Source organism: Heterodontus francisci, unplaced genomic scaffold (assembly GCF_036365525.1).
Source record: "Heterodontus francisci isolate sHetFra1 unplaced genomic scaffold, sHetFra1.hap1 HAP1_SCAFFOLD_58, whole genome shotgun sequence".
In the NCBI taxonomy this organism is placed as follows: Eukaryota; Metazoa; Chordata; class Chondrichthyes; order Heterodontiformes; family Heterodontidae; genus Heterodontus; species Heterodontus francisci.
In genome coordinates, this window is record NW_027142006.1 from 145330 (window position 1) to 217418 (window position 72089).

Sequence of the window (72089 nt, forward strand, 5' to 3'; positions counted from 1 at the left end):
AAATGAAATTTAATGTGATCCGGGTGCCATCTGGCCTTTGACAATATCAAGTTATGACTCCTCTCCCATGCTGAATTTGACCCTTCATTATTTATGAACCTCAATCGGATCACCCCTCAGTCTAGGTTTCTCTGAGGTGTAGGGTCCCAACTCTTTTATTCTAACTTGATAACCAAGATGTCTTATACTGGGAATTCGTCGAATGTCTCTCCTCTGTACCCTTTCCAAAGCCTCAATATCACCCATCATGTGAGGAGACCAAGACTGGATACAATATTCCAAGTGAGTCCTGACCAAGGTTTCATAAAAGGACAAATTCGGGACATCTCAGATACTGAAGGAGTCCGTGTCCAGAAGCAGCAAGACCTGGACAACATTCAGACTTGGGCTGCTAAGTGGCAAGTAACATTCACACCACATAAGTACCAGGCAATGACCATCTCCAACAAGAGAGAATGTAACCATCTCCCTTTGACGTTCAACAGCATTACCATCGCTGAATCCCCCCACCATCAACATCCTGGGGGTTACCATTGACAAAAGCTTAACTGGACCATTCATATACATACTCTGGCTACAAGAGTAAATCAGATAGTGGGAATTCTGTGATGAGTAACTCAGCTCAAGGCACGTGGTGAAATGCTCATTCGGAGAGCTGGAGAAATGGACTGGTCAGGTGGGCAGAAAAGTGGCAAATGGAATTCAACTTGGAGAAGTGTGAGGTGATGCCTTTGGTGAGGTCAAACACAGAAAAGGAAGACACAATTAATGGGTGAATGCTGAGAGGTGTAGAGGAAGTGAGGGACCTTGAAGTGAATGTCCACAAATCCCTGAAAGTAGCAGGACAGGTTGATAAGTTGGTTAAGAAGGCTTATGGAACCCTTTCCTTTATTAGCCGATGTATAGAATATAAGAGCAGGGAGGTTATGCTGGAACTGTATCAATCATTAGTTAGGCCACAACTTGATTTCTGTGTGCAGTTCTGGTCACCTCATTCCAGAAAGGATGTAATTGCACTCGAGAGGTTACAGAGGAGATTTACAAGGTTGTTGCCAGGACTGGAAAAATGCAGCTATGAGGAAAGATTGGATAGACTGGGGTTGTTCTCCTTGGAATAGAAGAGGCTGAGGGGAGATTTGATTGAAATGTACAAAATTGTGAGGGGTCTGGATAGAATGGATGGGAAGGGTCTATTTATCTTAGTAGGGAGGTCAGTGACTAGAGGGCATAGATTTAAAGTGATGTGTTGAACAATTAGAGGGGAGATGAGGAAAGGTTTTTTCACCCAGAGGGCTGTGGGAGTCTGGAACTCACTGCCTGTAAGGGTAGCTGAGGCAGAAACCCTCAACTCATTTAAAAGGAGTCTGGATGTGCACCTCAAGTACCTGAACCTGCAGGGCTACGGTCCAAATGCTGGTCAATGGGATTCAGCTGGGTGGCTCGTTTTTTGGCCTGCCTGTGCTGTAAACTTTCTATGTTCTATGATTCTATGCAGACACAATGGGCCGAATGGCCTCCTTCTGCACTGTAATAATTTTGTGATTTTTGACTCTCCAAAACTTGTCAACCATCTACAAGGCACAAACCAGGATGAGTGCAGCACCAACAATACTCTAGAAACTCGACACTGTTCAGGACAAAGCATCAGCCTTGATTGTCACCCCATTCACCACCTTAAACATTCACTCCCTTCACCACTGACGCACAGTGGCAGTAGTGTGTACCATCTGCCAGATGCACTGCTGCAACTCACCAAGGCTCCACAGACAGCACCTTCCAAACCGAAGACCTCCACCACCTTGAAGGACAAGGGCTGCAGATGCATGGAAACACCACCATGTGCAAGCTCCCCTCCAAGTCAAACACCATCTGATCTGCAAATATATCGCTGTTCATTCACTGATGTTGGGTCAAAATCCTGGATCTCCCTTCCTAACAGCACTGTGGGTGTACCTACACCACATGGAGTGCAGCAATTCAAGAAGGGAGCTCACCGCCACCTTGTCAAGGACAATTAGGGATGGGTAACAAATTCTGGCCTTGCCAGTGTCACTCACATCCCATGAAAGAATATGCCTCATTTTATACTCAATTGTCCTCTGAATGCAGCCCATCCCTCTATTTGCTCCAACTATCACTTCACAGCATTGCTGCTGTAACTTTAGAGATCTGTGCACTAGAACATCCAGATCTCTGCTCAAAATTATTTTCTTTTTTCCACCTACTTTAATGTTTTTCCCTGAAGGGTGTATGAATGTTGAGCATTCGCCCTGTCTACATGAATAACACTGCACTTACCCAAATTAAACATCATTTACCAGTCATGAACCCAATCTCCCAACACATTAAGATCAGCCTGAAACAGTCGAGCATCGTCTACAGTCTAAACACTCGCACAGATCTTCAAATCATCTGTAAATTTACAGATGGTGCGCCCTACACCTACATCCAGATCATTAATAAAAATAGTAAAGAGCAACAGACCCAACACCGATCCCTGTGGGACACCACTGGTAACTGGTCTCCAAACAGATCCAGATCCATCTGGAACTACTTTCTGCCTACATCTGCCAGTCAGTTCCCAATCCAGATCAATATATTACCACTGATACCAGGGACTTTAATCTTATAGAGAAGCGTCTTGTGTGGAACCTTATCAAAATCTTTTGGCTGAGATCTGCTAATTGAACACAGGCCGGGGATGAGGCCGAGGCCTGTCCTGCTTTGTGTGTGGTATGTAGTGGAGTTCCCCAGGAGTCAGTGTTGGGACCCTTGCCTTTCCTGATATATATTAATGACCTAGACCTTGGTGCACAGGGCAGAATTTCAAAGTTTATGGATGATACGAAAAATGGAAGCATTGTGAACTGTAAGGATGATAGTGTAGAACTTCAAAAGGACATAGACAAGTTGGTGGAATGGGAGGACAGATGACAGGTGAAGTTCAATGCAGAGAAATGTGAATTGATTCATTTCGGTAGGAAGAACATGGAGTGACAATATAGAATAAAGGGTACAATTCTAAAGGGGGTGCAGGAGCAGAGGGACCTGGGGGTATAAATCATTGATTGAGAGAGCGGTTAATAAAGCATTCAGCATCCTCGGCTTTAGTAATAGAGGCATAGAGTACAAGAACAAGGAGGTCTTTTTTTTTAGAATATTACAGCGCAGTACAGGCCCTTCGGCCCTCGATGTTGCGCCGATCATCTGACCCACACTATTCCATTTACATCCATATGTCTATCCAATGACCACTTAAATGCCCTTAAAGTTGGCGAGTCTACTACTGTTGCAGGCAGGGCGTTCCACGCCCCTACTACTCTCTGCGTAAAGAAACTACCTCTGACATCTGTCCTATATCTTTCACCCCTCAACTTAAAGCTATGTCCCCTCGTGTTTGCCATCCTCATCCGAGGAAAAAGACCCTCACTATCCACCCTATCTAACCCTCTGATTATCTTGTATGTCTCTATTAAGTCACCTCTCCTCCTCCTTCTCTCTAACGAAAACAACCCCAAGTCCCTCAGCCTTTCCTCGTAAGACCTTCCTTCCATATCAGGCAACATCCCAGTAAATCTCCTCTGCACCCTTTCCAAAGCTTCCACATCCTTCCTATAATGCGGTGACCAGAACTGCACGCAATACTCAAGGTGCGGCCTCACCAGAGTTTTGTACAGCTGCATCATGACCTCGTGGCTACGAAACTCGATCCCCTTACTAATAAAAGCTAACACACCATATGCCTTCTTAACAGCCCTATTAACCTGGGTTGCAACTTTCAGGGATTTATGTACCTGGATACCAAGATCTCTCTGCTCATCTACACTTCCAAGAATCTTCCCATTCGCCCAGTACTCTGCATTGCTGTTACTCCTTCCAAAGTGAATCACCTCACACTTCTCCGCATTAAACTCCATTTGCCATCTCTCAGCCCAGCTCTGCAGCCTATCTATGTCCCTCTGTACCCTACAACACCCTTCGACACTATCCACAACTCCACCGACCTTCGTGTCATCCGCAAATTTATTAACCCACCCTTCTACACCCTCATCCAGGTCGTTTATAAAAATGACAAACAGCAGTGGCCCCAAAACAGAACCTTGCGGTACACCACTAGAAACTAAACTCCAGGATGAACATTTGCCATCAACCACCACCCTCTGTCTTTTTTCAGCTATGCAATTTCTGATCCAAAGCTCTAAATCACCTTCAACTCCATACTTCCGTATTTTCTGCAATAGCCTACCGTGGGGAACCTTATCAAACGCCTTACTGAAATCCATATACACCACATCCACGGCTTTACCCTCATCCACCTGTTTGGTCACCTTCTCGAAAAACTCAATAAGGTTTGTGAGGCACGACCTACCTTTCACAAAACCTTGCTGACTATCGCAAATGAACTTATTCTTTTCAAGATGATTATAAATCCTGTCTCTTATAACCTTTTCCAACATTTTACTCACAACCGAAGTAAGGCTCACAGGTCTATAATTACCAGGGCTGTCTCTACTCCCCTTCTTGAACAAGGGGACAACATTTGCTATCCTCCAGTCCTCCGGCACTACTCCCGTCGACAATGACGACATAAAGATCAACAACAACGGCTCTGCAATCTCCTCCCTGGCTTCCCAGAGAATCCTAGGATAAATCCCATCTGGCCCAGGGGACTTATCTATTTTCACTCTTTCCAAAATTGCTAACACCTCCTCCTTGTGAATCTCAATCCCATCTAGCCTAGTAGGCTGTATCTCAGTAATCTCCTCGGCAACATTTTCTTTTTCTACTGTAAATACTGACGAAAAATATTCATTTAACGCTTCCCCTATCTCCTCTGATTCCGCACACAACTTCCCACTACTATCCTTGATTGGCCCTGTTCTAACTCTTATCATTCGTTTATTCCTGATATACCTAAAGAAAGCCTTAGGGTTTTCTTTCATCCTATCCGCCAATGACTTCTCGTGTCCTCTCCTTGCTCTTCTTAGCCCTCCCTTTAGATCCTTCCTGGCTAGCTTGTAACTCTCAAGCACCCTAACTGAGCCTTCACGTCTCATCCTAACATAAGCCGCCCTGTTCCTCTTGACAAGCGCTTCAACTTCTTGAGTAAACCACGGCTCCCTCGCTCGACAACTTCCTCCCTGCCTGACAGGTACATACTTATCAAGGACACGCATTAGCTGCTCCTTGAATAAGCCCCACATTTCGTTTGTGCCCATCCCCTGCAGTTTCCTTCCCCATCCTACACATCCTAAATCTTGCCTAATCGCGTCATAATTTCCTTTCCCCCAGCTATAATTCTTGCCCTGCGGTATATACCTGTCCCTGCCCATCGCTAAGGTAAACCTAACTGAATTGTGATCACTATCGCCAAAGTGCTCACCTACATCTAAATCTAACACCTGGCCGGGTTCATTACCCAGTACCAAATCCAATGTGGCATCGCCCCTGGTTGGCCTGTCTACATACTGTGTCAGAATGAACTTGTATAAGACACTAGACTCAACTGAAGTACTGAGTCCAGTTCTGGGTGCCACACTTTAGGAAAGATGTGAAGGCATTGGAGAAATTATGGAAGAGGTTCATGAGAATGGTTCAAGGGATGAGGAACTTCAGTTATGAAGATAGATTGGAGAAGTTAGGACTGTTTTCCTTGGAGAAAAGAAGGCTAAGAGGAGATTTCATAGTGGTATTCAAAATGATGAGGGGTGTGGACAGAGTGGATCGGGAGAAACTGTTCCCACTTGTGAAAGGATCGAGAACGGGAGGGCACAGATTTAAAGTCATTGGTAAAAGAAGCAAAAGCGACATGAGGAAAAACTTTTTCACACAGCGTGTGGTTAAAGTATGAACTGCCTGAGAATGTGATGGAGGCAGGTTCAATTGAAGCATTCAAAGGGGAATTAGACTGTTATCTGAAAATAATGTGCAGGATTATGGGGAGAAGACGGGGAAGTGACATGAGGTGAATTGCTCATTTGGAGAGTCAGTGCAGAGACGATGGGCCAAATGGCCTCCTTCTGTGTAGTAACAATTCTGTGATTCTGTGATTCCAATATTCAAGTCATTTCGATATATGGTGGTCCTGACACTGACCCTTGTGGACATCACTGTTCACCATCTTCCATTCTGAAAAACAACCAAATATCACAACTCGCTTTTCTTGATATTTCATCCATTTTTAAATCGAAGCAGATACTGACCCTCCTATTCCAGGAGCCTCAGTTTTGTTACCCAGCCTTTTATGTGGTAGTTTGTCAAACGCTTTCTTAAAATCCATATAGACAACATCCATTGCTTTCCCTTCATCAACCTTTTCTGTTACTTCATCAAAAAAATCAGTTATATTAGTGAAGAACTGGAAAGGTGCTGAACCTCTCAGTTTTTGGTCTACCCAAACCAAGTTTAAGGCCTGAATAATGAACCGATTGCCTCATTAGTTCTGTGAATAATACAATGATTTAATAGACAAAGTTTTGAAACATTCCTGCCCATAAATCTTGGTAACAGAGAGTGTGTGGATCTCCTGACTCAGAATGTTTAATGGATACAGTCCTCAGATCCGACAAGGAACCCCTGAACATCCACAGTAAAGACAGTGTGGATGAGGAAATGTAAGAGCCGGGAGCTGAAACTCAGGGACGGCCGAGCTCTCCTGTCATTGAGCTTGTGTGTCTGCTCTGCTCGCCGCACTTCCGGCTCTACTTTGTTTCCAATGAAAAGATGAAAAGGGCCGTTCGGTTTTCCTCTCACTGACAGCGTGTTTCACTCGGGTTAATATAACCCGGGACTTTTGCTGCTGAAATGAATTCTGCAAGGCCCCAGCAAACACACCGGCTCCCTCCTTTCCCCCCTCTTTCTATCGGATTGTTTTACCAGGAGGGGCTCAATAATAACAAACCCCCTGCAGGGAATGACCGCAAATTGAGCATCTAAATGGGGCAAGTGGGCAGCTTTCTGGGTTCTAGGTTCCCCCTACCCCGCCCCTCCCTCCCTCCAGTCCAAGCCCCTCTTCACGTTCTTTGGGACTTTGATGAGGGTGAAATGGGGAAAGTTCCCATTGATGTTTGAATGCTGAATTGCTGCAAAGATCTGCGCACGCGCGATGTAGCCCCGCCCCCAGTGCGTCGTCACAATGAGGAGTGGAGCGCATGCGCAGCCTTTCCCCAACCCAGTCTGTGAGGCCATTGACTCAATCAGGGGAAGATGCTTTAAATCAGCTGCTAATGGAGACTTCCCGGGCCCGGGGGAAGGGAACAAACAGCATCTGCTTCCAGCAGCCACTGCTTTGGGAGCGTGTCCGCAGATGTGCTCAGAGATTACCATTGAGTGGTGGGAAGTTGAGGGGGAGTCGGGGAGTGTTTGTAACAGACACTGTAGAGCAGGAGCTGCTCCCGGAACATGGAGTGAGCCAGGGACACGGGGAAGGGAGAGTTCATTCGCGGACAGTGTCTGTACAGGCTCAGGGAGACACAATGGGAAGAAATCACTATTGAAAATCACTGACAATTTCACCACCCAAAGGAGAGGGAATTTTTCTGCTTTAGTTCCAGTCTCTCACTGTTTGTTGGATTGTGAACAGTGGGGGAAAAATAGCCGCAAAATAACGATGAGGACAGTTAGACAAAGAGCATTTATTGCAGACACCAGGTGAGAAGTGTGAAAGGCACATTTTAAATAGTGGCTGCTTGTTTTCTGTTGAAATAGAAATGTGACTGTGTAAAGGTCACTGCTTTATCGGACAGTCCCAGTCATTGAGCAGTGCAGGACTTGTGTTGTTTCTGAATGTCACAAACTTGTTGTAAAACCACTGCAAACACCTGGTAAACAGAAGCTGAATGCTGCAGTACTGCAGTGGAGTCAGACACTGACACTGTTTGTGTTCCTGGTTTTCATTTTGCGATTGTTCATAATGATTATTATTGGGACGATTACATTGATCGCTTTTGTATCTTCTACCTCACCAGTTCTTTCATTCCTGCAGGAAAATACATGAAGGAACCTGACTGGATGTGGTGATTCTTGGACACAAGGAAAAATGCTGTGATCTCGTTCCAACGCACAGTCGGTACAGGATCACTCCCAAAGCACAGAGATACTGCCAGTTCATCAGTTCCACTGGAGCAAACAAAATAAGTAGTCAGACAGACACTGATCCCAAAGTCAAGAGAGACACATTTTCAATCCAACAGTCAAACAACAGCAGGAGAGACAGATGTTGTTTCTATTTCACTCCAATTCAGTACAGCTGACAGGTTGATACATCAATCACAGTCCAAAAACAAACTCACTATCAGATCTAAATAAACTCTGTCACCATGGTGACATTTTAAATATAAAATCTGAAATAGAACAGACAAAATTTACAGAATTGAAAGGTACAGAATGAATGCAAGGAGGCTTCAAGGGGATTTGGACAGGTTAAATGAATGGGCAAGAACATGGCAGATGGAATATAATGTGAATAAGTGTGAAGTTCTCCACTTTGGTAGAATAAACAGAAAGACAGAGTATTTCTTAAATGGTGAGAGGCTGGGAAGTGTCGATGTCCAAAGGCACCTGGGTGTCCTTGTTCATGAGACACTAAAAGCTCGTATGCAGGTGCAGCAAGCAATTAGGAAGGCAAATGGTATGTTGGCTTCATTGAAAGCGTATTTGAGTACATGAGTAAAGATGTATGAAGTCTAGATGAGACCGCACCTGGAGTATTCTGTACAATTTTGGTTTCCTTATCTAAGGAAGGATAGACTTGTCACAGAGGGAGTGCAACAGAGATTCACCGGTCTCATCCCCTCGGATGGTGGGATTGTCTTATGATGAGAGACTGCAGAAACTGGGCCTAAATTCTCTAGAGTTTTGAAGAATGAGAAGTGATCTCATTGAAACAGGCAAAGTTCTTACAGGGTGTCACAGGGTAGATATGTATAGGATGTTTCCTCTGTCTAGTGAGTCCAGAACAAGGGGACACAGTCTCAGAATAAGGGCAGACTGAGATGAGCAGGAATTTCTTTACTCAGAGGGTGAGAAATCTGTGGAATTCTTTATCCCAGAGGGCTGTGGAAGATCAATCATTGAACATATTCAAGACATAAATCGATAGATTTCTAAATACTAACAAGATCAAGGGATATGGAGATGGCAGAGAAAAATGGCGTGGAGGTAGACGATCAGTCACGATCTGTTTGAATGTTGGAGCAGGCTCGATGGGCTGAATGGCCTAATGCCCCTATTTCCTATGATCCTATGAATCCCAATAATGTACATCAGAACGTTAGAGCAAGTTATGCATTACATACCAGTTCAAAAATCCCACAGAGATTAAGACTGAAAGATACAGTATCAAGCCATTACTACAAAATGAAGGACTTGGAGCTTGCAGACCAGCCCATGTATAAGATTGAAAGTTATATTTTCATTCACAATCGTTTTCACAGAGCTGAATATTGAATACCAATCCACAACTTGCACAGGATTACCAAATAAAAGCGACAACTGTAAAATACAGTTAATCCATATTTTAAATTAAACACAAGGCAAACAAATATTGATACATTAAGAGAGCGGGAAACAGTGAGAGCAGAGTGGAGCATAAAGAGCCCAGGAGAGAGAGGGAGCAAGAGTTCACTCGGAGAGCAGGGAACAGCGAGAGCAGGCGTCAAAAAAGGCAAAGGAATACACAATTAATGGGAGAACACTGAATGGTGTAGAGGAAGTGAGGGACGTTGGAGTGAATGTCCACAGATCCCTGAAGTAGCAGTACAGGTCAATAAGGTGGTTCAGCAGGTCCTTTCCTTTATTAACTGAGGTATAGAGTATAAGAGAGACCTGGGTGTCCATGTCAATAAGTCACTGACAGCTAACATGCAGGTGCAGCAAGCAATTAGGAAGGCTAATAGTATGTTAGCCTTTATCGCAAGAGGATTTGAGTACAGGAGTAGTGAATTCTTGCTTCAATTGTATAGAACCTTGGTTAGACTGCACTTGGTGTACTCTGTGCAGTTTTGGTCCCCTTGCCTTAGGAAGGATATTATTGCCATAGATAGAGTGCAAAGAAGGTTCATCAGACTTCTTCCTGGGATGGTGCGACTGTCCTATGTAGAGAGATTGGGGAAACTGGGGGTCTATTATGTAGAGTTTTGAAGAATGAGAGGTGATCTCATTGAAACCTACAAAATATTTAAAGGACAGTCAGGGTAGATGCAGCTAAGATGTTTCCCCTGGTTGGGGAGTCGAGAACCAGGGGACGCAATTTCAAAATAAGGGGCAAGCCACTTAGGACAGAGATGAGGAGAAATGTTGTTCCTCAGAGGGTTGTGAATCTTTGGAATTCTGTACCCCAGAGGGCTGTGGAAGCTCAGTCATTGAGTATGTTTAAAGCAGAGATTGATAGATTTCTAAATACAAATGACATAAGGGAATATGAGGAAAGTGTGGGGAAAAGGGCATTGAAGTGGATGATCAGCCATGATCATATTGAATGGTGGGGCAGGCTCGATGGGCTGAATGGCCGACTCCTGCTCCTATGTTCCTATGTTCCTAACTCCACATTATCGATGAGACACAGCCTCAGGCCGACTTGTCGGGTGTTGCAAACAGATAACACTGCTTCTGATCTTCACCAGAACAGAGAGTGAGATGTAAAATTGATCATCAAACAGACTGTGAGAGAATACAACAGAATAAAACACATGGAGAGACACTGTGGAATAACAAATAGATTTGATTGGAATGTTGAATTATGATTGGAATGGATAAAACAGCAGATTAAATTGGGACAGATAAGAGAAACTGATGGGAAGAAGGAAGAAAAGAAAGGATGGATCTGTTCACTTTTTTTCAGTTTTTGCACTGGTCCATCAAAGCTGGATTAAAAAAAGATGCAAAAAACAGAGAGTTTCACCAAAAAGGGAGATTAAATGCTGCCGAAACCTTGGATCGAAGGATGCCCCAACAGATCACCTGTTTAACTGTCTCCTCACTGGGGGATTTCAATCAATGAGCAATATTATTCTCTCCTTTTCTTTTGTTAAATGAAACCACTACTGTCACTTGGAGTTAATATCCCTGTGTTCCAACTCCTGAATAATAAAATTGTGAGTTTCGTGATATTTTCTGGACACATTTCCTGCTGAAAGAACTAAGAACTCTTTTCTAATTTACACAATACTATATACACACTCATCAAGCCTCACGAAACTGGCATCCTTGGTGCTGCTCTCTCCTCCCAAACCTCATCTCATGTGATTGTTACATCATCACTCTGATTGTGGGAGGGGTTAATCCCACTGTCTTCAGCATTAACCCTTTACATCCTCATACTGCACTGTCTGTCCAAAAAAATGAGTGGAGGGAACTTGAATTATCAAAACAGCAACAGCTGCCAGTTGAAAATCAACTCAACCCATCAGAGAGAGACTGTCAGAGAACTTCCTGCATCCAGTCCTGACCCCGTCACATTAAGCAGCTGCTCACCCAGACCCCACTCTCATCAACACTGAACATTTTTCCTGAGACCCTTCAAATACTGTTTATAAAAGGCCGCAAAGATCAAAGTTCACACAGTTGTATTAAATACAACAAAGTTTAATATCTTCTCACCGTTTCTCGGTAACCACATGAGACATAGGTTTTCTTATTTGGTTCCTTTGATTTTTCTTGTTCCTGACTGACAAATATTCCCAACCTCAGATAAACCCTCCCACTTGCGTCATGTCCCAGTCTCGGTTAAAAGCAACACATAATGACACAAACACTCTCCTTCAGTGAGATTAATATCAAGCTGTTTTCCAGGTTGAATGTAACTGTGAACAAATTTATGTCAAAGAAGTTACCTTTGATGTATCAGCACTGAAATTCTGGACAAGGAGGAACAGCCATTCCAAACTCATAACCTTCACAAAGGCTGTTTTTGTTTGTGATTGAAATTCTTCAAGTATTTTGAATTAAAGTTCACAAGACACAGATGTCAATATTGATAATGAAACTTTTCAAGCATGTTGTGACTGTGAAATAAGGTTCTTTTGGGAATTGAACCCAGGATCTCCTGTTTATTAGACAGGTGCTTTAACCAACTAAGCTACAGAGCCAGATCACAAATGCATGTGCACTTGAAATCAGAGGAAGGCCTTGTAGATAGTGGGCAGGCTTTGGCGAGTCAAGAGCTGAGTTTGTCACGGCAGTGTTCCCAGCCTCTGACTCGCTCTTGTAGTTGTAGCTGTAGTTGTAATTGTAATAGGCAACCGTCTGTCTCGGAAGACGATGGGCTACACCCGGGGTGTACGTCACTTCTGTGTGAAACATCGTTTGTTGTGGCTGTAGAGGATGACTCGTGAGTGACAATCCCTTCCGCAGCTGGTACAGATGAATATCATTGGCCCGAGGTCGACTGATAATTTTTCCTTCCTCTGAGCTCTCTTTCCCACCATCTGGTCATTTCTTTTGTCCTCTGCTTTTCCCATGGTCTTCCTGAATGCCTTTCCCCAGGAATTCCAGTCAGCAGGAAGGACTTCCCATGCATCGGCTCCAATCCCAGTCAGCTTGAGATCTCGCTTTGCAGATGTCCTTGTATCACAGACGTAGGTGACCTGTTGGTCTCGTGCTGATAGCAAGCTCACCAAAGAGCGTGTCTTTGGCAAAGCGACCGTCATCCATTCAGTACACATGACCCAGTCAACAGAGTCACTGCTGACTCAAGAGGGCAAACATGCTGCGGATCCCTGCACGCTGGTGTACTTCTGTATTCGGCACTCTGTCCTGCCAGGAAATGCCCAATATCCATCTGAGACAGCGGAGGTGGAAGCTGTTCAGCTGTTTTTCTTGGCTTGCATAAGTTGTTGATGCTTCTCTACTATAAAGGAGGGTGCTGAGAACACAAGCCTGTTACACGTGTGGTTTTGTATTTTCGATCAGTTTGCTGTCGGTTCACACTCGTCTTCTCAACTTTGACATGACAGCTGCAGCATTGACAATCCTGGTGCTGATTTCAGTATCAAGGGACAGATTGCTGGTGATTGTTGATCCAAAGTATGTGAAGCTGTTGACAACCTCCAAAGTGAGCCTGTCGATGTTGATAGAAGGTGGAGTCTCTACGTCCTGGCCCATAACTTTGATCTTCCTGATGCTGATCGTCAGTCCAAACTCCTTGCAGGCCAGGGAGAACCGATATACAAGCTGCTGTTAATGAACTTCATTATGGGATGTCAGCACAGCGTCATCAGCAAACAGCAACTCACAGACCAAGAACTGACTCATTTTGGTCTTGGCCCGCGGTCTTGCCAAGATGAACAGCTTGTCATCAGCTCTGTTATGCAGGTGGACACCCCCATCTGAGTCACTGAAAGTTTAAAATAGCAGCATGGAGAAGAATATGCCAATTGTAAAGGATGTGAGCTGTGAGGAGGTTACAAGGAGGCTTCCAGGGGACTTGGACAGGATAAGTGAATGAAATGACAGATGGAATATAATGTGAATAAGTGTGAAGTTATTCACTTTGGTAGAATAAACAGAAAGACAGAATATTTCTTAAATGGTGAGAGGTTGGGAAGTGTTGATGTCCAAAGGGACCTGGGTGTCCTTGTTCATGAGACACTAAAAGCTCGCATGCAGGTGCAGCAATCAATTAGGAAGGCAAATGGTATGTTGGCCTTAACACAAGGGGTCATGAGTACAGGAATAAAGATGTCTTGCTGCAATTGTATAGAGCCTTGGTGAGATCGTGCTGGAGTATTGTGTACAGTTTTGGTTTCCTTATCTAAGGAAGGATATACTTGCTACAGAGGGAGTTCAACGGAGGGTCACCAGACTAATCCCTGGGATGGTGGGATTGTCTTCTGAGGAAACTGGGCTTGTATTCCTTAAAGTTTCATTTAAAAGGCCATTTAAAACTGAGATAGGGTGGAATTTCTTCACTCAGAGGGTGGTGAATCTTTGGAATTCTCTACCTCAGGGGTTTGTGAAAGTTCAATCATTGAGCATGTTCAGGACAGAAATTGATAGAAATCTTGATACTCATGAAATCAAGGGATATGGGGAGAGCGCGGGAAAGTGGTGTTGAGGTAGATGATCAGCAAGGATTTAATTGAATGACAGATCAGGCTCGACAGGTTAAACTGCCTCCTCCTACGTTCTGAAGAGAGTTGTCACCAGGACACAGCCCTGTTTTATCCCACTGCTGATCGTGAAAGTGTCTGATGTTGCTCCATTTCAACTGACGGAACTGTGCATGTTCTCGTGGAAAGAAGAGATGACGCCCAAGAGATCAGGAGGGCAGCCTAGTTTCCACAGCAGTTTGAAGAGTCTGTCTCTGCTAACAAGATCGAAGGCCTTGGTGATGCCTGTAAAGACAATGTAGAGTGGTCTGTACTGTTCACAGTACTTCTCCTGTAACTGCCGAAGTGATAAAATCATGTCGACTGTCGATCTACCAGCTCTGAACCTGCACTGAGACTCAGGATAGATGTGTGATGTCAGGGTCTGCAATCTGGTCAGAGCAATGTGAGCAAAGACCTTCCCCACAATACTTAGCAAGCAGATGCCTCGCTAATTGCTGCAGTCACTGCGATTCCCCCTTATTGTTGTTCAAGGTGACAATGTTTGCATCACACATGTTTAGAGGCGCAGATCTCCCCTTCCAACAGAGACACAGAAGTTCATGGAGATGCTGCAGCAGAGCTGCTTTTCCACTTTTGATGATTCCAGGTGGAATACCATCATTTCCCAGGGCTTTACCACTGGCAAGACGGTCAATGGCCTTGTTGAGCTCCACTATGGTGGGGTCACTGTCCACCTCCTCCATGACAGGGAAGTCTGGAATGATGCTGAGAGCTACTTCAATGACAATGTTCTCCGTTATGTAGAGTTCAAGGTAATGCTCCACTCACCTTTCCATCTGCTTGTTAGATTCAGTGATGATCGTCCCTGTCTTTGTCTTCAAAGGTGCTGATTTAGATACTGCTGGGCCCGTTGCTTTCATAATTTTTTTTTAATTCATTCATGTGATGTGGTCATCACTGGCTAAGCCAGCATTTATTGCCCATCCCTCATTTCCCTTGAGAATGTGGTGGTGAGCTGCCTTCTTGAACCGCTGCAGTCTGTGTGAGGTAGGTACACCCACAGTGCTGTTAGGAAGGGAGTTCCAGGATTTTGACCCAGCAACAGTGAAGGAAAGGTGATATCGTTCCAAGTCACGATAGTGTGTGGCTTGGAGGGGAACTTGCAGGTGGTGGTGTTCCCATGAATTTGCTGCCCTTGTCCTTCTAGTTGGTAGAGGTTGCGGGTATGGAAGGTGCTGTCAAAGGAACCTTGGTGTGTTGAATTCCTTCATATGTCCCTCTAGCATCCCCCAGATTCAGCGGCAGATTGTATGCTGTTGCAGAGTTTTAACCAGTATTCATTGGTGCAGTGCCGAGCAGTCTGCAGAGACTTGTTTCTGGCAGCTCTGAGAGCATCTCGAGTTTGTTTGCTGGGGACTTGTTTGTAGTTCATGAGGGCTCTCTTCTTAGTTACAGTAACTGACTCCATTTCAGTCCAATAAACCTCAAACCAGTCCGCATTCCTCCCATCTCTTTTCCCATACACAGCGAGTGCAGAGTTATAGATGGTGGCGTGCAGATGATTCCACTTTGACACCGCACTGAGGCCTTGGGTGTTTTCTGAAAGAGCCTGATCGAGGATGTTGAGGAACTCCTGGGTCCTTTCTGGGTCACTGGTTCTGCTAGTGTTGATCCGAGAACGACCTTTCTTCTTGGATGGATGAAGCTTTCTTGGCTGAAGCCTGACCTTGTTACACACCAGGGAGTGGTCAGTGTCACAGTCAGCGCTGTGATAGCTGCGTGTGATGAGGATACTGCTGAGGGTGGTACGTCTAGTGATGATAAGGTCTAGCTGGTGCCAGTGGCGTGATCTCGGACGTCTCCAGGACACCTTGTGGCACAGCTTGACCTGGAAGTAGCTGTTCGTCACACAGAGTCCATGGTGACAGCATAGCTCCAGAAACCTCTGTCCATTTTTGTTCATCTTGCTAATCCCCTGGTGCCCTATGCTCATTGGCCAAGCTGTAGTCAGTACCCAAGCTTGCGTTGAAATCCCCGAGAAGATACAGTCCCTCGGTGCTGGGAATTCTACTGATGGCAGCGTCAAGTGTCTCATAGAATTGATCCTTGACATCTGGGGTGGAGGTGAGTGTCGGGACATAGATGCACATGAGATTAACTGGGCCCTCGCTTGTTGACAAGTGAAGGATAAGAAGTCTCTCTGAGCCAACTGTGGGGGGTTCACTCATTGCAAGTAGCGTGTTTTTTGCTGTGAAACCCACGAGTTGCCTCTTGGGCTTTCCCCTGCCTGAAGAAGGTGGAATGTTTCTCTTTGAGGGATCCACTTTGAATGATTCTAGTTTCTTGCAGCACAGCAATGTCCACATTGAGCCTTGTGAGTTCCTTGTCAATCACAGCTGTCTTGTGTGTGTCATCAACCTGCAGAAGGTTGTCATTAAGGTCAGGACACATGGTCCTTACATTCCAGCTTGTGATGCGAAGCACTGGTGTCTTCTTTGTTGAGTTTGTCTTGCCTGGTGCATAGATTATCAATCCGCCAGTTGAGAGATATCTCTCTGAGCTGCAAGCACCCATTGAAGCAAGTAGGTCGAGGCAGGACAGCACCTAACTGACTGGGGGCTGCACAGCTTGGAGTAGGTGGTAGTTATCCAATGAGACGCGATGATCTCTCCCACTGTCAAAAGTAACCCCTGGTGCTCATACTCTACACCAATTGAGTGAGAGCTTATAATCGGTAACTGTTTCTTCCCATGTTTTGCTAATGTTTAACCACGAAGCTGGAGTGTCCTCTCCAGGGCACAGGCCTGGGAAAATAGTATGGAGACACTGAGCATCAGGACCCCCTCTCAGCATTGCTAGTATTGTCCAAAGGAAAGGAAAAAAACAGTACTGTTTGGGACCAGCTCTGCTGTAGGAGTTATTGGAAAACTACCTGATAAGTAACAGGTAACCGCCTACGGGACTCCACTCCGGATTTACTGTCCAGGTTTACTCCCTAAGCCTTCTTCTCTCTCAAGACACCCACAGGGAAGTGAGACTTTTTGCCCATAGATAGGGCTCTGTCCTTTGGCATCAGGATGGAACAACACGCCAGTGGGCCTGCATGACATGCACAAGGATATCACACACTGCCCCATCCCTGTGACAGCTCAGAGAGATACCCTGATGATAATACACCCCACAGGAAAATCACAAACCGCCCCCTCCCTTGGACAGCTCAGGGTCAGACACTGCACACACTGCAACAACAGTGACATTACTGTGTTTGTCCCTCCATTCTGAATCACCCTACTTTATGCTTTCCGTCTCTCAGCCAATTTTGCATCCACGCTGCCACTGCCTCTTTAATCCCATCTGCTCAAATTTTGTTCACAAGTCTATTTTATGGTACTTTTTCAAACACAATTTTGAAGTGCAGACACACACCATCAACCTCACCACCCTGGTCAACACTCTGTGAAACTTCATCAAAGAAATTAATTCATTAATTAATTCATACACAATCTTCTGTTAACCAATCTGTACTGGCTGTCATTTATTAGCCCATGTTCTACCAAGTGCCAGTTAATTTTCTCCTGGATAATTGTCTCTAAAAGTTTCCCCACCACTGACATTAGACAATCTGGTCTGTAGTTCCTGGGTTTATCTCTCTTTTTAAACTGGGCTGTAAAATTAGCAATCCTTGCAGACTTATCTTTCAGTTCTGGAAAGTCTATTGTGGACAATCTCTTTGGGCATGACTTTAACCAATTAAAGCAACAGGATACTTGATTAATAAGTCCAGAACTTTTATTGAGAGTAAAATAGTACTTAATAATTGGAAGTAAAATTATCTTGAACAAACTTGGGGAATATAACTTTACAGCTCGAGCAGGTGTGTGGACTGGTCGAACTTGGTCTCAGAGTGTCACGGTCCACTTTGTCCAGTCTAGATCCCTCATCAGGTGGAGAACTTGGTCCATGATCTGAGCCTTTACCCCTGAGATCTTCTCGTGTTCCTGCACACTGAAACCTGACAAAATCCCTCCTTTTAACCCCTGGATGGTCATCACACCACCTTGTAAAATAATAATTGGTCTGAGCTGTTGCTAGGTACATTTAATTAATGATGTCTTCCACTAACAGTCACCTGTCCTCAGAATCTCAGATACGAGTACGATGGAGTGGTTTCACACTGTCTCCCAATCTGATCTGAAACAAGTTTCCTATTCATTAAATCGAGACTCTTGAAAATGCTGGAAATACTCAGCAGGCCTGACAGCATCTGTGGAGAGAGAAACATAGTTAACGTTTCAGATCTGTGATCTTTCATCAGAACTGGGCTGAAATTGTCTGAGGGACTGAGATTGTGGAATCAATTTCAGGGTCAAAAACATTGTACTCTGTAAGGAAAGGAAGATGGTGATTATTAAGTATCGTGCAAGAATATAGATGCTTTTACATTATTTGAATCAACATTGATTTAAACTTTGTGCTCACGAAACCTATCTTTTGATCAAAATGACACTGATAACAATGGAAAAAGCAACACATGCAGTTCACGACCACAGGACTTTGTAAAGCCTTTTACAGCCAATGAAGGACTTTCCAAGTGTAGTCACTGTACAGTACAATACAATACCCTACAATAAGGATATTTCACATTCGAGTCACACAAGTCCCAGGCAATGACCTTCTGAAACAAGAGAGAATCTAACCATCTCCCCTTGACATTCAACAGCATTACGATTGCTGAATCCCCCACTATCAACATCCTGGGGGTTACCATTGACCAGAAACTGAACTGCAGTAGCCATATAAATATCATGGCTACAAGAGCAGGTCAGACACTAGGAATCCTGCGGCAAGTAACTCACCTCCTGACTCCCCAAAGCCTGTCCCCTATCGAAGAGGCACAAGTCAGGAGTGTGATGCAATACTCTCCATTGCCTGGATGGGTGCAGCTCCAACAACACTTAAGAAGCTCAACGTCATCCAGGACAAAGCAGCCCACTTGATTGGCGCCTCATTCACTCTCTCTATCACCAACACACAGCGTGTTCCATCCACAAGATGCACTGCAGCAACGCAGCAAGCCTCCTTCCACAGCACCTTCCAAACCCGTGACTTCTATCACCTAGAAGGACAAGGGCAGCAGATGCATGGGAACACCACCACCTGCAAGTTCCCCTCTGAGCCACACACCATCCTGGAATTGGAACTATATCACCGTTCCTTCACTGTGGCTGGGTCAAAATCCTGGAACTCCCTTCCTAACAGCACCACATCGACTGTAGTGGTTCAAGAAGGCAGCTCACCACTACCTTCTCGAGGGAATTAGGGATGGGCAATAAATGCAATAAATAAAAATAAAATCAATAAAAAATTATAATATCCTGTAATCCCCAAAAGTAGAAAATACATATGAAAATGAAAATATAATGAAACACAGTCAGCATGGATTTCACAAAGAAAGTCTTGATTAACCTTATCTTTGAAGAATCAACAGCAAGAGTAATACAGCAGATGGAGAAGAGTTTAAGTTAATAAAGCCTCATCCTTTTAAGTGCTTGAACCAACAAATTGTAGTGTATAAATAAGCACACTAACTGACAGAGCTGGGTGTTGTTCTTTCTCGATTCCCCTAAAGCAGGCTGTCAATGAGTTAAATCTTCAGGTTGCTGCAACCAGAATAGCCATTGTCCACAATCAGTTATACTGTTCCAAATAAAGGGTGGAACATTCATTGTGAATCTATAGAAACAGTCTGGTCCTGCACACTGCAGACACATCCACGTCATCACCCACCAGCTCTCCTGTAATTGATGCAGTTATTTGACTTTTCCCCATTAGCTCCATGGAATTAATTTTGAAAGATTTTAAATTCCAAGAAGTTTTGTTAATATTCAGCCCTTGAGAAGAAATCATTCCCTGGCCACAGTGGAGAGAGCATTAATTATAAAACAGTAGACTACCAGGTAACACAGTGAAAGATAATCAGCTAATCTAGAATTACTTAGTTTTCTTACTTTTGCTCTTGTTATTTGGTTTTTCATCCTTTTCAGTTCCTGACTCCGAATATTATTGTGATTAAATGTCAAAAGATGCACTGTGTCTCAGCCCCGGTATATTGGCTCTTTCTCTGTACAGTGCTGTATACACTCAGATACTGACAGTGTCTCTCCCTCCCTCAATTTTCCAGCCCTGACGGTGCAGAAAGTGCTGCTCAAAGTTACACATTCTGACTGTTTGCAGTTGATTAGTGAGAGATTATTAACGTATCCTTCTGCAGCGCTGCCTCGGTTAATAACAGCAGATCGAAGTCACATTTCAGATACAGAAACAGACGCATCAATTATTCACTCTTTCCCAGAGTGAGTGAGGCCGGGACAAGCAGCAACATTCCAGCCCCACACTCTGCAATTACCCAGCACCAGCGGAAAGCAGTGAATACAGATTCAATCAGTGGGTTAATGTCCATTACAGGGATGCAAGATTCCACGGCCCAGGACAAACATCCCCAAACACCGAGAACAAGCTCAGGAAAACCCGGGGGAGTTAATATCCCAATCACTGAGCATTCCAGCAACATTGAACAAGTTCCTGAACTGAGTGAACCTTTCAAAGTACAGAAGTGATGACGAGGTCAAAAAGGTCTGAACAGTTGAGGTGACTGAGCGGTTCCAGCTTCTCTGTTCAGGTTGCAGCTTTCACTGGAGGCATGTGTTTAAATCCCACTTCTGACAACTTGATTTTCAGTTACTTTTCAGAGCTTCCTTGAAGGTTTGAGGTGGGGTAAATACTGAGGAACTGTTTCTAACTGCTGAACGGTCCATAACGAAGGTTACAGATTTAAAGAGACTCACAAAACCAGAAGGAACTTGAGGAAAAATTGCTTTCTGCAACGTGTGGTTAGGATTTCAGTTATGTGGTTAGATTGGAGAAGCTGGGGTTCTTCTCCTTAGAGAGGAGATTTGATAGAGGTGTTCACAATCATGAGGGGTCGTGACAGACCCGATAGAGAGAAACTGTTGGTAGAAGGATTGAGACTCAGGTAAAAGCTGTGGCTCAGTTGGTCACACTCACCTCGAAATCACAAGCTTCTGGGTTCAGATTTCACAGCTGACACTCCAGTGCAGCACTGAGGGTGTTGAAGGTGCTGCCTTTCAGGTGTGATGTTAAACCAAGACCTGGTCTGCATGTTTGGGTGAATGTAAAAGATCCCATGCTGCAATTTCAAACAAGTGAAGAGCAATTCTCCCTGGTGTTGTGATCAATATTTGCCCCTCAGATCAGTTGGTCATTATCACATTGCTGTTTGTGTGTATTAGCTGCTGCATTTCTGACATGACAACATTGATTACACTTCAAAAGTATTTCATTGTCTACAAAGTGCTTTGATATGTCCAGTGGTCTTGAAAGGTGCTATATAAATGCAAGTCTTTTCTTTCTTTATCACAACACATTGCTGTGTAAAAAATGGTTCTTCATGTCATCTCTGGTTCTTCTGCCAATCACCTGATATCTGTGTCCTCTGCTTACTGACCCTTTTACCACTGGAAACAGTTTCTCCTTATTTAAACTATTGAAAACCTCCATGATTTTGAACAAATGTGTCAAATCTCTTCTGAATTTTCTCTGCTGCAAGGAGAACAACCCCAGCTTCTTCAATCTCTCCACATAACTGAAATCCCTCACCCTGTTACCATTGTGGTAAATCTCTTTTTTATTCTTTCCTGGGTTGTGGGCACTGCTGACACAATGTGATTCCTGTCAATGGAGCGGCCCGCTGACATCATCGGACTGTGCCAAGCTGTGCATAGGCACAGCTACATCTTGCCAGGATTAAGTGGCACATGCGCAGGATGATGTCATTGCGCAGCGCCAACGTCATCGCATATCCGCGCCTGGTCCATCTTCGCTCATGTGCGCGAAAGCATCATCGGGTATCCAGCCCCTCACTCAGCTGGAGGAAGCGGCTGAATAGGAGACTTTGAGGCTGGAGCTCTCCCCCCTCGGCAACTCGCTCCAGGCCTCGACGCTTCCTCCCCTCAGCCGCTCGCTCCACACCTCGATGCTCCCCTGGCCGATCGTTCCCGGCTCGCGTCACCGAGCTCTCTGGCTGCTCGCTCTCAACCCCCCAATCCCCGATCCAACTGCTAGCTCTAGGCCGTGCCACTTCCCTCCTCCAGGCCACTCACTACTCGCTCCTATGTCACACTTTGCAGCCCACCTTACTTCTTCGGGCGGCGCGTGGAGACTGGACAAACGTGGGAGTAAGTGGCCGAGAGAAGGGAAGCAGCGCAGCATAGAGCTAGCGGCTGGAGGGGAGGGGGGGGTGGGGAGTGAGCAAGCGACCAGAGAATTGGGTGACGCGATCGGGGGCAATCGTCCAGGGAAGTGGGGGGAGCAGTGAGGTCTGGAGTGAGCGACTGTGGAGGGTGGAAGCGGCCGGTGCGAAGGAGGGGGAGAAAGCGAGTTGTGCCACCTAGTGGTTGTGTTGTCAGCAAACGCAGCCTTTATTGTCGATCCTTTATTGCCCTTGAGAAGGTGGTGGTGAGCAGCTTATTTGAGCCACTACAGTCCATGTGTTGTATAAACAACAGTGCTGTTGGGAAGGGAGTTCCAAGATTTTGATCAAGTGACAGTGAAGGAACGGTGATATAGTTCCAAGTCAAGATGGTGTGCAGCTTGGAGGGGAGCTTGCAGATGGTGGTGTTCCCATTCATTCAATGTCCTTCCAGGTTCTCAAGGTGTTGTTGAAGGAGGCTTGGTGAGTTGCTGCAGTGCATCTTGTAGATGGTACACACTGCTGCCACTGTTCACTGGTGGTGCAGGAAGTGAATATTTAAAGTAGTGGATGGAGTGCTGATCAAGTGATCTGCTTTGTCCTGGATGGTGTTGAGTTTCTTTGGTGTTGTTGGAGCTACACTCATCCAGGCAAGTGGGGAGTATTGCATCACACTCCTGACTTGTGCCTTGTAGCTGGTGGACAGGAGGTGAGTCAGTCACAGCAGAATTTCCAGCCTCTGACCTGCTCTTGTAGCTATGCTATTTATATGGCTGATCCAATTCAGTTTCTGCACAATGGTAACCCCCAGAATGTTGATAGTGAAGGATTCAGCAATGGTAATGTCATTGAATATCAAGGGGAGATGGTTAGATTCTCTCTTGTTGGAAATGGTCATTGCCTGGCATTTTTGTTGCGTGAATGTTACTTGCCACTTGTTAGCCCAAGCCCAATGTTGTCCAGGTCTTTCTACATGTGGACTTGCATTGCTTCAGTGTCTGAGGAGATGTTAATGCGACAGAACATTTTGCAATCATCAGCGAACATCCCCACTTCTGACCTTATTACAGAGGGAAGGTCATTGATGAAGCAGCTGAAGATGGTTGGGGCCCAGGACACTACCCTGAGGAAGTCCTGAGTGATGTTCTGGGACCGAGATTTTTGGCCACCAACAAGCATCACCATGTTCCTTTGCGCGATGTATGACTCCAACTAGTGGAGAGTTTTCCCCTGATTAAAATTGACTTCAATTTTGCAAAGGCTCCTTGATGCTCTTGGCAACAGCAGTCACTGTCACCTCAACTCACCTCCTGAATTCAACTGTTCTGCCCATATTTGGGCCAAGGCCATAATGAGGTCAGGAACTGAGTGGCCCTGGCGGAACCCAAAATGAGCAATGAAGAGCAGGTTATTGCTGTGTAAGTGCTGCTTGATAGCACTGTCAACGACACCTTCCATCACTTTACTGATGATCAAGAGGAGGCTGATGGGGCAGTAATTGACCGGGTTGGATTTGTCCTGCTTTTTGTGTACAGAACATACCTGGGCAATATTCCACATTGCCGGGTAGATGCCAGTGTTGTAGCTGTACTGGAACAGCTTGGCTGGTGGCACGGCTAGTTCTGGAGCATAAGTCTTCAGCACTACAGCCGGGATGTTGTCAGTATCCAGAGCCTTCAGCCATTTCTTGATTTTCTTTTTATTCATTCATGGGATATGGGCGACGCTGGCCAGGCCAGCATTTATTGCCCATCCCTAATTGCCCTTGAGAAGGTGGTGGTGAGCTGCCTTCTTGAACCGCTGCAAATATCATGTGGAGTGAATTGGATTAGCTGAAGATTGGCATCTGTGATGCTGGGGACCTCAGGAGGAGGCCCAGATGGATCATCAACTTGGCACTTCTGGCTGAAGGTGGTTGCAAATGATTCAACCTTGTATTTTGCACTGTTATGCTGGTCTCCCCTATCATTAAGGATGGGAATATTTGTGGAGCCTTGACCTCCTGTTAATTGTTTAGTTATCCACCACCATTCAGGTCTGGATGTGGCAGGACTGCACTGCTTTGATCTGATCTGTTGGTTGTTAGATCGCTTAGCTCTGTCTATTGCATGCTGCTTCCAGTGTTTGACATGCAAGTAATCCTGTGTTGTAGCTTCACCAGGTTGACACCTCATTTTTAGGTCTGCTTGGTGCTGCTCCTGACATGCCATCCTGCACACTTCATTGAACCACTCTTGCTCCCTTGGCTTGATGGTAATGGTAGAGTGAGGGATATGTCAGGCCATGAGGTAACATACTGTGTTTAAATACAATTGTGCTGCTGCTGATGGCCCACAGTGCCTCATGGATGCCCAGTTTTGAGCTGCCAGATCTGTTCATTTCTTCCCTGAGAAATAATTGGAAAACAAATTCTTAAGGAATGCATGAACTAAATAAAAAGGAGAGAGAAATAAATACTGACAAAATAGATGGCAGCATTTGGAAGGTAAAAAGATTTCAGTTTTATTATTGATGAGTGAGAGGAATATATCACACTTTGGGGCTTCTGGAAGTGGATTTCCTGATAATCTGGGGAATTGATGGGAAGCTGCTTCATGGTTGGTGGAACAAATTCCCGCCCTTGGGGTGGAGCCAACAGCTGCATCCGTCCAATAACAGACAGAGTAGAAGTACTGTATCAGGTCTTGTTCGCTCAGTTGGTAGAGCATGAGACTTTTAATCTCAGGGTCTTGGATTTGAGAGCCTTGTTGTGTGGTTGTTCTTCCCTTTTTCAGTCTCCATCGGCAGAGAGTTCAAGGAGTGTTTGAAATTAAATTCAACAACATCACCAGATTTCAACTACCCCCCCCCAGTGTAGTTGACAGGACCCTCAACCTCTGCCCTCCGCCTTCCCCTCCCTCCCAGAACTGCGACAGGGTTCCCCTTGTCCTCACTTTCCACCCCACCTGCCTCCACATCCAAAGGATCATCCTCCACCATTTCCGCCACCTCCAGCGTGATGCCACCACCAAACGCATCCTCCCCTCCCCTGTCAGCATTCTGAAGGGTTTGTTCCCTCCACGACAGCCTGGTCCACTCCTCCATTACCCCAACACCTCGTCCCCTTCCCAAGGCACCTTCCCATGCAATCGCAGGAGATATAATACCTGCCCTTTTCCCTCCTCTCTGCTCATTATCCAAAGCCCGATACACTCTTTTCAGGTGAAGCAGCGATTTACTTGTACTTCTTTCAATTATGTATACTGTATTCACTGCTCACAATGCAGTCTCCTCTAAACCGGGGAGACCAAACGCAGATTAGGTGGAACACCTCTGCTCAGTGTGAAAGCATGACCCTGAGCTTCTGGTTGCTTGCCATTTCAACACTGCCCTCTGTTCTCATGTCAACATTTCTGTCTCTGGCCTGTTCCAGTGTTCCAGTGAACATCAACACAAGCTCGAGGAGCAGCACCTGACCTTTCGATTCAGCACTCTGCAGCCTTGTGTACTGAACATTGAGTTCAATAACTTCAGAGCATGACTGGTGTCAGGCAACCACAAGCATTAACACACTCTTTGCCTTTGTCCCAGGACAGCTTTGTTATTTAATCTCTCCTGCACTCTGCCCTATCAAACAACTTCCCCTTTGTTCTCTCGCACACACCCCTCCCCTTCACTTGTTTAAAACCTAATTCTTTTTTAACCTTTGTCTGTTCTGATGAAAGGTCACAGACCTGAAATGTTTTCTCTGTTTCTCTCTCCACAGATGCTGCCAGACCTACTGAATATTTCGAGCACTTTTTGTTTTTATTTCAGATTTCCAGCATCTGCAGTATTTGGCTTTTATTATGTCAGAAAGTCTTTCCTTGATTCAGGACTCTTACCTCTCTCCAGAATCTCTCTGCTAAAGATTGAACTTTATCTCATTTCACTCACAGCTCAGGGTCCGTGCTGCTCAGTGGGACTTCTGGCTGTCTCCCACTTCACAATCCATCAGTACTGAGAAAACAATGGGGCATATTACTCACATGTTGTGTTCTGTAACTTTTTACAAACACTTTAATGTATATATTGTCTTCCAAAGCAGTGACAGAATGGTGGCTTTAGTGTGTTGTTGAAATAGCTTTGTTGAGTTCGTGCTGTACTAACAGTTAAACAGTTCTTGGTGCAATCCCAGGTTTTGGCACTTTCAACCTCTCCTGTGTCTTTTTCTTTGGCTCCAATGGTCAAGCTGCATGATTTACTCTGAAATTAGCACCAGAGAACCAAGGCACCAGCGAGCATGAGGAGCTGAAATAAGCACAGATCAAATCCACTTAATATTTCTGACTGAAGATGGTTGCAAATGCTTCAGCTTCATCTTTTGCACTGACGTGCTCAGCACCACCATCATTGAGGATGTGAATGTTTTTGGAGCCTCCTCATCTTGTTAGTTATTTAATTATCCACCACCATTCACGACTGGATGTGGCAGGACAGTGGAGCTGTGATCTGATCCTGAGGGAGATATCTGTGCGTGGAGTGGCGGGATGTATGGAGAGTGATCCTGAAGAGGGTGTCCGAGACTGGAGTGGAAGCTTTCTGTGGAGGTACAGGAAGAGGCCATTCAGCCCCAGTGTTTTATAAAGGTTTAGCATAACTTATTTGCTTTTACTCTATGCCTCTATTAATAAAGCCAAGTGTCCTGTTTGCTCTTCGCAACCTTTTCAAACCTTGATCAAAAAAGATTGGTGTACATTGTCTCATTCTTCCTCCCAAACTGTATCACTTCACACTTCTCTGTGTAAAATTTTATCTGTTGTGTGAAAGCCCATTTTACCAGTGTGTTTAAGTTCCTCTGAAGTGTATTACTGTCACTGGCATAGGACGCAATTCCCGAGCATTCTTTGATGCTATCTCCATGTCAAGAGCAATCTTACACGCTCGCTCAAATGTGGGATTTTGTGCGTTTAGTATCTTTTCTCATCCGCCAATATAAGCACAAATCTGTCTCATAATGTACGATCTAAGAATGTGTCAAAGTTGCAATGTCGTGATAAATTCTTCAGTGCCACAATGTACTCACCAACTGTTTCACTACTTTATGCTTTCTCATTCCAAATTTGTAGATTTCCGTAATCTCGCGTGTCTTCGGGTTGAGCCTCACTTCTGCGAAGAAACAGAAAATTATGATTCAAAGATTACACTGTCAATTATTCACTTCTCTGTCTTTTCCTGAACTTCGAGTTCAGATTTGTTTGTGAAGTTGAGTCACACGTTAAGACAGCACAGTTTTTGTCTTTGTGAAGGAAGTGATTTGGGAATGGCTGTTTGATACTGTCGCTTCTTGCACAGAAATTCAGTGCAAATACTCAATCACCCACAATTTCCTCGAAAGAAATTTGTTCACAATCGCATTCGACATGGAAACTGCTTCAGCATTAATCTCACTGAAGCAGAGTGTGACCATGTTGTATGTTTCAGAGTGTTGGTGCCGTTATGTGTCACTTTTAACCGAGACTGGGACACAACGCAAGGTTGATCCAAGGTTGGAATATATTATCATTCAGGAGCAAGAAAAATCGAAAGGAACTATATAAGAAAACCCAGTGTCCAGATTTGCTCTTACCTTCCAAGAGTGGAGAGGCGAGGAGCAGAGCGGACCTGTGGGGTGAACACCGGGAGCGGAGCCTGTAAATTGACCCCGAGGATCGAGGCCCAGTCTCTTACCTTCTGGGAGCGGAGAGCAGTCAAACCTCTTCCAATGCGCCGGAATATTGAACAAAAAAGGCAAACAGTGACATCAGAGGAGAGCTGCAAGCCGATTGGTTGGTAAGTAGCAGCTGTTTGAATATCTTAAAAAATAAGGGGAAAGTTGTTTTTTTTTGTTGGAAAAAAAAACCTCTGGTGATAAGGTGAGTACTACTAAAGTGTTCTTTTTTTCAGGACTTTAGATTGTAGTGGGTAGAACAATTACCCTAGTATAATTAGTATTTTTTAATGAAGGTAGTAACTAATTAACCTAAGGGTAAGTCATGACAGGAGAGCTCAGCCCCGTGATATGCTCCTCCTGCGCTTTGAGGGAAATCAGGGACGCTTCCAGTGTCCCTGGTGACCATGTCTGCAGGAAGTGTATCCAGCTGCAGCTAGTGGCTACCCGCATTACGGAACTGGAGCTGCAGGTGGATTTACTGTGGAGCATCCGCGATGCTGAGGACGTTGTGGATAGCATGTTTAGTGAGGTGGTCACAATGCAGGTAATGGCTGCACAGGCAGAAAAGAGATGGGTGACCAACAGACGGAGTAGCAGATGGTGCAGGAGTCCCCTGTGGCCATCCCCCTCTCAAACAGATATACCGCTTTGGATACTGTTGCGGAGGGATGACCTCCCAGGGGAAAGCAGCAACAGCCAAGTTTGTGGCACCACGGAGGAAAAGTGTTGCAAGAGCTATACTGATGGGGATTCTATAGTAATGGGTGCAGATTGGCGTTTCTGTGGCCACAAACGAGACTCCAGGATGGTATGTTGCCACCCTGGTGCTATGGTCAAGGATGTCTCGGAGCGGCTGCAGGACATTCTGAAAGGGGAAGGTGAGCAGCCAGAGTTCGTGGTCCATATTGGTACTAACGACATAGGCAGGAAGTGAGATGAGGTCCTGCAAAGTGAATATAGGGAGTTAGGCAGAAGGTTAAAAAGCAGGACCTCTAGGGTTGTAATCTCAGGATTATTCCACGTGATAGTGAGGGTAGGAATAGGAGGATAAGGCAAATGAATGCGTTGCTGAAGACTGGCGAAGGCGGGAGGGCTTCAGCTACTTGGATTATTGGGATCTCTTCTGGTGCAGAGGTGACCTGTAGAAGAAGGATGGGTTGCATCTGAACTGGAGGGGGACCAATATCCTTGCAGAGAGGTTTGCTAGTACTAATCAGGAGGGTTTAAACTAGTCTTGCAGGGGGTGGGATCTAAAGTAGTAATCTCTCAGATGAGATGGTTGTGGCAAATGTAGAGGTTAAAGCAAGCCATTCCAGTAGGCAGACTGGGCAGGGGCAGGACAGGGAGCGTGGAAGGTCTGGTAGGCTAAACTGCATTTACTTTAATGCAAGAAGCCTTACAGGTAAGGCAGATGAACTCAGAGCATGGATCGGTACATGGGATTGTGATATTGTAGCTATTACGGAAACGTGGTTGAGGGATGGGCAGGACTGGCAGCTCAATGTTCCGGGGTACCAAAGCTTTCGACGTGCCAGAGGTGGAGGTAAGAGAGGAGGGAGAGTTGCACTATTGATTAGGGAGGACATCACAGCAGTACTTAGAGAGGATATCCGGGGGGGGGAATGTCTAGCGAGGACCTGTGGGTAGAAGTTAGAAATAAGAAAAGGGTGATCACTTTGATGGGATTATACTATAGGCCCCCCAATAGTCAGAGGGAAGTGGAGGAGCATATATGTAGGGAAATCACAGATAGGTGTAGGAATTATAGGGTTGTAATAGTAGGTGATTTTAACTTCCCTAACATTGACTGGGACTGCCTTAGTGCTCAGGGATTAGATGGGGAAGAATTTGTTAAATGTGTCCAGGATAGTTTTCTGAAGCAGTATATGGATGGTCCTACTAGAGAAGGGGCTACACTCGACCTCCCCTTAGGAAATGAGGATGGGCAGGTGGTTGATGTGCCAGTGGGGGAGCACTTTGGGACCAGTGACCATAACTCTATTAGCTTCAAGATAGTTCTGGAAAAGGATAGGACTGGTCCTCAGGTTGAAGTCCTAAATTGGGGGAAGGCTAATTTCGATGGCATCAGACAGGAACTCTAAAAAGTTGAATGGGAGAGGCTGTTTGCAGGTAAGTGGGAGGCTTTTAAAAATGAGATAGGAAGAGTTCAGGGCAGGCATGCTCCTGTTAGATGGAAGGGCAAGCTGACAAGTTTAGGGAACCTTGGTTGACGAGGGATATTAAGGTCTGGTCAGGACAAAGAAGGAGGCATATGTCAGGTATAGGCAGCTGGGATCGGGCGACTCACTCGAGGAGTATAGGGAGACTACACTTAAGAAGGAAATTAGGTGGGCGAAAAGGGGCCATGGGATTTCCCTGGCACATAAGATAAAGGAGAATCCTAAAAGATTCTATAAGTATATTAAGAGTAAAAGGGTAGCTAGGGAGAGAGTAGGTCCCCTTAAGGATCAGTGTGGCAATCTATGTGTGGAGCCACGGGAAATGGGCGAGGTCTTAAATGAATATTTCTTATCCGTATTTACCGTGGAGGAGGTCGTGGAAGCTAGTGAGTTCAAGGGAAGGAACACTGATATCCTGGAGCATATCAACATTACAAAGGATGAGGTGTTGGAGGTTTTGAAGTGCATTAAGGTGGATAAATCCCCAGGGCCTGACCAGGTGTATCCTAGGATGCTATGGGAAGAAAGGGAGGAGATTGCTGGGGCCCTGGCAGAGATTTTTGTGTCATCGTTAGCTACGGGTGAGGTACCGGAAAACTGGAGGATAGCTATTGTTGTGCCTTTATTAAGAAGGGCAGAAGGGATAAGCTAGGAAACGACAGGCCGGTGAGTCTTACATCAGTGGTGGGAAGGTTATTGGAAGGGATTCTGAGAGACAGAATTTATATGCTTCTGGAAAGGCATGGTCTGATTAGCGATAGTCAGCATGGCTTTGTGCGTGGGAAATCATGTCTCACGAATTTGATTGAGTTTTTCAAGGAAGTGACCAAGAGGATTGACGAGGGCAGGGCGATGGATGTTGTCCACATGGACTTTAGCAAGGCCTTTGACAAGGTCCCACTTGGTAGGCTGGTCCAGAAGGTTCGAACAAATGGGATCCAGGATGAGCTCGCAAATTGGATGCAAAATTGGCTTGGTGATAGGACGCAGAGGGTGGTAGTGGAGGGTTGTTTTTCAGATTGGAGGCCGGTGACCAGTGGTGTGCCGCAGGGATCGGTGCTGGACCCCCTGTTGTTTTTCATATATATGAATGACTTGGATGTGAATGTAAGGGGCATGATTAGTAAGTTTGCAGAAGACACCAAAATTGGTGGTATAGTGGACAGTGAAGAAGGTTGTCTAAGGTTACAACAGGATATAGATCAACTGGGAAAGTGGACAAGGGCTTGGCAAATGGAATTTAATGCAGACAAGTGTGAAGTGATGCATTTTGTGAAGTTAAGCCAGGGCAGGACATATACAGTGAATGGCAGGGCTCTGGGGAGTGTTGTTGAGCAGAGAGACCTTGGTGTGCAAGTACATAGTTCCCTGAAAGTGGCAACACAGGTAGACAGGGTGGTGAAGAGGGCGTATGGCATGCTTGCCTTCATCAGCCGAGGCATTGAGTACAAGTGTTAGGACGTCATGTTACAGTTATACATAACGTTGGTAAGGCCATATTTGGAGTACTGTGTGCAGTTCTGGTTGCCGCATTACAGGAAAGATGTGATTAAGCTAGAAAGGGTGCAGAAAAGATTCACAAGGATGTTGCTTGGTTTGGAGGGCATGAGTTATCAAGAGAGATTGGACAGGCTGGGTCTGTTTTCCCTGGAGCGAAGGAGGCTGAGAGGAGACATGATAGAGGTATATAAAATTATGAAAGGCATAGATAGCATAGATATCCAGAGTCTGTTTCCTATGGGAGGGGTGACTAAAATTAGAGGGCATAGATTTAAGGTGAGAGGGAGGAGGTTTAAAGGGGATCAAAGGGGTAAATTTTTCACATAAAGAATCGTGGGTATCTGGAATGAGCTGCCTGAGGAGGTGGTGGAGGCAGGAACAGTAGTGACAATTAAGAGGCATCTGGACAGGTACTTGAATGAGCAAGGCAGAGAGGGATATGGAATTAATGCAGGCAGGTGGGATTAGTATAGATAGGCATTATGGTCGACATGGATGCGGTGGGCCGAAGGACCTGTTTCTATGCTGGACGACTCTATGACGATTTGAGAATCTGAAGATCCGTTTGGGGAAAGCGAATCAGAGCAGAATGAAGGGTGAACTGTCCGACTGACCAGAAGAGATGAAGACACAGCTCAGTCAGCACGTTCCCCTGGTTTATGATGCTGGAATATTTCTCACACAGAAATTATTCAACCCAATGACAAACATTCTTTCAGCTGATAATTTATGCGACTGATTTAAGGACTGTCTCTCATGTGGTCACCGAGTGACGGTGAAAAGATATTAAACTTTGTTCCATTCAGTCCAGCTGCGATGAACTTTGAATGTTTCCGCCTTTTATAAACATTATTTGAAGGGTCTCGGTAACAGTATTCAGTGTTGATGAGAGTGGGGTCTGGGTGAGCAGCTGCTGAGTGTGACAGGGTCAGGACTGGATGCAGGAAGTTCTCTGACAGTCTCTCTCTCTCTCTCTCTCTGATGGGTTTGAGTTGATTTACAACTGGCAGCTGTTGGTGTTTCGATAAATGAAGGAAGTTCTCTAACCATTTTTTGGACAGACAGTGTAGCATAAGAATGTAAAGGGTTAATGCTGAAGACAGTGGGATCAACCTCTCCCACTGTCAGAGTGATGATGTAACAGTCACATGAGATGAGGTTTGGGAGAAGAGAGAGCAGCACCAAGGGTGCCAGCTTAGGAGTCTTGATGAGTTTGTATATAGCATTGTGTAAATTAGAAAAGAGTTCTTAGTTCTTTCAGCAGGAACTGTGTCCAGAAAATATCGAGAAACTCACAATTTTATTATTCAGGAGTCGGAACACAGATATTAATTCCAAGTGACAGTTCTGGGTTTATTTCACAAAAAAAGTAGTGAATAATATTGCTCACTGATTGAAATCCCCCAGTGAGGAGACAGTTAAACAGGTGATCTGTTGGGGCATCCTTCAATCCAAGGTTTCGGCAGCATTTAATCTCCCTTTTTGGTGAAATTCTCTGTTATTTGCAACTTTTTTATCCAGCCTTGATGGGCAAGTGAAAAAACTGAAAAAAGTAAACAGTTCCATCCTTTCTTTTCTTCCTTCTTCCCTTCTTTCCATCAGTTTTTCTTTTCTGTCCCAGATCAATATGATGATGAGAATCCCAATTTAATCAGTTGTTTCTGGTGTTTTATCCATTCCAATTAAAATTCAACATTCCAGTCAAATCTATTTGTTTTTCCACAGTGTCTCTCCATGTGTTTTATTCTGTTGTATTCTCTCACAGTCTGTTTGATGATCAATGTTACATCTCACTCTCTGTTCTGGTGAAGATCAGAAGCAGTAATATCTGTTTACGCCACCTGACAAGTCGGCTGAGGCTGTGTCTCTCTGATCATGTGGAGTTAAAGCAATTCTTCCAGTCAGTTCAGTTGTCATTTCATGAGAAATTAGAAGTCATCATGACTTCGTCAGTGACCTAATGGTTCAGGTGTCTGAGTGATGTTGATCATGGTGTGATCAAATGTTTGTATGTTCCAGTCTTTCCGTGGTGAGTTTTCACACTGAGTAGAAACGTGTTGGACATGGTCTGGAATGTTTCACACCGCTCCATTCCCAACAGGCCATGACCTGATGTGATGGAAATTTCATTTACTTACAGAAGCTACATTTCCATCATTGCACATCTGGATGCACAGTCAGGATCTGAGCTGAAGGTGACCATCACACCAAAACAGTTGACAAGGTGGCGGAGAGGTTAACATGATGGATTGTTAATCTATTGTGCTTTGCGCGTGTGGGTTCAAATCCCATCCTTGTTGTTAGTTTATGAACGGTCTCGTGCATTGTTGTTTCCAGGGGGGGGGGGGGAAATTCTGTGTTAAGTCAGCCTGGACACCTGTTCTTGTCAATATCTTGGCGGCGCAGTGGTTAGCACTGCAGCCTCACAACTCCAGCGACCTGGGTTCAATTCCGGGGACTGCCTGTGTGGAGTTTGCAAGTTCTCTCTGTGTCTGCGTGTGTTTTCTCTGGGGGCTCTGGTTTCCTCCCACATGCCAAAGACTTGCAGGTTGATATGTTAATTGACCATTATAAATTGCCCCTAGTATAGGTAGGTGGCAGAGAAATATAGGGACAGGTGGGGATGTGGTAGGAATATGGGTTTGGTGTCGGATTAGTATAAATGGGTGGTTGATGGTCGGCACGGACTCGGTGGGCCGAAGGGCCTGTTTCAGTGCTGCATCTCTGAACTAAATATCTAGAAGGTGATTCCAGAATTGTTTATACTTAATTAAAATTGAGACAGACAATTGGAATTCTTCACCAAATTGGACTGGAATGAAGATCAAATAGGGATCACGAAAAGGAGGAAGATTTTTCCCTCCCTCCCTTCCTTCCATCTTTACTTTCTCTGGATTTACACCAAATGAAAGACTAACGGGAAAAGCAAACGGCGAGGGAGCAGAAGCAGAATATTATCCTTTGGCAAGAAATGTATTTTCAAATCTTCTTGATAAAGTGAGTGAGCAATGCTTTGACAGATGGAGTTTAAAATGAGGGGTCATCTAGGACCTACGAAAGATAGATCAGAGTGTTTTTTATAAGGGGTGAGATGTTAGAAACTGGAGAAGCAGAGACCCGAGTGCTGAATCACTAAAAGCTAGTGGATTGGTAGAAAATAATGTGAAAGGCTAATGGAATCTGAAGATTGGAACTTATGTTGTAGTTATATAAAGCTCTGTGCTCCTGAAGTAAATGTCCAAGCCTGAATTGTGGGGAATCTTTGGAGAGTGATTTGGTTTTAATTCATTCTTGGGCGCGAGTATCGCTGATAAGTCTAGCATTTATTACCCATCCCTAATTGCCCTTGAGAATGTAGTGGTGAGCTGCCTTCTGGAACCACTGCAGTCCATATGGTGTAGGAACACCCACCGTGCTATTGGGGAGGGAGTTCCAGGATTGTGACCCAACAATAGCGAAGAAATGGCGATATAGTTCCATGTCCGGATGGTGAGTGACTTGGAGGGGAAACTGCAGATAGTGAGTTCCCATGCATCTGCTGCCCTTGTCCTTCGAGGTGGTAGTGGTCACGGGCTTGGAAGGTGCTGTTGAAGGATACTTGGCAAGTTACTGCAGTTCATATGGAGATGGTACACACTGCAGCCACTGTGTACTGGTGGTGGAGGAAGTGAATGTTTAAGGTGGTGGGTTAGGTTCTGATCAAGTGGGATGCTTTGTCCTGGATGGTGTTGAGCTTCTTGAGTGTTGTTGAGTGAGGTGTATTCCATCACACTCCTGACTTGTGCCTTGTAGATAGTGGACAGGTTTTGGTGTATCAGGAGGTGAGATACTTGCTGCAGAATTCCCAATCTCTGACCTACGCTGATGGCCTCAGCATAGATGTGACTGGTCTAGTTTAGTTTCTGGTCAATGGTAACCCCCAAGATGTTTATGGTGAGGGATTCAGCGATGGTAATGCTGCTGAATATCAAAAGGTGGATGGTTTGATTTTCTCTCATTGGAGATGTTCACTGCTTAGCACTTGTGTGGCCAGAAGGTTGCTTGTCACTTATCAGCTGAAGCCTGAACGTTGTATCGGTCTTGCTGCTTGTGGGCACAGACTGCTTCAGTATCTGAGGAATTGTGAATCAGCAGGGAACATTCCCGCTTCTGACTCTTCTGAGTCAACAATGAAACAGCTGAGGACGTCTGGACCTAGGACACTACCCTGAGAAACTCCTGACGCAATGTCCTGGGCTGAGATGATTGGCCTCCACTAACCACAACCATCTTGCTTTGTGCGAGGTGCGACTCCACCAAGTGGAGAGTTTTCCCCCGATTCCAATTGACTTCAATTTTGCTAGGGATCCTTGATGCCACACTCACTCAAGGGCAATCACTCTCACCTCTCCTCTGGAATTCCACTCATTCGTCTCTGTTTGAACCAATCTGCAATGAGGTTATAAGAACAGAAGAACAGAAGAAATAGTAGCAGGAGTAGGCCATTTTTCCCCTCGAGCCTGCTCCGCCATTCAATAGGATCATGGCTGACCTGATCATGGCCTCACTCCCACTTTCTTCCTGCTCCCCATAACCCTTGACTTCCTGGTAGATAAAAGTCTGTCGAACTCAGTCTTGAAGACATTCAATGATCCAGCCTCCATTGTTCTCTGCGCTAGAGAATTCCAAAGATTAATGGATCTCTGAGAGAAGAAATTCCGCCTCATTTCCTTCTTAAATGGAAAACCCCTAATTCTGAAACCGTGTCCCTGAGTTCTAGATTCCACCATGAGGGGAAACATCCTCTCAGCATCTACCCCGTCAAGCCCCCTCAGAATCTTATATGTTTCAATACGATCACCTATCATTTTTTCTCAGTTCCAATGAGTACAGGTCCAGCCTGCTCAACTCTCCTCATAAGACAACCCCTTCATCACAGGAATCAATCCAGTGAACCTTCTCTGAACTGCCTCCACTGCAAGGATATCCCTCCTTAAATAAGGAAACCAAAACTGTACACGGTACTCCAGGTGTGTATTCACCAACACCCCTGTACATTTGCAGCAAGCCTTCTCTACTTTTGTCCTCCATTCCCCTTGAAATAAAAGGTAACATTCCATTTGCCTTCCTAATTATTTGCTCTACCTGCATGCCAACTTTTAGTGATTCATGTACAAGGACACCCAGATCCTTCTGCACAGTAGCATTCTGTAGTCTCTTGTAATTTAAGTAATATTTTGCTTTTCCATTCTTCCTCCCAAAGTGGATAACCTCACATTTTCCCATATTATAGTCTACCTGCTAGTATTTGCTTGGAGCCGAGAGACCCTGGCAGAACCTAAACTGAGCATCGATGAGCAGATTATTGCCAAGTGTGTGGTGCTTGATCGCACTGTTGATGACATCTTCCATCACTTTGCTGATGATTGATAGTAGACTGATGGGGTGGTAATTGGTCAGATTGCATTTGTCCTGATTTTTTTTATGGAGAGGGCACACTTGGGCAATTTTCCACATTGTCCAGTAGATGCCTGTGTTGTAGCTCTACTGGAACAGCTTGGCTGAGAGTGCAGCTAGTTCTGGAGCACAAGTCTTCAGTACTAGAGCCGGAATGTTGTTAGGGCCCATAGTCTTTGCTGTATCGAGTGCCTTCATCTGTTTCTTACCATCATGTGGAATGAATCGAATTGGCTGAAGACTGGAAACTGTGATGCTGGGGACCTCAGGAGGCCGAGATGAATCATCCACTGAGCAATTTCTGACAGAAGATTGTTAGAAATGCTTCAGCTTTGGCTCCAACATCATTGAGGATGGGATAAAAGCAAAATACTGCGGATGCTGGAAATCTGAAACAAAAACAAGAAATGCTGGATTCACTCAGCAGGTCTGGCAGCATCTGTGGAAAGAGAAGCAGAGTTAACGTTTCGGGTCAGTGACCCTTCTTTGGAACTGACAAATATTAGAAAAGTCACAGATTATAAACAAGTGAGGTGGGGGTTGGGCAAGAGATAACAAAGGAGAAGGTGCAGATTGGACCAGGCCACATAGCTGACCAAAAGGTCACGGAGCAAAGGCAAACAATATGTTGATGGTGTGTTGAAAGGCAAAGCATTAGTACAGATTAGGTGTGAATATACTGAATAATGAACATCAGCAAGTGCAAACCTGAAGAAAAACAACCTGAAAAAAACAGTGGGTAAGCAAACTGAACAAACTAAGATGAAATGAAATAAATGCAAAAAAAGATTGTAAAAAATGTAAAAAGGAATGCAAAAAAAAAAGGAAGAAAAAATAACTAAAAATGACTAAAAATGAAAGTAAAGTGGGGGGCTGTCATGCTCTGAAATTATTGAACTCAATGTTCAGTCTGGCAGGCTGTAGTGTGCCTAATCGGTAGATGAGATGCTGTTCCTCGAGCTTGCATTGATGTTCCCTGGAACACTGCAGCAATCCCAGGACAGAGATGTGAGCATGAGAGCAGGGGGGAGTGTTGAAATGGCAAGCAACCGGAAGCTCAGGGTCCTGCTTGCGGACTGAGCGGAGATGTTCCGCAAAGCGGTCACCCAGTCTGCGCTTGGTCTCCTCAATGTAGAGGAGACCACACTGTGAGCAGCGAATACAGTATACTACATTGAAAGAAGTACAAGTAAATCGCTGCTTCACCTGAAAGGAGTGTTTGGGGCCTGGGATAGTGAGGAGAGAGGAGGTAAATGGGCAGGTATTACACCTCCTGCGATTGCAAGGGAAGGTGCCCTGGGACGGGGACGAGGTGGTGGGGGTAATGGAGGAGTGGACCAGGGTGTCGCGGAGGGAACGATCCCTTCGGAATGCTGACAGGGGAAGGGAGGGGAAGATGCGACTGGTCGTGGCATCACGCTGGAGGTGGCGAAAATGGCGGAGGATGATCCTTTGGATATGGAGGCTGGTGGGATGAAAAGTGAGGACAAGGGGAACCCTGTCACGGTTCTGGGACCGAGGGGAAGGGGTGAGGGTAGAGGTGCGGGGAATGGGTCGGACACGGTTGAGGGCCCTGTCAACCACAGTGGGGGAAAATCCTCGGTTGAGGAAAAAGGAGGTCATATCAGAAGCACCGTCATGGAAGATAGCATCATCAGAGCAGATGCGTCAGAGACAGAGAAACTGGGAGAATGGAATGGAGTCCTTACAGGAGGTAGGGTGTGAAGAAGTGTAGTCGAGGTAGCTGTGGGAGTCAGTGGGCTTATAATGGATATTGGTAGACAACCTATCCTCAGAGATGGAGACAGAGAAGTCGAGGAAGGGAAGGGAAGTGTCAGAGATGGACCATGTAAAGGTGAAAGAAGGGTGGAAATTGGAAGCAAAGTTGATAAAGTTTTCTAGTTCGGGGCGGGAGCAGGAAACGGCACCGATACAGTCATCAATGTACCGGAAAAAGAGTTGGGGGAGGGGGCCTGAGTAGGACTGAACAAAGAATGCTCGACATATCCCACAAAAAGACAGGCATAACTAGGACCCATGCGGGTACCCATAGCGACACCTTTTACTTGAAGGAAATGCATGGAGTTGAAGGAGAAGTTGTTCAATGTGAGAACAAGTTCAGCCAGGCGGAGGAGGATGTTGGTGGATGGGGACTGGTTGGGCCTCTGTTCCAGGAAGAAGCGGAGAGCCCTCAAACCATCCTGGTGGGGGATGGAGGTGTAGAGCGATTGGACGTCCATAGTGAAGAGGAGGCGGTTGGGACCAGGAAACTGGAAATTGTCAAAATGACGTCGGGCGTCATTGACGTAGGGTGTTTTTCTCCAGGTTTGCACTTGCTGATGTTCATTATTCAGTATATTCACACCTAATCTGTACTAATGCTTTATCTTTCAACACACCATTAACATATTGTTTGCCTTTGCTCCGTGACCTTTTGGTCAGCTATGTGGCCTGGTCCAATCTGCACCTTCTCCTTTGTTATCTCTTGCCCAACCCCCACCTCACTTGTTTATAATCTGTGACTTTTCTAATATTTGTCAGTTCCGAAGAAGGGTCACTGACCCGAAACGTTAACTCTGCTTCTCTTTCCACAGATGCTGCCAGACCTGCTGAGTGAATCCAGCATTTCTTGTTTTTGAGTCATTGAGGATGGGGATGTTTTTCGAGCATCCTCATCTCATCTGTCCACCTCCATTCATGACTGGATGTGGTAGGACTAAGGACCTGTGATCTGATCGTGAGGGAGATATCCTTGCATGGAGTGGTGGGATCTATGGAGAATGATCCTGACAAGTGTGTGTAAACCTGGAATGGAAGCTTTCTGTGGAGGTACAGGAGTAGGCCATTCAGACCCAGTATTTTATAAAGGTTTATCATAGCTTATTTACTTTTACTCTATGCCTCTATTAATAAAGCCAAGTGTCCTGTTTGCTCTTTGAAGCCTTTTCAAACCTTCTAAGATTGGTGTACATTGTCACTTTGTTCTTGCACCCACTTTAGAATTGTACCATTTCATTTATATGGCCTCTCCTTATTCTTCCTCCCAAATTGTATCTCTTCACAATTCTCTGTGTAAATTTTATCTGCCATGTGAAAGCCCATTTTCCAGTTTTTTTTTTAAGCTCCCCTGAAGTGTGTTACTATCACTGGCACAGGATGAAATTCCCGAGCATTCTTTGATGCTATCTCCATCGAAAGAGCAATCTGACACGCTAACTCAAATGTAGGATTTTGTGTGTTTAGTGTATTTTCTCATTCACCAATATAAGCACAAATCTGTCTCATAATGTACCGTCTAAGAATGTGCCAAAGCTGCAATGCAGTGATAAATTCTTCAGTGCCACAATGTACTCACCAACTGTTTCACAACTTTTCTGCTTTCTGGTTCCAAATTTCTAGCTTGCCGTGATCTCTAGTGGCTTAGGGTTGAAATGTTCCTCTAACTTGGTGATGATTGTTTTGAATGGCACATCTTTTGCCTTGATAGGAGCAGGAAGCTTTGTTAGCTGGTCATACACTTCCAGGCTAATTTCCATTAGCAAAATTGCTTTCTTGCCCTCAAGAATTGCTTTATTCTGAGTCTTGACCTCTATATTTTCATCTTCACATTCCAATATGTTATTAGCTCTGAAAAACATTTCAATTCTTTCAATATATGAACTGACTGGTTCTCGAGCCCTCTCATATGTTCCGAGCCATGTATCCCTTGGGTGTAGCCATATTTTCCCAAAATATCACTTTGAATCGGATGCACACTAAGACCCTGCGGCATCTCATTCAACTGAGGAGACAGTCTGTGGCCCAGGCTTCACACAATCAACCCAAAACCTCCACCATCCGAGCAGGTAGCTCACCAGGAGCTGGCTGATCTTGTTCACTGCAGTCCCTGCTGCTGTTTGCTGCCAATATTTTCGGACTTTTATCTCATCCTCATCACCATTTTCTCTGATATATTCAGGGGGCATCAGCAGAGAAAATGTACACCAAGTGTGGAAAGTGCAAGGACGTGTTTATTTACATCATTACCTCATGAACATAATATACAAATACATTACATGTGTGAATCACATCTTGATCACTATTACCTTTATACCAGATGTGTCTGAATAAATGGAACCCCGTCACAATAAACACTGTCACCTTTCAATGTTTAGCGGAGAGGTTTGACGGCCTGGTGTGTGTGATTCCCACATTAATGTGTTTGCACAAAGTTTGGAGAAAGATGGAGATATGAATAATTTGTTGGGAAATCTTTAAGCAGATCTCCATGTCTCTCACGCACAAAGAACTGCAAACACATGGATTCAGAAAGAACCTGAGTGCAAAATCAACAGAAAAAAACACAGCCAGAGAGACTTGCAATAACCTGTAGCTCAAGGAAAGTACATGATGTTATGGAAGGGACTTTGAATTTTTTTTTTGTGAATTTTATTTTGTTGAGGAAATTATAATCAAACTGAATAAATGTAAGACCAGTTCTTTTTCAAGAGGGCACTGAAAGTATTAATTTGACAACTATGTTGACAAGTTGTCATGACTCAAGTTAAATGTAGAACAGAAGTGCTGGTAACGGGGAAATGTGGACAGAGAAGTCAGTCGTGCCTCTTGATTGGACAAGCCCGGCAGCAGCAGCGCGCACCAAAGAGGGCAGAAAAATCGCAAGCTTTTGTTTGTAGCAGTCATTGTGTTTTAACTTCTGGAGTGAGCAGCTGATAAAGTTAGCCAGAAGAAGTGTCAAGGAATGAGAGAAGACCGCAACCCACCTTGTTTTGCAGCAAATCTTGAAAAGACTCTGAGAAGTTCACTGTGTCAATTCGTCTCATATTCTGCCTTTGAAGAAAGCCTGCTAAAATTAATTCTCAACCCCGCCTCTAAATAAACTCTTCTAAAAGAACCTAGTGACCTGTGTACATGTACTCGGAAATTAGACTGCATGTCAATTTTGGAACAACATATCTCATCTGCTGTTTTCTTCAGAAATGAGCAAGTAATCAGTCCAAGTGTTTTTTTTTGTCTTTAACAGAGCCCTGAATTGTATAGAAAAATCCCTTTTTTTTCAGTATGTGTGTGTGCGTGTGTTCAGCTGAGGTAAGAAAGGGACTTTAAATGTTGGTTAAAGTAAAAAGGGAACTTTTAAAATTTCCACCTGTGTGTTTATGCTTTACTTCATGATTAGTTAAAACTTGTTCTATAAGAAACTGATAATTTTGTTGTTCATTAAGTGTCTCCTATTCTGGGAAAAATAGAGCATATGATTGACTGTATCAGTAAGTGGGAAAAGTTAAAATTTTTGTTGTGACCTGTGGAGAAGTGGGATGAGAATAAATAGTAACCACCTCAGATTTCAATTGCAGCAGCACTTGTGATCTGGCTCTGCAGCTTAGTTGGTTAAAGCACCTGTCTTGTAAACAGGAGATCCTGGGTTCGATCCCCAGCGGAGCCTTAATTCACATTTGCAATCTGCTTGAGAAGTTTCCGTGTCAACATTTATGTCTGTGTCTTGTGAACTTCAACTGAGAATTCAAATTGCGTGATGAATTTCATTCACAGGAGAAAATAGCCTTTGTGAAGGATGTGAGTTTGGAATGGCTCTTTCTCCTCGGACAGAAATTCAGTGCTGATATTTCAAAGGCAACTTCTTTGATACAAATTTGTTCAAAGTTGCATTCAACCTGGAAAAAAAGCTCGACCTTAATCTCACTGAAGGAAAGTGTGACCGTGTTGTATGTTTCAAAGTGTGTGTGTCATTATGTGTTGCTTGTAACTGGGACACGACACAAGTGGGAGGGTTGATCTGAGGTTTGGAATATTTCTCAGTCAGGAACAAGAAAAATCAAAGGAACCAAATAAGAAAACCATTGTCTCATGTGGTTACCGAGAAACGGTGAGGAGATATTAAACTTTGTTCTATTCAAAACAGCTGTGAACTTTGACCTTTCCTGCCTTTTCTCAACAGTATTTGAAGTGTCTCGGTAACAATGTTCAGTGTTGATGAGAGTGGGGTCTGGGTGAGCATCTGCTGAGTGTGACAGGGTCAGGACTGGATGCAGGAAGTTCTCTGACAGTCTCTCTCTCTCGCTGATGGGTTTGAGTTGATTTTCAACTGGGAGCAGCTGGTTTTTCGATAAATGAAGGAAGTTCCCTCTCCATTTTTTTCTGACAGACAGTGTAGTATAAGGATGTAAAGGGTTAATGCTGAAGACAGTGGGATCAATCACTCCCACTGTCAGAGTGATGATGCAACAGTCAAATGAGATGAGGTTTGGGAGAAGAGAGAGCAGCACCAAGGATGCCAACTTCGGAGGCTTGATGAGAGTGTATATAGTATTGTGTAAATTAGAAAAGAGTTCTTAGTTCTTTCAGCTGGAAATGTGTCCAGAAAATATTGATAAAGTCACAATTTTATAATTCAGGAGTCGGAACACAGATATTAACTCCAAGTGACAGTTCTGGGTTCATTTAACAAAAGTAGAGAATAATATTACTCACTGCTTGAAATCCCCCAGTGAGGAGACAGTTAAACAGATGATCTGTTGGGGCATCCTTCGATCCAAGGTTTCGACAGCACTTAATCTCCCCTTCTGGTGAAATTCTCTGTAATTTGCAACTTTTTTATCCAGCTTTGATGGGTGAGTGAAAAAACTGAAAAAAGTGATCCTTTCTTTTCTTTCTTCTTCCCTTCTTTCCATCAGTTTCTCTTTTCTGTCCCAGATCAATGAGAATCCCAATTTAATCTGCTGTTTTATCCATTCCAATCAGAATTCAACATTCCAATCAAATCTATTTGTTATTCCACAGTGTCTCTCCATGTGTTTTATTCTGTTGTATTCTCTCACAGTCTGATTGATGATCAATGTTCCATCTCACTCTCTGTTCTGGTGAAGATCAGAAGCAGTAATATCTGTTTGCACCACCCACCAAGTCGGCCTGAGGCTGTGCCTCGCTGATCATGTGGAGTTAGGAACATAGGAACATAGGAGCAGGAGTCGGCCATTCAGCCCATCGAGCCTGCCCACCATTCAATATGATCATGGCTGATCGTCCACTTCAATGCCCTTTTCCCCACACTTTCCTCATATTCCCTTATGTCATTTGCATTTAGAAATCTGTCAATCTCTGCTTTAAACATACTCAATGACTGAGCTTCCACAGCCCTCTGGGTTAGAGCATTCCAAAGATTCACAAACCTCTGAGTAAAGAAATTTCTCCTCATCTCTGTCCTAAGCGGCTACTCCCTTATTTTGAAATTCCTTCCCTTGGTTCTCCACTCCCCAACCAGGGATCTTAGCTGCATCTACCCTGACTGTCGTTTAAGTATTTTGTAGGTTTCAATGAGATCACCTCCCATTCTTGGAAACTCTAGAGAATACAGCCCCAGTTTCTCCAACCTTTCTTCATACAACAGTCCCACCATCCCTGGAAGAAGTCTGATGAACCTTCGTTGAACTCCCTCCATGGCAATAATATCCTTCCCAAGGTAAGGAGACCAAAACTGTATTCCAAGTGTGGTCTAACCAAGTTTCTGTACAATTGAAGCAAGAATTCACGACTCCCGTACTCAAATCCTCTTGCGATAAAGGCTAACATACTATTAGCTTTCCTAATTGCTTGCTGCACCTGCATGTTAGCTTTCAGTGACTTATTGACATGGACACCCAGACCACCCTTATATTCTATACCTCAGCTAATAAAGGAAAGGATTCCATATACCTGCTGAACCACCTTATTGACCTGTCCTGCTACCTTCAGGGATCTGTGGACATTCACTCCAACGTCTCTCACTTCAACGTCTCTCACTTCCTCTACACCGTTCAGTGTTCTCCCATTAATTGTGTATTCCTTTGCCTTTTTTGACCTCCCAAATGCATCACCTCACACTTGTCCAATTTGAATTCCATTTGCCACTATTCTCCCCACCTGACCAGTCTATTGATATCTTCCTGCAGTGTACAGCTATCCTCCTCCCTATCAACAACACGGACAATTTTCTTGTCATCTGCAATCGTCTTGATTATGCCCTCTACATTCATGTCCAAATCATTAACTTATACCACAAAAAGCAGGGAACCTAGTTCTGAGCCCTGTGGAACACCACTTGAAACAGACCTCGAGTTGCACAAACACCCGTACCCAATTCCTTCTTGTTTCCTGCCACCGAGTCTATTTTATGTCCAGCTTGCTACATTCCCCTGGATCCCATGTGCTTTTATTTTTTTTAACCGGTTTGTCATGTGGGATCTTGTCAAAAGTCTTGCTAAAATCCATGTAGGCCACATCAACTGCACTATCCTCACAATCCTCATTGTTACTTCTTCAAAAACATTCAATCAAGTTCGTCAGACAGGAGCTTCCCTAAACAAATCCATGCTGATGATACTTGATTAATCTGTGCCTTTCTAAGTGACAGTTTATCCTGTCTCTCAGAATTAATTCCAATAATTCACCCACTATTGAGGTTAGGCTGACTGGTCTTTAATTATTCGGTCTATCTCTTGCTTCCTTTTTCAACAATGGTGCAATGTTAGCAATAAAAACAAAATGTACTGCAAATACACAGCAGATCTGGCAGCATCTGTGGAGAGAGAAGCAAAGTTAACATTTCAGGTCAGTGACTTTTCATCAGAACAGATATGTTAACTTTGCTTCTCTCTCCACAGATTCTGCCAGTCCTGCTGTGTATTTCCAGCACTAATAGTTTTTATTTCAGATTTCCAGCATCTGCAGAATTTTGCTTTTATTGCAGAGACCTCCAATCCTCTGACATCACACCTGTATCCAGTGAGGGATAGGAAACTGATGGTCAGACCTTCCACTATTTCCTCACTGGCTTCTGTTAACAGCCTGGGGTACATTTCATCCAGCCCTGATGATTTATTCACTTTCAAGGATGCTCATCCCATTTATACTTCTTCTCCCCCTCAGTTTATCATGTCCAATGCTTCACACTCCTTCTCCTTAATTATAATGTCTGCATCACCCCCTCATTTGTGAAGACAGTAAAGTATTCATTAACAAACATACCAACATCTTCAACCCTGACACATAGGTTACTTTTTAGTTCTTTGATGGGCCCTACTTTTTCCTCTGTTGCCTCTTACTCCCATGTATTGAAGAAATATCTTTGAATTCGTTTTGATTTTGCTTGTCAAAATTCTTTCATGCTCTGTGTTTTTCACCACTGCTCCCAAATGCCTGTAGTCATGTCAAAGCACAACTTGTCAGAAGTGGGATTTAAACCCACCCCTCCAGAGAGCGTTGTGATCTGAATGCACCATTTCAGACTGCTTGACCATCCTGTCTAGCCCATGTGGATGCTTAATGCTGAGGTAGTTATCCATTCTTTGTGAAAGTATTTGTGAGATTGTGGAAATGTCGGGAAGAAAGACCAGCGGGAAAGCTCGGTCCAAGGCCAAGTCTCGCTCCTCCCAGGCTGGACTGCAGTTCGCGGTGGGTCGTGTTCACAGGCTCCTGAGAAAGGGTAACTATGAAGAGCGTGTGGGTGCGGGAGCCCCGGTCTATCTGGCTGCTGTGCTCGAGTATCTGACCGCTGAAATCCTAGAGCTGGCCCGTAACGCGGCCCGGGACAACAAGAAGACCCGCATCATCCCCAGACACCTGCAGCTGGCCGTCCGCAACGACGAGGAGCTCAACAAGCTGCTGGGAGGAGTGATCATCGCACAGGGCGGGGTGCTGCCGAATATCCAGGCCGTGCTGCTACCCAAGAAAACCAGCGCTCAGAGCTTCCAGAAAAAGGAAAGCGGCCAAAATGTCATCTAATAAACCAAAGGCTCTTTTCAGAGCCACCCACAGTCTCTGTGAAAGGGCTGATTACTGTCTAATTCCAGCATGTCAGTAACAGGACAGAATAAGATCTATTTAAAATGTTTAAGCAACTATTTCAGTGACTTCTCACTGTCCCCCTGATCCCTGTGTGAAGGGGAATTACCAAAAGTCTAATTTATTCCTTTCCACACCAAGTTTGAGTTATTGGTCCCTTAAGGATTGCTGAATGGAGTCTTTTACCGCCAGTTACAGATAAGAAGTGGGAAAAAAATGACAGGTTAAAACTGTGCGTAAAATAGCGCCAGGAATTTGTGGCGAAAATAGCGGAATAAACAAAGGTTTTTAAATGTTGGTGGAAAATATTTTACGAACAACTTTAAATAGATTTTCCAGTAATCGCTTCTTTCCGACACTGAAGTTGGCGCCTTTTGTAAATTCAAACTTTCTGCCAGGTCGACAATTTAAACCAATGTAATAAAAACAAGAAATGCTGGAACCACTCAGCAGGTCTGGCAGCATCTGTGGAACGAGAAGCAGAGTTAACGTTTTGGATCCGGAACTGTTCGCACCCACACTGTTTGGGATCATCTTTTCCCTGCTGCTCTCATATGCATTCAAGTCTTCAGAAGAAGGAATTTTCCTCCACACATGATCAGGTGGCAGGTTGTTCAACCTTGCCTGTCTAAGAGCGAAGACCAAAGTACGGAAAGTCCTCATCAGGGAACTCCTCTTTGCTGACAATGCTGCATTAACATCTCACATTGAAGAGTGTCTGCAGAGTCTCATCGACAGGTTTGCGACTGCCTGCAACGAATGTGGCCTAACCATCAGCCTCAAGAAAACGAACATCATGGGACAGGATGTCAGAAATGCTCCATCCATCAATATAAGCAACTACACTCTGGAAGTGGTTCAAGAGTTCACCTACCTAGGCTCAACTATCACCAGTAACCTGTCTCTCGATGCAGAAATCAACAAGCGCATGGGAAAGACTTCCACTGCTATGTCCAGACCGGCCAAGTGAGTGTGGGAAAATGGCACACTGACACAGAACACAAAAGTCCAAGTGTATCAAGCCTGTGTCCTCAGTATCTTGCTCTACAGCAGCGAGGCCTGGACAACATATGTCAGCCAAGAGCGACGTCTCAATTCATTCCATTTTCGCTGCTTCCGGAGAATCCTTGGCATCAGGTGGCAGGACCGTATCTCCAACACAGAAGTCCTCGAGGTGACCAACATCCCCAGCTTATAGACCCTACTGAGCCAGCGGTGCCTGAGATGGCTTGGCCATGTGAGCCACATGGAAGATGGCAGGATCCCCAAGGACACATTGTACAGCGAGCATGCCACTGGTATCAGACCCACCGGCCATCCATGTCTCCACTTTAAAGACGTCTGCAAATGCGACATGAAGTTCTGTGACATTGATCACAAGTCATGGGAGTCAGTTGCCAATGATCGCCAGAGCTGGCGGGCAGCCATAAAGGCGGGGCTGTAGTGCGGCGAGTGGAAGAGACTTAGCAGTTGGCAGGAAAAAAGACAGAAGCGCAAGGGGAGAGCCAACTGCGTAACAGCCCTGACAACCAATTTTATCTGCAGCACCTGTGGAAGAGCCTGTCACTCTAGAATTGGCCTTTATAGCCACTCCAGGCACAGCTCCACAAACCACTGACCACCTCCAGGCGCTTACCCATTGTCTCTCGAGACAAGGAGGCCAAAGAAGAAGATGTGGCTTTTCACTGAGGGCATGTTTCGACTGGGGAAATAACTAACTGTAGAACCTCGGGCACTGTTTACACAGCCCGTTTAGAAAATCAAATCCACTGCACATCTTTGCTGCAAATGAAATGTCAAATTCGGGGATTCCAGTTTTATTCCCGAATACAGGACAGATTTATTCCAGACAGTTCTGAACAGCCTATCCGATCTCCCGTTTCCAGGTCACTGCTCTCTCTGTGAGGCTGTGGGTGGCTCTTAGAAGAGCCTTTGTTGTGTGTTTGCTGGAAAGGGTCGAGTTGTTCAGCCGCCGAATCCGTGGAGTGCGGCCCTGCCGTTTCAGAACGTACACCACATCCATGGCAGTGACCGTCTTGTGCTTGCCGTGCTCAGTGTAGGTGACCGCATCCCTGATCACATTCTCCAGGAATACCTTCAACACCCTGCGAGTCTCCTCAGAGATCAAACCTGAGATCCGCTTGACCCCGCCACGGCGAGCCAGTCGGCGGATTGCTGGTTTGGTGATGCCCTGGATATTATCACAAAGCACTTTGCGGTGCCGCTTTGCTCCGCCTTTTTCGTACCTCCCTCTCTCAATTTGTACCCTCTCCATTGCCTCTACTCTCTGCACTTCTACTGATATTTTGTCCAATTCCACTTCCTTAATGATCACTGATACAAAGTACTCATTAAGTAGATTAACATTGCCCTGCACTTCCAAGCCTATATTACCCTCTTTGTCCCTAATAGGCTGCACTCTACCTCTTACTACCCACTTATCATTTACATGCTGCTCAAATATTTTTGGGTTCCTTTTCATGTTGACTGCCAGTCTATTCTCATAGAAATAGAGAATAAGCTAAATATAGAAGATATAAATATTTCGCATCCTTGGGTGAGGTGGAACTTTTTTATGTTGTGGGTGGTAATGTCTCGGCCCACGAGTGTGGTGAAGCAGAGACAATCAATGATTTGAAAAGGAAATTGGATGGATACTTGAAGGAAAGAAACTTGCAGGAGGAAAGGGATCGAGCTGGTGAGTGGAACTGACTAGATTGCTCCGGGGAGAGCCAGCATGGATGTGATAGGCCGAACGACCACCTTCTGTGCTGTAAATGACTCTGTGTTGTTTCTCAAATCCAATCCACTGGTGCTTGGTAAATAATTTGAAAGTAAATTGTGCAACTGGAAAATCAGAACCAAGGCAAGGGACGCATAAGGAAGCAGAATTGCTGAAACCCCGGATTGAACCTGGGTTCCCATGGATCAGATACTCCTCCACTAGGGATCCACTAGGGATCATCCAAGTTACTTTTAAATCCTCCCATGGGTCCACATGTCAGACTGAGTTCCATGTTGTAGAATCAAGCAAAGGAAATCTGCTCAGTTCCAAAACTATCAGCAAATTGAAGCTGATTACGATCAACATCAACAGAGGTCAGAACTACCTGGTGAAAGAAGACACCCTGAAGAAGGATCCACAATATATTCAAAGACATCGGCAAAGTAAAAAAGAAGAAAATCGATGATAAAAACAGAAAGTGCTGGAAAAACTGAGCGGGTCTGGCAGCATCTGTGGAGAGAGAAACAGAGTTAACATTTCAGGTCAGTGACCTTTCTTCAGAACTGGCAGATATAAGAAATGTAAAAGATTTTAAGCAAGTAAAGCGCGGATGGGGCAAGAGATAACAAAGGAGAAGGTATTGATAGGACAAGGTCACGGAATAGCTTAACAGAAGGAGAGGGCGGGTGTAGTGGGGGTTGGAGAGGGTGGGGGGGACATGGCGGGGGAAGTGAGGGGAGAGGGCGGGGAGAGGGGTGGGAAGCGAGTAGAGAGCGTGGGGGAAGCGGGGAGAGAGTGTGGGGGAAGCAAGTAGAGAGTGTGGGGGAAGCGGGGAGAGAGTGTGGGGGAAGTGGGGAGAGAGCGTGGGGGAAGCGGGGAGGGAGCGGCCGAAGACATTGGTGGCGGTGTGTGTGCTCTCCTCCTCCTCCCCGCTCTCTACGGACATTCTCTCCCACCTGATCTCTCCGGTCTTTCTCCCCCGCCTGATCTCTCCGGCCATTCCAACCCCCCTCCCTCCACCCTAACCCCCTCCGCCCGATCTCACCAGCCATTCCCTGCTGCCATGTAAACACATGGCCTTTGTTTTGCTTTACATTGCCTTTGTGTGATTATTTGAGCAGCGCCATCTTTAGTCCTGGCAGCTGCCAGAACGTCGCTGACTGGGACGTTTTATTTGAACAAAGTGATTGATGACAACGCTACGTCATCAGAATGCGCCGCGGTGCGCACATGCGCACACGGTCTCGGGCCCTCTGCGCATGCGCTGCGGTCCGGATTGTCAGGGCCAGTTTGCGCATGCGCAGATGACGTCATCGCGTAACGTCATCTTCCTCGGGGAACACCAGGTTGGCATTTGCGCATGCGCAAACTGGTCCTGGCAATCCGGACTGCAGCGCATGCGCAGATGACCGGAGCCCGTGTGCGCATGTGCGTCAATCTTCCGAAAGCTTCGGCGCGAGTTTTTGAAAATGGAAGGAGGAGAGGTTTCGTCGGGCATTTTATCTCAATTATTTAGTCATTTTGGACATTTGCTTCATTTTTATTAGACAGAGGAGATTTTTCCAAGGTAAGTTGCTCTGAAAATACATTTCAAGGGAGGGAAGGGAAGGGAGGAGAGGGGAGGGGAGGGAAGGGAGGGGAGGGGAGGGAAGGGAAGGGAGGGGAGGGGAGGGGAGGAGAGGGAAGGGAAGGGAATAGAAGGGAGGGGAGGGGAGGGAAGGGAAGGGGGAGGGAAGGGGGGTAGGGAGGAGGGAAGGGAGGGGGAGGGAAGGGAGGAGAGAAGGGGGAAGGGAGGAGGGAAGGGGGGAAGAAGGAAGGAGGGAAGGTAGGGGGGAAGGGAGGGGGGGAAAGGAGGGAAGGGAAGGGAGGGACGGGGGGGGAGGGTGGGAGGACACAAGGACTGGCCGATGAGATGTAGCCAATTAATTTGCCCAACAATTGCCCGGAAGCACCTTCGGATGGAGGTGGCCACGTGCTGGACATCAGTCGCGTGCCACAATCCATGGATCCTGAGCATTTCACCCCCTGGCCTAATGATCTGATGGACCATACATACGCCTGCCTGTTCAAAGCTCCACTTCCCCCACCTGCGGTACCCTCTCCTTGCTGTTCAGTTACACAGTCACCTGTTCCTGCACCCATCCAAGCAGTGCACGTGGACACACTGCCACATGTTTCCCCATCCGCCCTTGAAACAACCATGCAGAGCCTTGTGAGATCCGCAATTGCCAGCTGCTGCCTGTCAAGCAGAGAAGGCGTCCAAAGGGGTCAAACACTTGGGGAACATTCAGCAAGAAGAGACTGAGCACTAAAAGAAACAAGCATGCCGTGTCCAGTGGTAGCACAAATGTGAATGCTCTTGCTGCGTACACAACTGGTGAGGTGGGAGTGCAGCCACACCATTCTCCATCCTCAGTGTTGCTTTAAGGCAAAGGTAGATAAGAGTGAAAGAAATGGAAGATGATGCTGATAGTATAGGCAGGATTAAATGGGAATGGATGGGAAGACGCACGAGTAGCATAACAACTAGCAGGGAACAGCTGGGCTAAATGGCCTGCTTTATGTTCATAGTCCAAAAGAAATGTGCTTCTTTTTCCAGCACCCTCACATCATTCATGTTTTCCCTGAGAGCAGCATTGAACCATCACGAGATAAGGGCAGTTACATCATCCTGCCTCCTACAGCTGAGGTGGGTACTAAGTGATTCATTGGCCTATACTGCAGAGCATAAAGCATGCGCAACAGTAATTTCATTGGAGGGAGGGAAGCTCTGACTCTGATTTGCTTTTCTTCTTTTCATGTAAAACATGCCGTCGAGAAAACAATCCTCGAGACTTACGGTCAGCATTCAAGCAACGAAGGCAACTGGATCATGCTGCGGAGCTCATCACGATGTGGAAAGGAACATTACATTTATGGATGAATTGGGAATGCACATTGTGATGCGCTTGGGGAACATTCACCAAGAATAGACTGAGCTCAGACTCTTGTGACTTTGCCTTCTTCACATGGACAATACAGTAGTGGAATAGAGAGCCAAGCGTTCATTCACCACAAGGCTCTCCAGGAACAATCTCTTTTGCTGTGCATAGCAGAGACTCGGCCTGTCTGTCTAACGGGAATGCTGGACACAACACTCATGTATCCATGCACAGCAGTTCCTCGGATACTTAATGAACTTAATAAAACTTTTCAATAATTAAACCCAGAATTGTTGAGGTTTTGTTTTGCATGCTATTTCCCCGACTTTGCAACTGCACTTCAGATATTCAACTATGGTGGGGGGGGGGGGGTAGAGGGAGGGGTGGGTGAAGAGGGGGGAGGGGGTGGGGAGAGCGGGGAGGGGTGGGGAGAGGGAGCATGCAAAATGCAGGGACCAAACAGTTGCAATGCCTGAAGTACTGTGGAGAAGTAGAGAAAGCAACTGGGTAGGGGAGAAAGCAACTGGATTGGGCATCCGCAGCTGGAGGGAAGGGCTGAATGGAGAGGGCCGGAAGCGAGAGGCCGTAGACAGCCGCGGGGAGCGAGCGTGCGAAGACCTTGGTGTCACCGGGTCCAGGGACTGGCCAGTAAGTCTTTTGCTGTTGTGTTCATAGCGCATGCACAGAAAAAGACACTCCTCTTCCGTTCCGCTGCTCCCCACCCACTCTCTCCCCTTCTCCCCCCCCACTCTCTCCCCTTCTCCCCCCCCACTCTCTCCCTCTTTCTCCCCCCTCCCTCTCCCCCTTTCTCCCCCTTCTCCCCCACTCCATCTCCCCCTTCTCCCCCCCTCCCTCTCCCTCTTTCTCCCCCCCTCCCTCTCCCTCTTTCTCCCCCCTCCCTTTTTCATCTCCCCCTCCCTCTCCCTCTTTCATCACCCCCCCCTCCCTCTTTCATCCCCCCCTCCCTCTCCCTCTTTCATCCCCCCTCCCTCTCCCATCTCCCCCCTCCCTCACCCTCTTTCATTCCCCCCCCCACCCCGGGCACTGCTACCGCTGGTCTCCCCCTTTCTCCACCCCCACCCCCCCCTGCCCCGGCACCGCTACCGCTGGTCTCCCCCTTTCACACCCCGCCCCCCCGCCGGGCACCGCTAACGCTGGACTCCCCGCGCTGCTCTTCCCGGCGCGCTCCACTCTCTCACTCCGGCCACTGTATTCTGCCACGTGTTTGTTAGGTTTCATCTCTGTGATTTTTTGACCAGCGCCATCTTTAGTCCTGGCAGCTGCTGCAGTCGCAGGCTGTGACGTTTTCGTGGCACATGCTGTATCTGCGCATGTGCCAAAACAGCGCCACCTACCGATCGCGTTGTCAACAATTGCAGTCTAATTTGAACAGGCTGCTTTTGCACATGTGCTGATGCAGCGCCACCTAGTGGTGGCGTTGTCAGCAAATGCAGCCTTTCATTTCCTGGTATGTTAGTGTGTGTTTTCTTTTGTACCTGTCAGTGCCTGGGAGGAGAGAGTCAACTTCACTTCGTAACTGTGAATTTCGAGTGCGAGAATGTGGGTTTTTACTTTGTATGTTTCAGTTTTTTGGTCTGTGACTGTTTGTTTCTGCTATTGCTATGTGAGTTTCACCACATATCTTTCAACAACTTGTCTGTGAGCATCAGCTTTTGTCCAGATCTATTAGTTTCTGATATAGAGTCATAGAGTTATACAGCACAGAAACAGGCCCTTCGGCCCATCGTGTCTGTGCCGGCCATCAAGCACCTAACTATTCTAATCCCATTTTCCAGTACTTGGCCTGTAGCCTTGTATCCTCTGGCATTTCAAGTGCTCATCGAAATACTTCTTAAATGTTGTGAGGGTTCCTGCCTCTACCACCCCTTTAGGCAGTGCATTCCAGATTCCAACCACCCTCTGGGTAAAATTTTTTCCTCAAATCCCCTCTAAACCTCCTGCCCCTCACCTTAAATCTACGCCCCCTCGTTATTAACCCCTCTGCTAATGGAAATACTTTCTTCCTATCTAAACTATCAATGCCCTTCATAATTTTGCATAGCTCACCCCTCAGCCTTCTCTGCTCCAAGGAAAACAACCCTCGCCTTTTCAGTCTCTCTTCATAGCTGAAATGCTCCAGTCCAGGCAACATCCTGGTGAATCTCTTCTGCACCCTCTCCAGTGCAATCACATCCTTCCTATAGTGTGGTGCCCAGAACTGTACACAGTACTCCAGCTGTGGCCTAACTAGCATTTTATACAGCTCCATCATAACACCCTGCTCTTATATTCCATGCCTCAGACGATCTATATCGTCCTGTAATCTAATGCTTTCCTCCTCACTATTTACGACACCACCAATTTTTGTGTCATGTGTGAGAAAGGATTTGATTCTGTCCCTATCAGTTTCTGTTACATGCATGTGTTTTTAATCTGCACCTCCTCTAGGTGAGTGTGTTTTATTCTCTGTAATGGTCAGTCTCTTGTAGGTGAGTCTGTGTTTTGCTTTTTCTCTCTCAGTCTTCGAAGTATGAGCCTGGTTTTGTACCTAATTTTCTTTGTACCTTGCAGTATGGATATTGAAGAGAGGTTTTTACACATTACCTGCCAAATCCTGCTAAATGATTTTTGGGTTTCACACAGTATCTGTCAGTTTCTTGTCCAGGACTGTTGGTTTACTCTGTCCCTGGCATTTGCTGGTTTGTTAGTGTGGGGTTTACACTGTACCTGTCAGTTTCTCATATGTGAATGTTGGTTTCACTTTGTATAGAATCATTCTTTTGGGCCTCCTTATCTCGAGAAACAATGGATACGCGCCTGGAGGTGGTCAGTGGTTTGTGAAGCAGCGCCTGGAGTGGCTATAAAGGCAAATTCTGGAGTGACAGGCTCTTCCACAGGTGCTGCAGAGAAATTTGTTTGTTGGGGCTGTTGCACAGTTGGCTCTCCCCTTGCGCCTCTGTCTTTTTTCCTGCCAACTACTAAGTCTCTTCGACTCGCCACAATTTAGCCCTGTCTTTATGGCTGCCCGCCAGCTCTGGCGAATGCTGGCAACTGACTCCCACGACTTGTGATCAATGTCACACGATTTCATGTCGCGTTTGCAGACGTCTTTATAACGGAGACATGGACGGCCGGTGGGTCTGATACCAGTGGGGAGCTCGCTGTACAATGTGTCTTTGGGGATCCTGCCATCTTCCATGCAGCTCACATGGCCAAGCCATCTCAAGCGCCGCTGACTCAGTAGTGTGTATAAGCTGGGGGTGTTGGCCACTTCAAGGACTTCTGTGTTGGAGATATAGTCCTGCCACCTGATGCCAAGTATTCTCCGAAGGCAGCGAAGATGGAATGAATTGAGACGTCGCTCTTGGCTGGCATAAGTTGTCCAGGCCTCGCTGCCGTAGAGCAAGGTACTGAGGACACAGGCCTGATACACTCGGACTTTTGTGTTCCGTGTCAGTGCGCCATTTTCCCACACTCTCTTGGCCAGTCTGGACATAGCAGTGGAAGCCTTACCCATGCGCTTGTTGATTTCTGCATCTAGAGACAGGTTACTGGTGATAGTTGAGCCTAGGTAGGTGAACTCTTGAACCACTTCCAGAGCGTGGTCGCCAATATTGATGGATGGAGTATTTCTGACATCCTGCCCCATGATGTTCGTTTTCTTGAGGCTGATGGTTAGGCCAAATTCATTGCAGGCAGACGCAAACCTGTCGATGAGACTCTGCAGGCATTCTTCAGTGTGAGATGTTAAAGCAGCATCGTCAGCAAAGAAGAGTTCTCTGATGAGGACTTTCCGTACTTTGGACTTCGCTCTTAGACGGGCAAGGTTGAACAACCTGCCCCCTGATCGTGTGTGGAGGAAAATTCCTTCTTCAGAGGATTTGAACGCATGTGAAAGCAGCAGGGAGAAGAAAATCCCAGAAAGTGTGGGTGCGAGAACACAGCCCTGTTTCACACACCACTCAGGATAGGAAAGGGCTCTGATGAGGAGCCACCATGTTGAATTGTGCCTTTCATATTGTCATGGAATGAGGTGATGATACTTAGTAGCTTTGGTGGACATCCAATCTTTTCTAGTAGTCTGAAGAGACCACGTCTGCTGACGAGGTCAAAGGCTTTGGTGAGATCAATGAAAGCAATGTAGAGGGGCATCTGTTGTTCACGGCATTTCTCCTGTATCTGACGAAGGGAGGACAGCATGTCAATAGTCGATCTCTCTGCACGAAAGCCACACTGTGCCTCAGGGTAGACGCGCTCGGCCAGCTTCTGGAGCCTGTTCGGAGCGACTCGAGCAAAGACTTTCCCCACTATGCTGAGCAGGGAGATTCCACGGTAGTTGTTGCAGTCACCGCGGTCACCTTTGTTTTTATAGAGGGTGATGATATTGGCATCGCGCATGTCCTGGGGTACTGCTCCCTCGTCCCAGCACAGGCATAGCAGTTCATGTAGTGCTGAGAGTATAGCAGGCTTGGCACTCTTGATTATTTCAGGGGTAATGCTGTCCTTCCCAGGGGCTTTTCCGCTGGCTAGGGAATCAATGGCATCACTGAGTTCCGATTTGGTTGGCTGTATGTCCAGCTCATCCATGACTGGTAGAGGCTGGGCTGCATTGAGGGCAGTCTCAGTGACAGCATTCTCCCTGGAGTACAGTTCTAGGTAGTGCTCAACCCAGCGGTCCATCTGTTTGCGTTGGTCAGTGATTATGTCCCCCGATTTAGATTTGAGGGGGGTGATCTTCTTGATGGTTGGCTCAAGAGCTCTCTTCATGCCATCATACATTCCTCTGATGTTTCCGGTGTCTGAGGCCAGCTGAATATGACTGCATAGGTGTTGCCAGTAGTCGTTTGCGCAACGCCTAGCTGTTCTTTGTGCAGTACTTCTGGCTGCTTTAAGTGCTGCGGATGTTAAATCGCTGGGGGCTTTCTTGTAGTTCAAAAGTGCAATGCGCTTAGCGGCTATGACAGGTTCCAGCTCTTCATTATGAGATTGAAACCAGTCTGCATTTCTCTTCGCACTTTTGCCGTAGGTGGTCAAAGCTGACTCATAGATGGCGTCTCTGATGTGGGCCCACTTGGTCTCAGCATCCCCTGTGGGAGTGTTTTGAAGGGCTGTTACAAGTGAATTTAGAAATTTTTGTAACAGCTGTGGGTGAGAAATTCTGCTCGTGTTGATGCGCGGGTGGCCCTTCTGCTTGGAATGATGCAACTTCTTTGGTCTGAGTCTAACCTTGCTGCACACCAGGGAGTGGTCGGTGTCGCAGTCCGCACTGTGGAAGCTGCGTGTGATTTGAACACTGTTTAAGGCGGCTCGCCTTGTGACAATGAGGTCTAGCTGGTGCCAACGACGTGATCTTGGGTGCCTCCATGAAACCTGGTGACAGGGTTTAGTGTGAAAGAACGAGTTGGTGATGCAGAGGTTATGATAGGTACACAACTCAAGCAGTCTCTGTCCGTTCTCATTCATCCTTCCAACGCCATAGCGCCCAAGGCAGGAGGGCCATGAGTCATGGTCGGCCCCAACCCTGGCATTAAAGTCACCCAGCAGGGATAGGTGTTCGGTGTTGGGGATGCTGCTAATGATGTTATGGAGTTGTTCATAGAACTGGTCTTTAGCTTCAGGTGCGGAACAGAGTGTTGGAGCATAGATGCTGAGTAGGTGTACTGGACCAGAGGTGGTGAGCAGTCGGATGGACAGTATGCGTTCCGAGCCATTTGAGGGAGGCTCTATCATGCTGAGCAAGGAGTTTCTGATGGCGAAGCCCACTCCATGCTGTCTTGGTTCTTCAGGATCCCTGCCCTGCCAGAAGAAGGTGTAGTCTTGCTCTGCTAGAGAGCCACTCGAGGGGAGGCGAGTCTCCTGAAGTGCTGCAATGTCCACATTGAGTCTACTGAGCTCGTTGTTAATGATGGCGGTCTTCCGAGAATCGTTGATTTGTGTAAGGTCTTCCGACAGGCCTGGACACATAGTTCTGACGTTCCAGCTTGCAAAGCGAAGGGCTGGTACCTTCTTTCCTTTTTTCATGTTGTTTGGTGCGGTGTATCAGTCCACCTTTCGGGCAATGACCCTGAGCTCCAAGCACCCATTGAAGCAGGCAGACTGTGGCGGGACAGAACCTTATTGACCGGGGGCTGCCCGGTTTGAGGCGGGCGGTAGCTGTCCAGTGAGGTGCAATGACCTCTCCCACCGACAAAGGCAACCCGTGGCGCCCAGTTTCTACGCCAATTTATCTGGACTTATAACTCGTAACAGCTGCCTTCCGTGTTGTTTCAGTCGCTGTGAGGCAACTATGGAGTGACCTCTCCATGGCGCATGCCTGGGCAAATTTATGGAGGTTGAGAGTTGCCCAGTCGTCAAAACCCCCCTCTCGGCCTTTCTGGTGGGGTCCAAAGGAGTGCAGGACACGACGTTTGGCACCAGTATGGCTGCAGGAACTGCCGGAAACATGCCAAAGGTGACACATGACCGCCTACGGGGTTCCGCTCCGGATTTTCTGTTAGGGTTTACTCCCTTAGCCTTGGTCTCTCCCGAGACGCCCACAAGGCAGTGGGGTTGTTGGGGCCCCTACACAGGTGTAGGATGGTGCCGGTGGGAGGAGGGGATGCAAGGGGGAGGGGTCGAGGGAGGGGGTGGGGGGGGTGCAGGGGAAGGGGGTGCGGGGTGAAGATGGTGCGAGGGGGGGCGGGCTGGGACGGGGTTGTGAGGGGGTGAGCTGAGAGGGTGGAGCAGGGAAGGGGACGGGGGTGGGGGGGGTGGAAGGGGGGCTAAAGGGGGGGAGGGGGGGTGGAATCTGGTGCAGGTAATAAGCCATTTCCTCAGTGCCCACCATCGACGTCCGGAAAGCTCATCCACGTCCTTCGGGAGGTGAAGCATCATTTGGCAGACTTAGAGGTGATTACATTTGCTAAGGGTTTTTATTTTGCAGTGGTTTAAATAAAGGCATGCAGCATTGCCGACAGTGCGCTGCAGATGCTCTCCGAGCCATCTCCCGCGGGCGCTTTGAAGTTGCGGCCGGGGGGGCCGTTCGTGGATGTTTTGGGTGTTCGGGGCACCTTTTCACAGGACTTCTCTCGGGTCCCGCAGCTCCTTCTTCACCTCAATGGACTTACCGCACTCCGTAGCAACTTCAAGATGGCTCCTGGGCTGGAAGCTCCCTCGGAAGCTCCCTTGCTGTTCAACTCTATCCATGGCCATCTGCTCCCATCCCTAACGTTTTCTCCCCCAATCTGCCCTCTTAAACTGTTTAAATTCCCCTGGCTCTTTAAATCAGTTCATTTTAGCCCTATCTAAAAGTTAACAGTTAGTTTAGTGTATGTTACCTGGGCCCACTGCCCTCCCCCAGCCACACCTGCTCTTTGTTTTCTCAATGAAATTGATCCGGATGAAACTGACGAGCACAGCTGCCGATACTTCAATCTCCGATCCTGTTGTCTTCACAGTCCAGAGTGTCTGCAGCCACGGCGTGCGGTAAGTCCTATAGAATCATAGATCACAGAATACTTGCAGCACAAAAGGAGGGATTCAGCTCATCGTGCTTGTGCTGCCTCTCTGCTCAAGCAACTCAGCTCATGCCACATCCTCATGTATTCCATGAAAACCTGATTTTTTTTTCAGTCAGATAATTATCATATATCCTTTTGAAAGCTATGGTTGAATCTTCCTCCGTCACACTCGCATGCAGTACATATCAGATCTTAACCACTCGCTGCTTAAAAAAAGGTTTTTCCTCATGTTGCCTTTGTTTTTTTTCCCAATCACCTTAAATCGGTGTCCTCTGCTTACTCAGCCATGAGTAATATTTCCCATTGCTTTCTCAGCACTGATGGATTGTGAGGTGGGAGACAGCTAGAAGTCCCACTGAGCCGCACTGACCCCCAGCTGAGAATGAAATGAGATAAAGTTCAATCTTTCACAGCGAGATGCTGCAGAGAGTTAAGGGTCCCGAATGAAAGTGAGACTTTCTCATACTGTTGTTGAATTTCATTTCAAACACTCCTTGTCATCTCTGCTACTGAAGCCGAAAAATAGGGAAAAACTAAATGGCGCACAAACTCACAACCCTGAGATTAAACGTCCCATGATTGACAGACTGAACTGTCACTTCTACTCTACCTCTGTTTGGATGGATGCAACTGTATGCTCCAATGCAAGGGCAGCTTTCAAATCCTCCCATGAGTCCACATGTCAGACTGAGTTACATGTTGTAGACTCAAGCAAAGGAAATCTGCTCAGTTCCAAAATTATCAGCAAATTGAAGCTGATTACGATCAACATCATCAGAGGTCAGAACTACCTGGTGAAAGAAGACACCCTGAAGAAGGAGCCACAATTATTCAAAGGCATCGACAAAGTGAAAAACAAGAAAATCGATGAGTCAATCCAAGCCAAACAGAAACAATTGAAGAATTCCATTCCAGACCAGAACACAGTATTGTTGCTTTTGGAGCCAGGTCTCAGTTAATGCTAGAACATGGCTACCTGCCTGACCCTAACCCGACGGGTCCCGATGACATGTGTCGGGTTTGGGTCCTCCTCCTGGTTCAGCATTTGGGTTCGGCATTCGGGCTCAGGTCAGGCCAGGCTGGGTCAGACACACTCGGATACTCTAAATGCCTTGTGTTCAAATTGTGTTAGTGAAACACTGGAAACCGCAGATCTTTTGAAGTGTACTTCCTGGTCTGCTTGGTATTTCAACTTACTGTGTACTAATCAATAAACAGTTTTTGGCGTACATTGTAGCAGAACTCAGCCCCAGGCGCATAATTATCCAGTTAGCCCTTTCTTGCCCTTTCCTGATTCTAGGGGTGTTGAAGCTCTTTGCCATTTTAATCATAATGAAATATGTACAATGTAATCAGTTGCTGCACTGTTGTGTAATATGATGTTTTTAATGAGTTCTATTTTTCATTGACACAAATTTAACCTTTTTGTGTTTTGGTTTATCTCTTGGTTTTCCTTCGTGCTTTGTATTCTTGGTGACAAAAGCAGTTGAACAGCTACAATCTGCATTAATAGCAACTTCACCCTTTTCTTTAATTGCACAGTTTGCAAATGAATTGACTACATCCCGTTAGGGGTTGACAAGACTTCTTGTGCCTGCCTCAAAACATATTGTATTGAATATAGATTGTAAAGTAAAGGAGGCTTGAAATGCAAATTAAGAGATTTAAAGGGGAAAGACAATGAATTATGCTCTAAATTTGGAATATATTTAATCAATTAAGTGTCAGACTTGATAACTCGCTGCTTTTAGTTTAATGTGGCCTCAGTGTTTATGGATAATTAATGAAATTAAGAGGCATTTTTTATATACAAAGCTGGGCAATAGTATTTAATAGTTGATATATAATTTTGAATATATTTTAATTTCTTTATTCATTTGACACTGCTAAATACGAAGCAGTCTTAAATAAGTTATTTTTTTTTTTGTAAAATCTGACTTACCAGACTAAAATATTAAATCAAAGGAGACATTTCAAAGATTACTTGACCAGTAATCCAGAGGCCTGGACTCAAGATCCAGTAACAGCCAGGACGTCAAGCTGGGAAACACTCTGCACTAGTCTGCAGTGAGCGACTCTATTGAAGGTAGAGCACAATCTCTTTAATATAAGAATGTATATTTTATAATAATTAATCACTCAAGACCTTCCTGGTCTCTGCATCTCAGCTGCTCTCTGGATAAACTTGCAGAAAGTATTTCAACCTGTAAAGCAGGGGTCTAGGGAATGTATAATGATATTTTCTCGCCTTCGGGCAATATTTTAATCAATACAGTGTGGGACAACCTGTCTGGGCACAACTCCATGACTTTCTCTTTAACTAGTGACCTAACAATCACTAACTTCTATGGTAACAATCTTCAGCTCATCACCTCCGGTACGTAGCTCTAATCTTAATGTACATTTAAACAACCTTTCAAGTCCAGTTACAGTTTTTGTTGCCTTATCTGCACAAGCTTAAAAAGTGAAAAACGGAAGCAAGTTTAACTGAACATTCTGGTGGTCGGTTCGGGCACGGGAAAAAATGAAAGGACTCGGACCAGGTCGGATGTGGTGCTGTCAGTCTTGGGTCGGGTTACATTTGCAGACCTGAGCAGGCCTTTAGTTACTGCTGCAACTTTATATTCCCACTTGACAACCTGTATATTTTGTTCATTTCAATTTTGTCGACAAGCTCTTTGAATCCAGTTCCCCGGTCCTCAAGCAGGCTCAGTATGGAAATCGATTCCACCTTCTGGAAGGCTGAAACCAATCGATGACCTTAAACTAAAAATAGCAACAGAGAAGGGCTCGTCTGGGATTTGAACACAGGACCTCTCGCATGTTAATCATTTATGCACCCAAAGTGAGAATCATGCCCCTGGACCAACGAGCCGCTATTGGTGAATTTTTTATTTGCTCCTGTGGAATTTCACTGGCGCCCACAGCCGATCATCCATTTTTTTCTGATCAAAGCAACATCCTGCAAAGCTGAAATAAAAACAGAAAGTGCAGGAAATGCTCAGCACCTCGGGCAGCATCTGTGGAGAGAGAAACAGAATTAACATTTCAGGGTTTTCACCTTTTGTTTGAGCCATCTTTTCAGACTGCTTCTGTCCATCCAATCTCACTTTTTATTCTATCCACATTCTAAAGGTGATACAGTGGTGAGCACTGCAATCTCACAACTCCAATGACCCAGGTTTAGTTCTGAGTACTGCTTGTGTGGAATTTTCAAGTGGTACTTTTTCAAACGCATTCGTAAAATCCAAATAAACAACATCAACTGCATTCCCTTCATCAACTTTCTCAGATAGTTTATAAAAAAATGCAGTTAGATTTGTCAAGCATGAACTCCCATTTATAAATCCATGCTCACTCTCCTTAGTTAACTCAAACCTCTCCAAATGACTTGAATTTTTTTCCTGACCTGTTGGTCTCATGCTGATAGCAAGTTCACCATAGAGCATGTATTTGGCAATGTGACCGTCATTCATTTGGCCCAGTCAACAGAGTCACCGCTGACTCAAGAGGGCAAACATGCTGTGGATCCCTGCACGCTGGTGTACTTCCGCATTCGGCACTCTGTCCTGCCAGGAGATGTCCAATATCCATCTGAGACAGCGGAGGTGGAAGCTGTTCAGCTGCTTTCCTTGTCTTATATAAGTTGTTGATGCTTCTTGACTATAAAGGAGGGTGCTGAGAACACAAGCCGAGTACACGCGGAGCTTTGTGTCGTTCAGTTTGCTGTCGGTTCACACTCGTCTTCTCAACTTTGACATGACAGCTGCAGCATTGACAATCCTGGTGCTGATTTCAGTATCAAGGGACAGATTGCTGGTGATTGTTGATCCAAGGTATGTGAAGCTGTTGACAACCTCCAAAGTGAGGTTGTCGATGTTGATGGAAAGTGGAGTCTCTACGTCCTGGCCCGTAACTTTCATCTTCCTGAGGCTGATCGTCAGTCCAAACTCTTTGCAGGCCAGGGAGAACCGATATACAAGCTGCTGTAAGTGAACTTCATTATGGGATGTCAGCGCAGCATCATCAGCAAACAGCAACTCACAGACTAGGAATTTACCCACTTTGGTCTTGGCGCACAGTCTTGCCAAGTTGAACAGCTTGTCGTCAGCTCTGATGTGCAGGTGAACACCCCCATCTGAGTCACTGAACGTGTACAATAGCAGCATGGAGAAGAATACACCAATTGTAAAGGATGTGATAACTAGACAGTTAGAAAATAATGATATGATTGGGCAGAGTCAACATAGATTTATGAAAAGGAAAACAGGTTTGAAAAACCTGTTGAGTTTTTTGAGGATGTTACCTGTAGAACAGATAAAGGAGAACCAGTGGATGTGTGGTATTTGCATTTTCCTTTGGTAAGATCCCACACAGGAGGTGAGTAAACAATATTAGAGCACATAGGATTGGGGATAATATACTGGTATGGATTGAGAATTGGTTAACAGACCGAAAACAGAGAGCAGGAATAACGGGTCCTCCTCAGGATGGCAGGCTGTTACTATTGGGGTGCTGCAAGGATCAGTGTTGGAGCCACAGCTGTTAACAACCTATATAAATGATTTGGATGTGGGGATTAAATGTAATATTTCCAAGTTTGCAGATGACACAAAGCTCGGTGAAGTGTGAGTTGTGAGGAGGATGCAGAGAGGCTTCCAGGGGACCTGGAGAGGCTAAGTGAATGGGCAAGAACATGGAATATAATGTGAGTAAGTGTGAAGTTATCCACTTTGGTAGAATAAACAGAAAGACAGAGTATTTCTTAAATGGTGAGAGGTTGGGAAGTGTTGATGTCCAAAGGGACCTGGGTGTCCTTGTTCATGAGACACTAAAAGCTCTTGTGCAGGTGCAGCAATCAATTAGGAAGGCAAATGGTATGTTGGCCTTCACACGAGGGGTCTTGAGTACAGGAGTAAAGATGTCTTGCTGCAATTGTATAGAGCCTTGTTGAATCCGCACTGGAGTATTGTGTACAGTTTGGTCTCCTCATCTAAGGTTGGATATACTTGCCATGGAGGGAGTGAAACAGAGGGTCACCAGACTAATCCCTGGGATGGTGGGATTGTCTGATGAGGAAACTGGGCCTGTATTCCATAAAGTTTCGAAGAATGAGAGGTGAACTCATTGAAACTGACAAAATTCTTACAGGGCGTGATATTGTGGGTGTCAACAGGATGTTTGCCCTGGTTGGTGAGTCTAAAACCAGGGGACATAGTCTCAGAATAAGGAGTAGGCCATTTAAAACTGAGATAGGGTTGAATTTCTTCACTCAGATGGTGGTGAATCATTGGAATTCTGTACCCCAGAGGGCTGTGGCAGCTCAATCATTGAGCATGTTCAAGACAGAAATTGATAGAAATCTTGATACTCATGATATCAAGGGATATGGGGATAGCAGGGGAAAGGGGCTTTGAGGTAGATAATCAGCCATGATCAAATTGAATGGTCGAGCAGGCTCGACGGGCTGAATGGCCTAGTCCTATGTTCCTCTGTTCCTAAGAGAGTTGGCGCCAGCGCGCAGCCCTGCTTTACCCCACTGCTGATCTTGAAAGTGTCTGATGTTGCTCCATTGTAACTGATGGAACTGTGCATGTTCTTGTGGAAAGAAGAAGAGACCATCTCTGCTGACATCCCTGGTGATGTTCTTTAAAACATATATGGCTCTGTGGTGCAATGGATAGCGTGTTGGACCTTGTAAATAATGATGGAGAAAATATTCAAAGGTGTGGGTTCGAGTCTCACCAAAGTCTAATTTTGGACCAGAGACACAGGAGCACGACGGAACAGAGAGATAAAAAGTGCGTCAAAAGCACAGACTTGGAGACAGAGCAAGGCAGGAGTGACATCACAATGGAGAGTGAGAGCAGGGAAACAGAGAGCCGCTGGGGTGAGTGCACAGGATTTGGTTCTTGCTTCGGTGCATTGGAAGGAGCTGTCTGGTGAGGATCTGGTAAGCTGTGACATCACAGGCAAGCAGGTAGTTCATTGATTTGGAAAAAGCTGCATGTTTGATGACTATCTGGTAAGTGATTAAGGTCCATTTTAGTCCTAACGTTTAAAATAGTAAACAAACTCGTGGTAAGCTTAATAAAATATACAATAAAATAAATAATTGAATAAAATAATTAAGTAGTTAATTAGAACACTTTAAGGATGACAGGACAGGTGATGTGTCACAGCTGCAGCATGTGGGAGCTCCTTGATGCCAGTGTGATCCAGGGCAAACACGTCTGCAGTAAGTGTTTGCGGCTCAAAGAGGGAGCAAAAAGGAACGTAGTGGTAGTAGGGGACAGTATAGTAAGGTGGATTGACTCTGTTCTCTGCAGCAAAGAGCAAGAGTCCAGATGGCTGTGTTGCCTGCCGGTGTTAGGATTAAGGACATCTGCTCAGGGCTGGAGTGAAACATACAATGGGAGGGGGAGGATCCAGTTGTCGTGGTACATGTCGGTACCAACGACATAGGCAGCACAAGGATAGAGGTTCTGCATCGTCAGTATGAGGAACTAGGCAGCAAATTAAGAAGAAGAACCTCAAAGGTAATCATCTCTGGATTATTACCTGAGCCACGTGCAAATTGGCATAGGACAAATAAGATTAAAGAAACTTATGCACAGCTCAAAGTCTGGTGTGGTAGTAGTGGGTTCTGGTTCGTGGGGCATTGGCACCAGTACTGGGGAAAGAGGTGGCTGTACCGTTGGGACAGTCTGCACCTGAACCATGCTGGGGCCGGTGTTCTAGCGAGCCACATAACTAGGGAAGTAGAGACGGTTTTAAACTGAATAGTGGGGGCAAGGGATCAAATTTGGGAAGATATGGTGAATCAAGGAGGAGAGACAAGGCAAGAGAGAAAGGTATAAATAGGGGAAATGATAAAGAGACCGAGACAGGAAGAGACAAAGCATACAAATCAAAGAGTAAATCAACAAATAAGGCTAGAGGTGACAAAAATAATAAAAGGACAAAACTAAATGATCTGTATCTGAATGCATGGAGCATTCGAAACAAACAAATGAACTGAGAGCACAAATAGCATAAATAAGTACGATCTCGATCTGATAGTCATTACAGAGACATGGCTGCAGGGCGACATAGATTGGGATGTGAATATTGGAGGTGACATGGCATTTAGGAAAGACAGGAAGCTTGGAAAAGGTGATGGGGTAGCTCTGTTAATTAATGATGGTATTAGCACAATAGAGAGGGATGACCTAAGTTTAGGAGATCAGGATGTAGAAGCAGTTTGGGTAGAGATGAGAAATCATGAAGGCAAGAAGTCACTTGTGGGAGCAGTGTATAGGCCACCTAACGTTAACCACACTGTAGGATGGGGTATAAAGGAAGAAATAATGGCAGCTTGTCAGAAAGGTACAGCGATAATTATGGGGGGTTTTAATCTACATATAGACTAGAAAATTCAGATGGGCAGAGGTTGCCTAGATGAGGAATACATAGAATGTTTTTGGGATAACTTCTTGGAACAATACATTCTGGAGCCAACCAGAGAGCAGGCTATACTAGACCTGGCATTGTGCAACGAGATAGGATTAATTAATGACCTCATAGTTCAGGTGCCCCTAGGTAGTAGCAATCATAATATGATTGAATTTTACATTCAGTTTGAGGGAGAGAAGAGTAGGTCCCAGACTAGTATTTTAAACAAAAATAAGGGCCTTTTGGCTAAGATCAAGTGTAGTATCTGTTCTTATCGGTGCTTATTTGGAAGAGAAGAAAGCATGATCATTGGCTTTTGATCCTGGGTAGGCTTTGAGTAAAATGGCTATAACCAATCTTCGCGCTTCAGGCCAGGGAGTGCGGAACACCGTTCGGGTGGTGGTGAAGGACAAGGAAGGAGATGCACTGGTCGATCGCACCTTCTTCATCAAGAAAATCCTCATCAATTGCTGTGGATTTCGAGCTTCGGACATCTTCTGCCTGCAGGATTTCCCCAGCAGTGGGTATTTCGACATGATGTTCAAGAATGTGGCAGGATGCATCAAGTTCCTGAAGGCGTTCAAGGAGAAAGGGGACCAGGCGCCGTTGTCGATCCTCACAGTGAAGGCACTCTTCACAACGTGACCAGGTGGTGACGATTCACCTCTACAACCCCCATGTTCCGGTGGTGGATGTACTCACCTTTCTCGCCAAGTACGTCGAGGTGGCCGGCAGCAGCACTGATGTCAAGAACCCCTTTGAGATTTGGACCAGCAAGCGGCAGGTCAAGGTGACCTTGAAGGTCGATGCCAGTGGAACCATTATCCACCCTCCCTCCAGCTTCGCTATCGGGGGAAGTCGAGGCTTCTTGGTCTACGCTGGACTGCCCAGATTTTGCTGCACCTGTGGCAAATCTGGTCACGTGGCAGCTAACTGCAGCATGATTGTTTGCAAGAACTGCAAGGAGGAAGGCCATCAGACCAAGGACTGTAAGCAGACTAAGTGTTGCAACTTGTGCGGTGCGGCAGGCCATCTCTACAAAACCTGCCCCAAACGCTGCCTCAGTTATGCTCAGGCGGCAAGGTCCAAGGAAAGGCCGGGAGAAGGTTCGACGAAGGCGTCCGGTGCTGGAAAGAAGACAAGCAACCTTCTCCGCAGTGAGGAACTTCTACCTGAGAAAGAGAACAAAGGGGAGGCAGCTGAAACCAGCGACCCAGCACCTCCCCTGCACCCGGAAACCCCTCCTCCACAGACAGAATCAATGGAGGAGGAGGCAGCAGATGGACAAACCGGTCAGTGGAAAGTGGCACAAAGGAAAACTACAAAGAAAAGACTTCCAAAAGCAGAACAGGTCACCACCCAAACCAGTGGCAGGAGGAGACTACCTTCTGAGACAGACTACAACAGCTACTCTTCACTGGATGAGGAAGTGCTGGAACGACGGCCCCTTCAAAAGAAGCGGCAGAACTCCAAGGAGCTGGAAGATAACGCCCCCCAGCCCCCGGACACAGGAAGATGTGATGGGCCTGGCGAGCCCCAACCCCAAAGTGCCACACCTAACGAAATGGCCACCTCATCCCAGCTCCGGGACACTGAGAGCAAAGACACGTCTGGCGCACCTCAGCTCCGGGAAGCAGGGAGCAGTGATGTTTTCGAGGAGGAACAGAGGGGAACAGCAGAGGACAACCCTATCCTTACTGCCTACAAGACCCCCACGATGTCAACCCAGCGGAACAAACCCTGCATGAAAAACCAGGAGGGGTTTCTGAGCCCAACGAATGTGAAACAGCTTGCGTACACTATGGGTATGCAGGAACATCCCGAAGGACAGGGACTAGCGAGGACAAATGGTATGGGAAGCAACAACCAACTTTTAAAAAATGGGGATAAGGATTGCTTCCATAAATGTGCGTAGCATTAAATCCACTACGCGATATGTTTCAACCTTGGATTACCTTGCCAAGGTCAAAGCCGACCTCCTGTTTCTGCAGGAGTGTGGAATACCACATCTCAGCACCGACAGGCAGTGGTCACGATGGTGGTCCCATGGGCCATCGATCTGGTCGGGGGGTAATGACTGCCGTTCCTCCGGCCTGGGTATTCTGCTGCGGGGAGGTAACATCACCATCTCCGAAGTTAAGGAGGTGGTGGGCGGTCGCCTCCTCGTAGCAGACGTAATGGACAACAACGCTCCGCTCCGGTTGATCAACGTGGACGCCCCGGTACAACGCAGCGAGCGGCTGACCGTCTTCCAGCAGCTCCCACTGCTGCTGGCGACGTCCAGGCCAGTCATCCTAGGCGGTGACTTCAACTGCATCATCAATGCGGCTGGACGATCCAGCAGTGACGACAGCAAACTGGACACTACGTCCAGATTCCTAATAGAAACAGTTAAAGATGCCAAACTGCACGACGTCTTCAGCAAACCTGCAGACGGAGCGCAGCGCAGATACACATGGTCAAGATCGAACGGGTCTGCCCGTTCCAGGATTGACTTCCTGTTTGTGTCCCGTGCTGTCACGGTCAGATCCAACGATGTCAAGCCGGTGTTCTTCTCCGACCACTGCCTCTTACTGGCCAACTGTCACTTACAGGACGTCCAGCGGGATGGCAGAGGGAGGTAGAAGCTCAATGCTACACTGCTGACCCCAGAGAACGTTGAGGAACTCAAAAGGGATAACAAAGGTTGGAGGACCGTGAAACCTCTCTTTGAGTCTCCAGTTCAGTGGTGGGAAGCGATCAAGGAGAACATCAACAGGTTGTTCATCCACAAAGGTGTTCAGAGGGCGAGAGAGAGACAGAGGGAAATGTCCCGACTCCAGAAAAGTATGCAAAATCTGCTCCGGCTGCAATCAATGGGGGTCGAGGTCAAGGAGGACCTCCAAGAGGTGAAGAGCCAGCAGGCCTCGTTCTTTGCCACGGAGGCCTCCAAGATCATCTTTCGGTCCAGATTTCGCTCCATTGAGCAGGATGAGATGTGCTCGCATTACTTCTTCCAAAAGGTATACACAGAGAGCTCTGTTATCAGCAGCCTGAAGGAAGAGGATGGCTCAGTCACGTCTTGACAGTCCGACATACTAAGGATTAGCAAATACTTTAATGCTGGGCTGTATGACGCGAAGCCCACAGACAGCAGAGCCTCCCAGTCCATCCTATCATCATTCACAGAGGTCTTAGATAACAGCAGGAGGGAGAGACTGGACAAGCCGCTAACTCTGGACGAGCTGACAAAGGCCGTTGAGTCCTTCGAGACGAGTAAAACTCCCGGGAGCGACGGCTCACCGGTTGAGTTGTACTCGGCCCTGTGGTACTGGGTCGGCCCGGACCTGCTGGAAGTGTACGAGAGTATGCGCCTGGCCGGCAGCATGTCAGAATCCATGAGGAAAGGCATCATCACCCTCATTTACAAGCGGAAGGGGAAGAGGGCAAAAATCAGAAATTGGCGGCCCATCTCACTGCTTAATGTAGACTACAAGATACTGTCAAAAGTCATAGCCAGTCGAGTCAAGTCTGCTCTGGAGTTGGTGATTCACCCTGATCAGACCTGTACTGTACCCGACAGGAAGATCTCTGATAGTCTCGCACTACCCAGGGATACGATCGCCGATGTATGGACAGGAGGGTGGACACCTGCCTCATCAGCCTGGACCAGGAGAAGGCTTTTGACAGGATATCGCACACCGACATGATGGACGTGCTTTCCAAAATGGGGTTTGGGGAGGGAATCTGCAATTGGATCCAACTGCTCTACACAAACATCAGTAGCGCAGTCTCAATCAACGGGTGGGAATCGGAAAGTATCCCGATCCAATCTGGAGTCAGACAGGGCTGTCCTCTCTCCCCGGTCTTGTTTGTTTGCTGTATTGCACCCTTTGCTGAGTCTAATAGGAAGGATGCGAGCATAAGAGGGGTGACAATCCCAGGCAGTGGAGGCACTCAGGTGAAAACCTCCCTGTACATGGATGACGTCGCCGTCTTCTGCTCGGATCCGCTGTTCGTGCGCAGACTGATGAGTATCTGCGACCAGTTCGAACTGGCCTCGGGAGCCAAAGTTAACCATGGCAAGAGCAAGGCCATGTTCTTTGGGAACTGGGCTGACCGATCCTTTGTCCCCTTCACCGTCAGGTCAGACTACCTGAAGGTGCTGGGGATATGGTTCGGAAGGGAGGGGCAGCGATCTCTCTCCATTGTGGGTAAGAACCTGGTCATCAGGTGCGAGGCGCTCACTTTGTTGCTGTATGTGGTGCAGGTCTGGCCCATACCCCACTCCTGCACTGTGGCGGTCACCCGAGCCATTTTCCGCTTTATCTGGAGGTCTAAAATGGACCAGGTCCGGAGGGACACGATGTTCTAACCTCTGGATAAGGGCGGGAAGAATGTACCCAACATCGCCCTCATCCTGATGACCACCTTCTTGTGCGGCTGCATCAAGCTGTGTGTAGACCCCCAGTACGCAAACTCCAAGTGTCACTACGTGCTGAGGTTCTATCTGTCCCCGTTGTTGTGAAGGATGGGCCTGGTCACATTGCCGCGGAACGCTCCATCCAGTTGGACCATGTCGTACCA

General features: G+C 46.1%; 2 non-coding genes across 2 annotated transcripts; one reads left to right on the plus strand and one right to left on the minus strand.

Moving 5' to 3' along the window:
- Positions 1–12012: 12012 nt before the first annotated feature.
- On the minus strand, positions 12013–12086 carry trnai-aau (transfer RNA isoleucine (anticodon AAU)). Its single transcript has one exon. It is a non-coding gene; the product is annotated as a tRNA-Ile (tRNA).
- Positions 12087–42476: 30390 nt separating this feature from the next.
- trnat-ugu (transfer RNA threonine (anticodon UGU)) lies at positions 42477–42550 on the plus strand. The gene has a single exon. It is a non-coding gene; the product is annotated as a tRNA-Thr (tRNA).
- Positions 42551–72089: the final 29539 nt, after the last annotated feature.